Here is a 61,092-nt window from a genome sequence, read left to right as displayed (position 1 = left end):
TCTTTATAAAAAGATTTTTTGTATTGATGTTTGACACAGAGTAAGTCTTGGTAGCTTGAAGTTTAATTAGGGTCTGCTGGTCTCCTACAGCACAGCTGGAAAGCCTGTTAAAAGGACAAAAATCATATCCCTCTCTGAGTTCAGCCTGGTGAAGTAAATGTGTATGTGCCATGTTAGAAGAGTTTATGCTTGGAAATGTGCCATTTCCTGCCTTGCTGGGTATCACTAGAATTAATGCCATGGCCTGCTGCTTAGCTTATACCAGGAGTCAGGTTCCTAGCTTAAAAAAATAGCTACGTAAAATGAAGAAAAAAATTTAGCTGGTTAAAATAAAGAAAAGAAGCAGACTGAAGCATCTCCTGAAAAAAAATAAATTGTGTGTACATGGTGCATGAATGATTTACTTTTAGTTGCAACCCCTCCACATGTGCTAATAATTCCAGTTTCTCTGAGCTTTAAATTTGTAAAAGTATAGATTGTCTACAAAAATTTTGGAGAATTGTGCATGTGCTTTATTTTTTATTATTATTTTACTTTTTTCTAAGTAGATTTTTTTGAACACGTAAGTTTTTCACAGGGGTCTAAAATGATTTTCTTTAATAATTAAAAAAGACATTATTTTATTTCTTTAATAATGCATGGGACTTTCAGCAACCTAATTTGGAAGTAGATTATCTTTAAAATTCCCTTCTAGCCCAAACCGCTTTATGATTGTATGATTCTAGTCTTAGGAAAAGAAAGTCTTCAGCATCTGTGGGTGGTAAGCAGTGCACCTAAGGTGCTGCCTGCTGTGATGTTTGCCATCATTGCTGAATGCTTGTGGCTCTTGAAGAAAAGGGACGGTGGGTGAGGACAGTGAGGGTCCCATTGGATCACGCAGATGAAATGAGGTGTGGTTGTCTTTGGACTGAGAATCAGTAACTTGTTGAGTACAGAAGCACCGGGCAGGTTGTGTTTCACCAGCCTGTCTTGTGTCTCTGTGGGTATAGGTGTGTCCTAGGGTGATGCTATGATGCTTGTATCCCCAGTCAGGTCTTCTGTTTAAGCTGGATATTATATTCTGTGCCTTCAAGATGGGCTCTGAGAGCAAAGGTGGGGAGAAGAAGAAGCACAGAGTTTGTTACCAGCCTGCACTCCTCCACACTCTGCTGGAACACAGAACTCCACTGTGTTGTCTGGACATGGATGGGGCAGAACATGGTGCTCCTTTGCTTTTTAGTTAGTTTAGCTAACTGAGGCAGTCCAAGTTTTCCTGGACTGGTTCTCTTTCCCTTTTCTTGGATCCATTTGAACCTGCTCTGGACTGGTACCCAGGGAGACACCGAGAGCTCGCACCTTGTGGCCTATGGGGGTCTACTGTGGGCAGCAGCCTTTCCCAGTGCTGGAGGGACTGATAACAGAGCAACCGCCCACCGGAGAGACTTTCCGAATTTGCCATCTCTTCAGAGCAGCAAATGAGTTTGTCACCTGCTCTTGTTCATTTCTTTGTGCTGGGGAGTGCTTTGCCGGTTAAATAAACAGTTTTTTTCCACTTCTCTCTGAGAAAATTATTCTTGAACCGACTGGGGGGAGGAGCTGTGTGGGTTTGCTTTCTGAGGGGGGGACCCTTTTGGAGGTTTTCTCCCAAATTTGCCCTAAACCAGGACAAAGTGCCCAGCTGGTACCTCTGTTGCACACCTACCCTGGCTGCACAGGCTCACTCTGGGCAGGAGATATAGGCACAATCCCAGAAAAACGCAGTTTCCAAGCAGTTCTGAATCTCTTGCAAGTATTTTGTTGTGATGACAGTAGCACCTCACACCACTCCACTCCAGAGCATGCCCGACATGATGAGATGCTGTTACAGTAATAAACAGCTGTCCTATGGTTGATGTAAGTGGCTCTGGGAAAAGATGTCTGTTGCTTGGACCAGGCAATACAACTGCACACAGAATTAAAATAATTATAGCCAGGGGACTGTTATAATACTGTATGTGTGCCTGTGTTAGTGAAACTGGGAAGAATATGTGACAGTATACTCTTGCAAACTGTGTAAATGTGGCTATTGTGCTGCAAAGAAGGCTGGGACTTCTCCAGCATGGATGTGACAGGGACATGCCTTCCAGCGCAGACATTGATGTTAATTTAACAAAGTCAAAAAATAATGTAGCCAAAGCAGAAATCTCTTTGGAGTTCTGTGCTTAAACTCTAACACCTCAGGTCACAAAATCCATTTCTGGCTGCTTAGGTATGTCTGGTGATACATCTGTCCTAACTTTCATCTTCAATTGTTTCCCATACACACTTGACCAGTGGTGGAATGATGTTTTCTTTTGAAGGGGGCCAAGTACGTATCCAAGCATGCAAAATTTGTGAAGACTGAGACTAATTAAGAATAAGGTACCTGAGTTGATGGTCCAGAGATCATACTTGACCCAAGAGAAAATGGGGAATGCAAAATACTGGATTTCATTCTGTACTCTAAGGTCTACCTATGCATTTTATTAAAAAAACACCCTGAACCACCAAGCCATCATCCTGAAATGTTCAAGATTTGGACTGTGATATGTTTAGATTCTGACTTGTCTGTGTTATTGACCAGTGCTCTGATAAAGATTTAGTGTGCATAATATCTGTATTACCAAAGTGCAAAAGGACGCCCTCCCTATTAAGGGTTTTTAAAGAGTCTTTTCTGAAGATGGAGAGAACATTAGTAGAAAATGAACAGTATCTTTAGCTATCATCCATTCTTCAGGGATAAAGTAATCAAAGCATCAAGCTAAAGACAAATGCGGATTAAAATATAGGTAAGTTATAGTAAGTAACAAGGACTAAAAGACATCTATTAGAAAGAAATTATTTTTAGAATTATGATCAACAATTTGAGTTCCATTTGAGCAGGGAGCCTAAGAGATATTTTCCCTGTAAATTTCAAATGCATAACTGAGAGTTCTCAAAAAATGTGGCATGGGTCGATTATACTGCCCAGCTTTTAGTGAGAATATTAATGGCGGTTCTTAAACCTGCTGTAATACAAATAGTGGATTAGCACTGTTTGTGTTAATTCCAGGATACAAATCATGCAGGAACAGTAAAGTAGCTTGTTTAGACAGGATTAAAAAAAAAAAAAAAGCAAATAACAATAAAGTTGTTGCCTGTTGAACTTAATAACAACTTCAGTCCACACAGAAACGGTCTTGAATAAAATACTGCTCCTGCATAGAAAGAGTACATTGTTAGATCTGTGCTATGATCAGCTTTATTCAGAATGTGACAGAGGTGCCTAAGAAATACCAGAAACAGTAAGAGAATACAATTTCTTAAGGTGAATCACACTGTTAATTTCTGTGGAAACTGGAGGTAAATATACTAAGGAGAGTTAAAATGGCATTTGCTAGAGAGTAAAACATCCTTGAACTGCTCTCTCCTGGATATTATCTGCAGGACCTTCATCTTACAAAAGGTAAAGAAGTATACTGCTTACCGTATAAAATATAGGGGAGGTATGCTGGAAAACATTACAGCTGTGAATATTTGCAAAGGTGAGAACAAAATGGATATTCTGTATTCTTTAAAGCAACAAGGGGCAATCCAACTGAACTATTTGGAAGCAGTTTTAAAATCCAAACAAAGAAAATAAACATAGGTTAATTGTACTACTCATGGCTCCAAGAAGATTTGAAAATGGAAAGCATAAATAGATGCAAAGAGTTGTTTTACAAATAAGAAATTTCCAGAAGCAGCCTTTAAAACCAGTGATATGCATGTGCATTTTGGGTCAGTAAATCCGTAAGATCCAGGTCATTGGAACTTGTCAGCATACATGTTAAAAGAGTCCATGGAAGTATGATATTTAACTTCTTTCTTATTTCTTCTAAGCATCCTCTGATTCTCTTAGGCACAGGAGACTGGACTGGGCAGATTTTTGATCTTGAGTATTTTTGTGCATAGATGCGTCACATTCCACTCCTGTGAGTGTTCAGGATTAATTGATCCCCATGGTCAAAGTTTTTCTGGACCTATTTGGTAATGGGCCATGGGGCTTTGAGGGTAGTTTGGTGATCTCAATCCACCTCTGCTGGATTGACCCTTTCTCAATAGCTCCTGACTTCTCTCATCATCACCTCTGTGCTTTATGTGGTCACCATGGACCAGAACAGGGAAGTGGGCCCCAGAAGGCTGCTGCCCTAACTCCACAAGCCCCTCCTTTCCAGCCACCCACCACCTGTTCTAACTTGCCTGCTTGAGTGGCCATCAGTGTTTGAGGCATAGCAGCAACACAATAACTCCTTAATGTCCAAGCTTTGAGAAGATGACAAAATGTAATTGTTGATTTTAACCAAAACATTTAAATTACATTTTGTTCAGTATGGTGATTAATGCTGCTTATCTAAAAAATAAAGTCTTCTAGGAAAATTGGCAAACTGGACTTGCATGAAATAGCTAAAATACAAGTACAGTAGATACATTGGCAGAGAAGACATAGTATTTTATGTGTAATGTCAGATCCTAGCAGATGTTAGTTGTATATTCCCCACTGTAACTGATGTAAAAGGTTTTGTAAGAGCACTGAGTACTTGGGGCACTGTTCTACTGAAAGATATCTCTCAGTGGTGAGCAAGCCCTCTGTGGAGGAAAACTCCCTGTTCCTCTTAGGCATGTCACATGTAGTCTCTATAAGAACCAGAGTGTGTTTTTGAAATACTTGTTCCTTACAAAGGGTAGTGGGACTGTGTGAAATGTAGCATCCAGAGAGGAATTCCTGGACATTCTGTTATGCTAACAGGTATTGAATTATTGTGACTCACTCCTACCCTGCTTTCAGAGTTGGTGGTGTTAAGCTTTGAATAAACATGCATATTTCCAAAGCTGGAGATAGGCTATAGAACAAGATGCTTCTATTGATACAATTAGGTAACAGTGAAAAAAATTTCAAGGCTCAGATTTCTAGGGTGAAAGAATCTGGTATTCCTGCTGATGAAAAAGAAGAAACTAGTCTTCCAAGACCACCCACCTCGGCACCTTGGCAAAGCTGGTTTTCTTCTCATTGAAAGCACTAGAAAACCAGGAAATTAAGACTGCATATGAATACACATGAACTTGTCTAGTATATCAGTCTAGAAACCAACTTCCCATTTATATATAGAATTTACAGAAATCTGTTGAAACTTATCTAATGCTAATGTGATGAAATCCAGACGAGGCTTTTATTGTGATTGTCAGAAATCACTGTTTCCTATTTTTCAGTTTGGAGCATACGAAATGAGTTGAGCATGCTTTATATTTCCTAGAACTAGCAATTTTCTGTCTTTGGAAAGTTTTAGAAGGAGGAGCTCAGAGGTGCTGGGGGAGGGACTAAAATTCATATTAAAGTTTTGGCACGAGAGGGAGAATTGTCAGAGTAGAAATTTTCTTCTGAGGTTTTGCTTTTTGTATTTTTTTTTTAATTTAGGATGATAAGTACTTATGTTCAGACTCTTCTAATAATTTTCTTTTGGAATGCTGATTGTCAGATTATTCCCAGGATTGAAGAATGTGGACTTTCATGTTCTCAGGTAATCTCTTACTTGTTCCAATTTGCTGTCTATTAATATAGTACTTATATGCTACCAAAATAATTGTAGGAAAAGCAAGGAAGCTTTTCTCTTTTACAAGGGAAAAATATTTCAGCTGTCCTGAATTCACTTTATATTCCTGTCATTCTGAATTAAGTATCCAAAGTGGCAAAAATGACTCTAAAAGGGGGTGGAAAATGCATCTTTACCATTTGCAACTGCTGCTGTTAGTTTAAAATCTATCTTTTGTATTTGAAACAAAAGATTTTGTTAATATTCATTACTTTTCCAGAATCAGTTTTTAGAACAGCAGTAGTGCCAAAGAGATGTGAGAGGGAGGAATGAGAGGTTTCAGAAAATGCTAATTAGGTTAGGAACATATGAAACACTGCATTTGCTGTGAATAAATGGATTAAGCATGAGAAAGAGTAAAACATGTTTTTCATTTTGTGGTTTGAATGTAACCAGTATTAAATTTAATGACTTCTGTATGTGCATGAAAGGGGTGTGAACCATACCGTCTCCTTAACAGCTTTGGATTTGTATGTTTCCAAATATCCCCGCAAAGGGGCAGTATGGAGATATTCTGCTCTTGGCATTCTGAAATTGTAAACATGGAGTACATTGAAAGATAAATTAAAAAAAAAAAAAGGGATTAAATAATAGGCAATCTGTCTTTCAGTCTTAGTGAAGGATAATAACTGGTACTGGCTACAGAGAAGTGAAATTGAAATTATGAAAGAATTTGGCTGTCTGTATAAACTTCTGCTTGAAGATGTTGGTATTTAGGACAAGCAGTGACACATTCTAAAGATTGTTTAAATATGGTGGTACTCCCCAGATATTAAGTTAGTTAATGTTAAAGTCATTTATTTTATATTTAATATGTGTATCCTAGAAAAACAGTAGGAATAAAGATGCTTATAAAATACTAGATTGAGCAGAAAAGCCCTCTCTATATTTAAATATTAATGTACTATAGTTAATGTTTCTGTATTCAAGGTTTGGAGTCCCTAGTTACTTAGATGTTTTTAGAATAATAAAATATAACCATAAGATATTAATCTCTAGATGCACCCGAATACTTTTCAAGAATTTTTACGTACTTATATTCATGATTGCAAATACACATGTATTTAAAATAATTTATGCACCTTGGTCTTCTGCAATGAGAGTTTAAAATATAAATAATTCAAAGCGTGAAGGACTATCAGACTCAGCATGTAAAAATCACCATCAACCTCTTATGATGGGTTTCAGTCTAGGGGATAGGATTTACCTCTGGGGACCCTAAAGGGTATCTGTCAAACCTTAGGTGTTATGTCACAAAGACTGATTCACTAATTGCCTACAGACACGACCCTAAGGTTTGGCAAACTGGATCCCTTTCTTTACCTTCAAGGGTGTGTCTTACACTTTTTCAACTGATTAACTGAGAAAGGTGTGTCTTATTTTTCTTATACAGGGGAAATACATTGTTTCCAGTGTAGCAGAATCAATCCATTATTTGTGATATAAGGGACAGGATTCAGTTCATGTTCTATGTGATGTTTCTGCTAGTTGTATTCAGTAGAATCTTGAATGCATTAATGACTTTTTAAGACAAAAATGTTTTCTCAGAAGGAACAATAATGATCTCAACAGGATAAATTGCTTCCAGCATAGCATTTTCAATCTAGTGCAAAGCACTTTAGCTACATGAACTTTAGAATCTCATGACTAGCTTGTTAGAGGAAACTTCTTCCTCCTTTTCCTTTGAAAGTAACTTCAATTTCTTTGCATAACTGATGATGATTTGTGGGCTCAATCCAGCTCATGAGTTATTCTAAAAGGGAGCAGTCAATCTTCCCTATGAACAACTCAGAGTTGTTCATAGGGGCACTAGTCAGGGGTTGCAGTTTGCCTTTGTCTGTGTGAAATATGTGTGTACTTCCTTCTGCTATATTACATCAGATCCCAAAGTAGAGAATCAATAACTCATTTCTAGCAATTTCCTTAATATGATAATGAGATATTGTAGATTTAAAACTATTAGAGATTTCTGCAGCTGCCGTGTTACAAGTGAACATTATAGAATTTTTTTTTCTCATGAAGTTTTCCCAGATACTTGTACAGTAAATTTCTCTTTTGCATTCAAACTTGAAGCTGTGTCGTTCTTCATAAAGCAATAGGGTTATGAAAAGCAATAATTTGCATTTTTCTGTGTTTTTCAAACATTGGGTATTGTCAGAAGCTTTTTAGCAGGTTTAATACCTGAAACTGTTGAGTTTGACCAGTAGACTAGATTTTAGTGTGGCTGTGTCCACTAGATATTTGTGAGCAGTTTTGACCTCCATGGGTACTCCTTATCAGAGTAAAGCACTGGTTGTACTTAGGAGGCAAATAGTAACTATTTTGAGGCATATGACTTGCTAAACATATGCACTGAACTCTTACCACAACTTTATGAAATATTCTTAATTTACCATGGATATTCAGCAAGATATCCTTGTGTTGCCTTGTGTAAGGCAATATTCAGGTTTCATTACTGTAACAAAAACTGTGCATCTGTTCAGTACAGGAAAGGAAAAAAAATACATTGGCAGTTTGTGCCAGTATTATGTGAAATTTTAAACAGCATGAAAAATATACAGCTGTGGGTTGAATGATGGCAAATGAACAGCTAAGCTTTTATTATATGTTATGATTTATTTCTTCTTTTTTATTTTAATAGCTTGGCTTTAGAGCTCATGTGGTATTCTAGTATTCAAAGATTAAATGCTATGGGCATAATCTCCATAATGCCCCACCAAATAGGAAACACAGTTATCAAACAAGTTTCCCTGTAAAAACATAGGGGAATCCCAGCCTACAATTGAAATTGGGTTTGTGCCCTACTCATTTTACAATCCACATTGTTTGCAGGCTGTACACAAAGAAATATACTTATGCCAAATTTGGTTCAACAGCTGGTAAAGATCAAGAGTACTACATTTAAAAAATACTCCCCAGAACACTGAAATATTATTTGAATTGTCTGCCATTTAATGCAGTAATATTTCCAAAGTCTATGGATAAAGAAAAAAACCACTAAACTGAATCTGGGATTTCCCTCTAATTATAGAGGTTATTGGCAGTGAATCCTTGATATATAACTGCTGCTTGTTCCTGCTATTCATAATCAAAATACATGGTGTTTCTTTACTGGATATTTATACCATGGATCAATGGATCAGTCCGGTTTTGCTGAATACCATGAATATTCACACTGCAAAGCCAATGATATAGTGTACCCCTTAGTCCACAAAGTCAGCTGACATAAATTGCTATTCTTTGTTCATTATTAAGCAATTAATGCTTTAAAAGTGATCCCAAGCCTTTAGAGAATGGACATGGTTATGTGAGTGACATGAGTCAATTGTCCTCTAAAATCTGATGGAAAATGTAATTTTAGACATGGTAGATGTCTAAAGAGACTGATCAAAGACCTGGCTTCCTCAGAGTGAGTGAGAGAGATACATCATGAAATCCCATCATAGGAATACAATTCAACAGAGAATTTTTTGGGTATGCATTAATATATCTGATGACTGAAGGGGATGCATAAAAATATAAAACATATCCTTTGCTAATATTTGCTGAGATGCAGTATAATCCAGGAGAGCATGCCCCAGACAGAAAGCCTGGGGTCTACTTCTCTGCCTGTTATCGAACCACTTGTGTGGCTCTCTTCAAGTAATTTCATTTCTCTGGTTTTCACAAGTACAACAGAGTTCTGACCTTCCTGTGTGGTGTGTCTTAATTATATGTTTTCATTAACTGCTTTGAATATTATAATTATGAGTTAAGTAGTCATTAGTTAGAACTTAAGGGGCTCAGTCATATTGAGTCATTGCATTAGAGTGATATTAACCCATTTGCTTTGGTATCTTTGCTTGCCTTCTCTGCTGGTGGTTAGAAGAGCTGCAATTCAGCATGTTTGGGCAGCTTATCTCTTGGACAGTGATTCACTTTTGCTCTTTGGGTCAAAAAGAGCTTGGCAATGATATAAGATAGCTTCCTGTTGTGTCCTATGCCACTAGTTGGGTGCTGTCGCATCTCCTCCTCCCCTGAGAAGGAGACAGCCAGTGACAGGTACAAACAGGGACTTACTGCAGTGTTTCTCAGTGTTACAGCATGTACCACCACCAGCTCCTATAAGAAAGGTGGAGATGGAGAAAGCTCTGCAATTCAGAACTTGCAAAAAAAATGTCATGGTAGCTTTTGGGCTTTTTCCCTTCTCTCTTCCTCAGGAATTCCAGAAAAATGTTGCAAGGTCTGGAAAGACACTAGCCACTGGAATAGCAAACACAGAATACAAGCAGTCATGAAAGTTGGGGGCACAGACTTAACAGGTGTTGGAACTGGACCTGACAAAGTGTCTTGGAGCTGAAACACGAGGCAGTGCTAGAAGATTCACCAGGAGAGATCAGCATCAGTTATGTGCAATCAGTATATAATCTCCTGCAAATAGCAGGAGACACATATTTGATAAACTCAAAAAGGGATATATAAGCAAGCTCAGCAGAAGATGGGAGCAGCTGGCTTTTATTACTGGCAGTGAATTTTAGCTTACATATCTCTCTCAGCCCTAATCTTAGGGATCTGATCTGTCCTTCAGCTCCATTTGGACCCAAAACTTAGTTGGTATAGAGACTTGGAAGTAGGTACTTTCCACAGCCATTTTACTGCTTTGCAGTTGGAAAACTACCTGTAATTTGATCAAATCTGGGTGGGACAGGTTTTCTAGGAGTGGTAAAAACTTTAACGAGGCCACGTGGTGTGACCTAGCTGGAACTCTTGCAGTAAGGTCTAGGAACAATTTAATTTGTACCTTTGTGGAGCTGGCGGTGCTGTATCTGTTACATTGTCATGTCTATTTATACCACTCTATTCTTCCTCTCCTGCCAGAATGCAGGAGAGAACCAGGGATGATCAAAAATGAGAAGGACCAAAAAAGGTTTAAAAGACCTCTTTCTAAGGATAGGTTTGGGTGCTCTCTGGGCTTTTTGGCTCAGCTTTGAAATGATAGGCTTTGCTGGTGGATGGATGGATGGATGGATGGATGGATGGATGGATGGATGAATAGATTTAGACCTAAGAAAGGAGTTTCCTCCTATCTCTGCCTAAAAATAATTTGATTTCTGGGAGCCATACTTTTCTGTGTGCTGTATTGTGGCTTAGTGGTTGTTCAAACCAGGATCCCACATTTGAACTTCTATGAGTTTCATTACCATTATCCCCAAAAGAGATCCCTAGGTTTTCTATAACAACCTCTTACAGTTGTTTTCATAGTAGTTTTCATACTGTCAGAAAAATCTATTTCCTTATATTTTTTTCCCTGATTTTATTAATATTTATTGGCTATATTTTGAAAACCAGGAAATTATTTGCCACCTTAAAATAGAAACCAGAAAGTATGCCCCAAACTGCAGTGTGTTGCTGAGAAAATTTCAGACCACCTCTGAACTACTTATCTGGGAATGATCACAGAACCAGTAAATTAATGTATACTCAGTAGTGATACAGACACATTACAGCACTATGCCTGCATTCACAACCATAGGAATTCACTGGACCTGAATTTTCTGAGGTCATGAATAGACAGAAAAATCACAATAACTAGTGATGCTGAGCACTGGGATGGATTGCCTGTGGAACTTATAGAGGCCTCCATACACACTAAGAAAATACAGCTGAGATATGTTTAATATAGCTCACATATGTCTCAGATAAAGGTCTTTCTTACAAAGGCAGAAATGTAGAGTAGATGACATCTTGAGTTTTTTTCTAAGACAAGTATCTCTGCTTTCATTCATTCATTCATTCATTCATTCATTCATTCATTCATCCATTCATTCATCCATCCATCCATCCACTTTTCTTTTGTGGGATCTACAGATGGTCCTTCAAACCATATTTGATTTAATCCTTTGGAACAGTCATCAGAGCTGAAGACCTGTTTTGCTCTATGGCATGTCTTGTCCTTCCAGCATGCAAAATACAGGACGCACCATGAAAACAGTACAGGACTTGCAATCTCATTCAGGAAGTGTCTATTCAAAAATGAAGAGAATTTTAGTTTTAATCTGCAAATTACCTGTGGGTCTTTCTCTTGCAAGGAAATGTTTCAACATACTTGTTTTGAATAAGTGTGGTAAATTTCCATAATTCCTGGAAAACTGTTTGTCTTGCTATTGCCTCTACTTGTCTGCATATTTTCAGAGTATGAATCACATAAACAACATTGTACCATACTAGAGGTACATTCATTATCTTTTCTTGGAAAAACTTTGAGTAAATAGAATTTATTGCAGTTAAGATTTTTCACCGTATCCAGTTTTATTTCTCCCTTTTATCCCTACATATGCAAACTTCCTTCATCTTTTGCCCACTTCCTCATTTCTGACATGCTGTTCTTTTTTCTATGACTAGTGATTTTTCTCCATTGCTTCTTGTATTTTGATGTCTTTGTTATAATTTTTCATAATTGCTGTTACCATTATAGTGTGATGCATCATGCTTAGTTTTGATAAGTAATATATGTTCTTTGGGGTTTTCCCTCCTCATTTGCAACATATTATATTTATATATGATACAACAGAATAATTTTTAGAGCATGGTTAGATCTGTGTTACCATTCAGTCTGCCTTTGTAGCCTATTTTCTCTTCCACTTAGAGGTGAAAAATCACGTACAGTTTTCAAGCAAATGTATGGCATAGGTGGTTTTCAGTAAGTGCTATCATTTAAAATGAGGCATAGTGTAAAGCAACATATGAAAGTAGTGAACACTGATAGATTTACTTAGTTGTTGTAAAATTAGTAGGATCCTGCTTCTTTAGAAACCCTTCTCTTGGACCTCTGCCTCCATTAATTGCTCTGCGCCAAGTTTAGCAACTACAGTACAAGGAGGATACATTATAAAAAGGTAAAAGTGTCTATGCAAAAATTAAGAGAGTTTTAGTTTTAATTTGCAAATTACCTGTAGGTCTTTCTCTTGCAAGTAAATGTTTCAACGTAGTTGCTTTGAATAAGTGTGGTAAATTTCAATAATTTCTGCATATTTTCAGAGATTATGAGTCATATAAACAACATTGTACATTGTACATTGTGATTATTCCACAGTTTTTTCTCCCTTCTCCATACCCCCACAAAATTATTATTTACCCCATTAAATTATGATGAATAAAAATTTTGAGAAATAGGCATATGTAATGACATTTCAAATCATCAATTCATATTGGATATGATTTTTTTCTCTTTAAATTTTCCAGATTTATATATAATTAGCTTCTCTATCAATTACCTCAAACTGCAAATGTTTCAGCTAAAATGCACACGAGATATTTTCAGTAGGGTGTCTCTACACAATAAATCTTGAATTTTTAAAATTACTCATGTACTCGCACAGCTAATTATTTTAGGGAAAGGTGATTTTGGCTTTTCTTGTTCTTGATAGGAGAGCAAAGGCATATATGTAGGGATAGAACCCTGGTATAGGGTTTCTGATGCAGGATTCAGACTCTCAGACATCATCATAATAATGCAAATATGAATAGCCAGGAAACAGTTCTCTCTCAAAAATTTTCAATAATACAGCTAAAAAATTTTCATATATTAATATTTCCCTCATTTTGTTGTGGCTAGAATGTTTTTGTAACTCAAGTAAGCACTTTTAGAGCCAATCAGGCTCTATATAATTAGCATTGTCTTTAATAGAAGCAATTCCTGATGCTGAGGCACCAGGCAGGAATGCAGAAGCCTCCCAGGACAGTCATCTGAGACTACTATGGCTTCTACCATGTCCTGAGTGGCCTTACATCCTTACACAACATAACAAGCTAAGGCTAAAATAAAAACAAAGTCAGCGTTAAAAGTTACTTCTCACCTGGAAGTGGTATAATCAGGGGTAGTTCCATAATTATTTAGATTTGAGATTTTCTTATTTTTAAGGAGAAGAGGGAGAATCATCATTTTAATTGAAGCTGCAAAACCCAGAAACGTGCTCCTGTGTTGGAGTCTCAACCCTGAAATGTGGCCTCCAAAGTCTTGAAATTGTTATACGAAATTTTTGCCAAGTTTGCTATGTTTTTCTAAATTTTACTATGAGTTTGTGATCCATGATGGCAGGGTTAGAAAATTCTTTTTTGTTTTTAAGTTCCTGCACCTCCAACATTTCAGGGTAGTGTCTAGAACATTCACCCATTTTGTGATGCTGCTGTGTTCCTGTGGTTCCAGGTTATTAAATACAGATTCAGTGGAGATCAGGAGAAAGCATTGGAGACTTGTCAGGGCAGTATGAGAAACCTGCATACTCAGCAAGATGCTGCATCAGGAAAGGCAATGGAAAGAGTTAAGCACCCAGTTAATCTGATTTCCACTCTCTAGAGCTCACAGACCTGAGCTACGAGTGAAATTTTTTCTTTGTGGAAACTCACTTCCACAAAGAAGATGTTCTCTTGTGGAGCAGCTGCTGAGAGCTACTCTTCCAAAGTTTCAGTTTCTGATCACTGCTTAGAATAAAAGGCAAGTAGGAAACAGATCTACCATGTGAATGTTGAAAGTACTCAAAAAACTCAGCTTACAATTTTCACTCAGACCAGCATTCTTCTATTTCCCCTCTGCACACTCCCACTGCTTTGGTGGGAGGCCTGGGAAACCCTCTCATTGACCAGGCAGTGTGGCAAACAGGCAGCTCAGAACTGCTTCAGTTTAAGGAGGATGTTGAACCTGGTGGTCCCTTGAAACTTGAAAGCTGGAGTATAAAAGGCGGAGAATGCCCATATTCTGCATTCCTTTACTAATATTTACAGTTTGAAGGAGGCTTTGTTAGTTTTATTCTGTTACTATTAAATCTCCAGCTGCCTGCTATGCTGAGTGATATGGATGTGTCTCACTATGAGTGTATGCTACCCCTGACACGAGCTAGAGGTCATGCCAGTGTTCTGGTCACAAACTAAACCCCAAATTGCATGTATCCAGGGGTATTTCAGATCAGGAAAGGAGCTGTCTAATAGGCTTAAGTGCCTCTGGTGTTGTGTGTCAATTAATTGGGTATTATGGATCATGGTGTTGAGCTGAGATCACCACAGTTTGCTAAAATTATATTTCAAGTACCTGAGCCCTCTTTTAGACTGGCTGACTTAATCTTTTTGAAAATGGCTGAAAACTTTTGCTTTATTTCACTACCCACTAATGCAAAATCCTCACGGAGAAATTACCTTACTTGGGAATTACGTGACTCTTTTCTCATGGGCAAAGCTGATGTTTGCATAGGTGTGTTGGGTTTGGAAATCTTTGGTAGCTGAGCTGGGGTGGATTCTGTAAGAAGCTGACAGCCAGCTCCAAGACAGACCCACCACTGGCCAAGGTTGAGACCATCAGTGATGGAGTTATCTTCTGGGATATCAGCTGTCTGTTATCCCCTGATGGAGGAAGTGGATGCCTTAAGGAGATTGGGACCCCGTGGGAAGCCTATGGTGGAGCAGGCTCCTGGCAGGACCTGTGGCCTGTGGAGAGAGGAGCCACACTGCAGCAGGTTTGCTGGCAGGATTTGTCACCCTGGGGGGGACCTGCCCTGGAGCAGTCTGTTCCTGAAGGGCTGCACCTTGTGGGAGGGATCCACTCTGCAAAAGTTCATGAAGAACTTCAGCCCATGGAAGGAATCACTGTGAAGAAGTTTGTGAAGGTCTGTCTCCTGTGGGAGGGACCCCTTGCTGGAGCAGGGGAAGGAGGAATAGTATAAGGAGTCCTCTCCCTGAGAAGGAAGGAGTGGCAGAGACGATGATGATGTGATGTGTGATGAACTGACTGAGCCCTCCTTCCTTGTTCCCCTGAACTGCAGAGGGGGAGAAGGTGGACAAGAGTGAAGCTGAGTCTGTAAAGAAGGGATGGGTGGGAAGAAGGTGCTTTAAGGTTTGTTCTTTATTTTCTCATTAACTTACTCTGATTTTAATTTGGAATAAATTAAACTAATTTCCCCAATCTGAGTCTATTTTGCCTATGATGGCAATTGTTGGGAGATCTCTCCTTGTCCTTATCTTGAACCAGGAGCCTTTAGTTACATTTCCTATTCCCTGTCCAGTGGTGGAAGGGGGTGACAGAGGCACCTGGCATCCATCAGGGGCAACTCACCACAACAGGTGAAATAATGCATCCCTACTTGCATCAGATTCAGAGTTCATTTGAATCAGTGGAATGTGTCTCACCCAACCAAAGTCCATCACAATTTATAAATGTGAGCAGTGTGGCATTTTTCATTTATAAATTTCACAGTGTACAGCTGAGCACTGACTGCTGCTCCTGGGACTGACTCTAGACATATATTAAAAGAATAGTTGCCTAGAGCAAAACAATGAGGGCTTTGCTGTGTATGCCAGAGCACTGGAAAACAAGGCCTGCAGTGTGTCTCTTTTTGCTGAGCAATAGTGTTAGGATATATGAGAAGATGGTAACAAGAATAGAAAAGTATCTTCAGGCAAAAATAAAAATACATATTTCCAAATGAAATAATTACTGTCTCCAGCAGCAGGAGGAGCAATTCTGTCCTGGAGAGTATGTTCTTATAACATTCACTTGAATTCTTGCTATATTTTTATTTTGTCTCTGTTCTTTTCTATGACAATCTTATGGCCCACTGATTCCAGTCACCTCTGAGGCTGCTAGTCTCAGTTCTGTCAGAGTTGCTGAGGGAGCTTTTTTCTCGTAGCCTGTTTTGTGCTACAAAAATCATTATAACATCCTAACCTCAAAGCACATGGTTCACTGGAGGGCTTGTAGAATCTGTGTCCTCCAGTTTTTCAAGAAATGACCAAAATAATTGCTGACTTCATCTGGTGCTGGTGACAGTACTGCTTCTAGCAGGAAGCTGGACTTGGTGCCTTCCACCCTACATTTCTTGGATTCCATTTTATCATTCCCTGTATGAAATTTCCAGTAAGTAATTGAAATAATTAATGTTGTGTCAGAGTGTCCCTGTCTCATTGTTATACTAGAAGTGCTGATTTGGTAGATTAGTTCTCCTTTCATGTAGCTGAGTGGTCTGAAATTTTGGACAGTCTGTGCATGGGATGGTGCTGATTTATACCAGCTGATGGTATGGCAGTCAAAGTACATTTTAATTTTACTGAGTCTATTGTTCACTATTCTGTTTTGTTAACAACTTGTAGAAAACATGACATCAGAATGATTGACAATTTTTTTTTTTTTTGTTCTTTTAATGTCTAAAAGAAAGAAGTTAACGCATACTGTTGCTTCAAGAAAATTCTGCTTCTAGTCCTGGAGCTGAAGCATACAATAGAGCACGCAGCTTTTATTTTAGGCAGTCATAGCTCCCTTTGGTCCAATAAATTTAAAACCAAGTAGTTTATATGTAGGTCCTTTTATGTATCTCAGTATTACTTTTAAATAAAATTAATTTAAAAAAAAGAAGCAGGGAATATTCTTCCCAGTTGAGAGATCTCAAAGCAATATTGTTTTGTCTGGCCATTTACTTGTAGGAGAAATGTGTGTCACTGCCAAAAGTTTTGAGAAATTACTGTGCTAACTCTTCCAGTTGTTCTGCTCTGTGAGAAGGATTCAGCCATGTACCCACTGCGAGGGCCAGAAGATATTATGTGCCACGTGCAGTACTGATAACATATGGAATAGTGCAGTAAAAATATAGGATCAGGGTTCCTCTGCATCAGTCAGTGGAGGAGGAAATGCATACTGCCTGGAAAACAGAAATCTCTGCTATACCTGACTAACAGCAGGTAAACAGAAGGATGAAAATATAAGGGGGCTGAAGGTCTTAGTCATGTGCTCCTGCACTCCTGAAGTGCTGCTAAGCTGTGATGGAGGTGTTGGCCCTGTGATAAGGAGCAGATTGTGGAAGACAGGGTCTGTACCTTTGCATTTACATGTGAAATGGAAGGCAGTGCAATGACAGCTGGTAAACAGTCTCTGCTTGAGATCCCTGTGAGGTCTTACTGGAGAGTGTCCAATAATCTTCAGTAAACACAATCATGTCTTGCCTGTTTGTTCCTGGCTGTTTCACTGATCAGCTCAGAGCCCATCAGCAGAGCCTGAACACAGCCAGATGTTCCTTGCCCTGCCAGACTCAGGCCAGCTCTCATCCAAAATGTGCATGACCTCGTTAGCACTGTGCTGAGCCTGAGCTTCATATCCCACCTCTCAGCAGCAATTATTCTTTCAGATTCGTCACTGCACTAATGTGATGGGATGTTTTTCATTCCACTTGGAACACACAGGGAAATGACCTGGAGCTGGATAATGTGTAGACATAACTCAGATGTTTTGTTTTTAGCATTCTGTAAAACAATCCAGCAGCATCCAGGTGTTTTTGTAGTTTAAAGTAGTCCAAAATAATGCTTTGCCATAAGTTTGGGTGCCTGTTTCTTTTCTGCATGAATTACAGTACAAATGTTTCCATCTATGCTTAGCTAATCCCACTGCACACTACTCACATGTATCAGATCACCACATTGTCAGTAAAAGCTGAAGAGCAACCTCGTGGTTTGGCAAAAATTGAAAACTGTCATTAGTAACATAGTTTTACCTTGGCAATGAGAATAATTACATGTGATGCCAAAACACATACAGATGCTCCTTTACAGAAAAGGTCTTTTAAGGGCACTGTATCAGCTGTACTAACTACAAATTTTTAACTGTTCTAAATTTTCATATTAAGTATATTAATCATTGCAATTTCTCTGGTTCTTGGTAAATATAACCACAATTTAATTCACTTGCCAAGTGTATTTTGGAGGTCTATTATTTTTCCTTTTCACTCACTTCCAATTTTTTGTGTAAGTACTTGACCATGATATAGTTAAGTCTTATTTCAGTGGGACAGGAATCACTATGTTATCACTATGCTTTATTTTACTATAAAGAATTCTGTTTCTCTACATTTGGTAAGATAAATACAGCAGTGAGCTTTCTAAGAACATAATGAGAAAAGTTCTGTGAGGTTCCAGTCCCCATCAGCATCAATGATATGTAAATTGCAAAAGCATTATGACCTTTATCTATGAAAATAGCTCTGGAAAAAGCTAAAACATACTCAGTTATTTCCCTCCATAAAGTAATCCCTAGATAGTTTCTGGGCCTGAATATCTCTGTGAAAGGAATTACAGTGATTTGTTGATGCTCTGTGGAGCTTTTGAGCTCTGAATCCTCTCTGTTTCCATCCAAAGTTCTTAAATGGTGGAGATGCATAAAACTTTGACAGTGGCTGTCCACTGCCCAAAGAACCTTTCCTTATGGAGGTGATTGGGATCACACTGGCATGCCAAGTTTTTTACTAGAGGCCATGAGAAATCACTGAGAACTCTAATGGACCAGCATCTGTGGGCTCCTCTCTCTGTGAGCTGAATGGGTGGACAGCTGCAGAAAGGAAAGCTGCTGTTGGATTGTTCACACAGCAGGGGTAAGTAGCTCCCCCTCTGTGGTGGAGGATATGGCATGGCTGTGGTGTTCCCAACTGAGACAAAGATTAGTATGACTTTATAAGGCACAAAATGAGCCCCAGTGTCTTCACAGCTACGGATCGTTCTGGTCACTCAATTTGGACAGATACATTGAAGTAGAAGTTGCTGAGAAGGGTGGTGGTTATACGTAAAGTCTGGTTTATTAGAGAGGAGTAAAAGAGCATGGCTTTTACAGTCTCACAAAAAAAGCTTAGAAAAGGTATATTACTGCTTGAAGATAAATGAATGTAAATTCCAGGGTGGAAAACATCCCTTTAAGTGAAAAGAGAAGGAGTAATCAGAAATCAGTAGAAGCTAACCATTATTGTGTTCATGTAAGAAACTAAAAGGTTTGATGCTAGTAGACAACAGATCTTCTGGAATAGCCCTGGCTCTCACAGCAGTGCACATGAAAGCCTGAGTGATTTTAAAATGATGCTTCAGCAGTTTTTAAAAGGGATTAGATTATATGGTACCTGTGGGATAAAGGGAAACATTAGAATATGGTCATGTTCCTTTCTCTCTGCCTTCTCTGACAACTGAACTTAAGGTAGAAATGTAGCTAATAGCTTTGCCAGTGAGCACCACTCAAAAGGGAGGATTCTGCATTCACTGACTCATGTAGGTGTCTTAATGAATGAATGGTAAATGGCTGTCAACCTGGTCCCAAGCAAAGAATATATTTTAAGGAATTTTCAGGCTTCTTATAGAGTTGTGGAAGAGATACCACCAGCTCTGCTATGAATGAGGTTCAAAAGAACTAACAGACTGTGAACCCAAATTTTCCTCAGACTCTTTCCTGCATGACAGAACATCCAGGGAGGAATTTCCACAATTCTGCTCTTGATTTAATGCCTGAAGATATGAGAGGAAATGGGAAGCAGATTTGATCTTTGTTTCTTTTTCTTGGCAATTTTAATTCATGAAAACACTCTCTGTACTCCTAATCCAAGTCTTCCTCTGCTGATCTCACTCTCTTCTCTACAGCCATTAGAACAATGGGATATTACAATTGTCTTAGATTGGGGAGAAGTTGCTGTGCTAGCTAAAAAGTTGGCACCACGTCTTCTATTCAGAATGCTGCATGCTGGTGGTGCCTGTTCAGATAACCTCTATCTATAGTTGAGTAATACCACAAATGGGGAAAACCCCAGAGAAATAGGAAAACCCCTAACTGTTTGTGCATTGTGTAAGTATATTTTACTTAGGCTCTTTGCCAAAGAAGATATGAATCAAAAATTCTCCCTGTATAGGTGTAAAATGTACTATCATGTTCAGGATCTTATTTTTGCATAAAAGATGCCCTTGGCATTTGTAAAAGGGGAAGAAAATTTCCATTCCTGTTTTAGTGTGTTATGTTTTTCTATTGCACTCATCACTGAAAATTCCTGAAAACAAAAGATATAGAAAGTGAGAGAGGAACTTGGTTAATTCATTTGAGTTATTCTTTCAGAAAAATGGTCTCTTTGGACTGTTTTGCAAAGTGATTGTAAAAGAAAATGCCACCCCCACCCACTTGGTATTGTACAATAAAAATAAACACTTCTCAAAAAAATAAGAAATTGGGCTATGACAAAATGTTGCTGTAACTGGGAAGTGTTTGTGCAAATATTTGATTATTTATATAAACCTTCCCAACAACTCCTCACCCAGAACACAACCAAGTGCCCAAGGATGACAAAACATCTTACCAGATCAAAAGTCACAGAAGCATGTTTCTTTATTTCCTGTGGAAAAGTCAAGAAAATAAATGTAAGGGTTCAGATGATAGGATTCCTCTATGCAATAGTGAAAACCAGTAATTAATTAGGACTTAGGTATAAGTGAATTTTTTTATCATGCCATAGCCGACAGAAGTGGATGTTTTGTTTTTCCCCCTGCAATATATGTAATTTAATTATTTTACATTCAGTTTTCATTTTTCAGGTTTCACAACAGGGGGATGACCTCCTCTAATTAAAAGGCTGAATCCTCTGATTTTTGTGAGATTTTTTATTGTTCAATTCATTGTGGTCTTGATTTTTTTAAATGTATTTTTTGCACTAAGGTTATAACCAGAAAGAATGGTTAGAGAAGTTAAAGATGCTGTTCTAAGAAATTTTGACTGGCAATTAGGAACTATGTCAAGCCACCTAACCAAAATATTTTCAACAGTCTGGCTGCAAAATGGGAAGTTAAAAACATGGAAGTAATTTGCTGAATGATCAGCCTCATGAGAGATTAATTTCTCCCAGTAAATAATGACTGAGAAATTAGTTGATCCAGCAGTTCCTTACAGAAATAATAAATAACAAGTATTTCTATGATACAGCAGAAATTAGGTTTTATCAGTTACCATTTTCAGTTTTTCATGGGGATTTGAGGAAATTATAAAACCTTTGAAATAGAAGTATCCCAGTTTTAGAACAACTATGTAAAGAAGTTTGGTATGCTTTATAGAATCATGAAATGGTTTGGGCTGGAAGGGAACTTTAAAGGTCACCTAGTCCCCTGTGGTGAGCAGGGATAGCTCCAGCTGGGTCAGGGAACTCTGAGCCCCATCCAACCTGGCCTTGAATATTTCCACCACCCTCACTGTAAAACATTTTCTTACTTACATCTGATCTAAATCAACCCTCTTTTAATTTAAAACCATTATGCCTTGTCTGTTGCAACAGGCCCTAATTTGAGTGTCAATGTATTATGCTGTAGAAGCAGCCAAACCGATATCTTTAAAAATGTCACAAAACATTTTTCTAATCTTTAGTCTAGGACAGTATATGACCACAATGGTCTTATTATAAAATGTGGTTTAAAATACCACCTTTATGCATTTGCACTTTTTTTGAGTCATAGTATCAAATTGCCAACAGTAGAAGATGACAACTTATGTCCAAAAGTGATTGTTAAAAAATAGGACTGCCAAAAGGACAGAAGAATGGGAACTGATACAGGTTAGACAGTGGTCACTGGTTTTCCAAAGGCCTCCTTTAAGAAGGCACTTATTTAGCTCAAATGAAAAGCTGCCATGAAGGACAGGACACACTTCTCAGGTACCCCAGGCAGCTGCCACAGGGGACAGAATATGCTGCCATTTCTCACCTGCAGCAATAATATGGTTTTGCTCCACAGCTTTATTTCTGTGGAGCAGAGGATACCCTGTGGATGAAAGCCTCCTGGAAAACCAAGCAAGAGTTATGCTTGCCCAGGCTGTAGCCTCCTTTCAATTGTTGTGTTTGAATTCAAGAGCTTTTAAATGTCCACCAGAAGACTTTTGCTGTCTCTAAAGCTCACAGGTTGCTGCCTTGTTGACAAGATCCTAAAATGTTTTAAAAGGACTGAGAGCTGCCAGCCCATTTGAGAGCAGAGGAGAGAAGGTGCTGCCTGCTATTTTTGTGGGTGTGACAAAAGTATCTCTGTCAACAGGACACTGCTTTTAAAGGGAAGAACATAGGAACATATATTCTGTATGGAAAAGAATACTGGTATAAGGGCTATGCCAGAACAGCAGCAAACAGTGTTTGCTGGCTAAGGAATAGCCTTTCTTTATAATGTCATACTTAGCAGTCAAAGTAAGATTTGTTATTTTTGTACTGTACAAAATTTTAGTGTGTGGTTAAATTTTTTTTTTTTTTTTTTTTTTTTTTTTTTTTTACTGGGAGAATGGATGTAGTCTGTCTGAAAGATAGCTGGAAGCTTGTTAAAATCTCAATGCCAGGTTCACTTTGCCTCTTACAAAGACACTTTCTCTAGAACACAATAAGTACTGTGGCTGAGTAATTTTATTTTCAGTGTTTAAGCCAGATGTCTGAAATAAAAAGTCCTCTTTCTAGACTTCCTTTGCAATTGCCATAGTGCTTCCTTTCTAGTACGATCTTCTAAAAATCACATATGTTTAATAATGTTTTAGATATCTTCTGTTATAAAATCATTTGGTTTCTTTGCTCTGGTGTGAACAAATCCATTTTAGAGTTTTATGAAGTCTTGGTCAGTAGGAATGGGAAGTAATGCATGACCTCTTGGTCACTAGGAATGGCAGTACCTCATAAAATTATGTCTTTATTTGATGGAACTCTTATACTTGTTAAAACAGTTTCATTCACTGTGGAAATACATGAAAATAAGGATAATGCTGATCTTGTGTTCCCATACGTATTGGGCTGTCATATGCAGCACTGATGTGTTTTTTCCACTGTATTGGAAAATAATTTTTTTAACCTTTAAAATTATTTCAGTTGTGAACTATGAATATGTTTACCTGTTTAAGGTATGTTTACTTGTGTTCAATGATTGAGCAATATTTGTTTTTATTATTACCTCAGCTTTTAAAATATTTTGTTTCTGTTTGCAGGGGATTCACTGTAAAAGCAAACCTTCTGGTGAGTATACGTCATTCACATTTTTGCTGGGTTTTTTTAAAGGTAATTTATTAAAGATATTAAATCCACTATCATAGTGACATCAGATCACTGTCATGACAGGGTATTTACCGCCAGTTCTTTAATAAAAAACATTGGAAATTGGTAGGTTTTGATAAATATTAGGCTAATAATGCCAACTGCTTTATAGTTTTCCTTACCATAGTGAAGGAAAGAGAGTTTGCTAAGTAATTTTATATGTTTTTATTGCTTCTACTCATTATTGATATTGCCTATAGTAATAACACAGGGTCTTGAATGACCTGAGCTCTGAAGCCTCCATCAGTCACTCCTCCAGAGCACACAGTCATCTGCAGGGAAGTACGAGGCTGCTGCCTGGCAAACTGCCCACTGAGAGGAGAGTCACAGTCCTGCCTGAGAGGACAGTCATGACCCCTGCTGAAAGGACTGTCACTGTCCCCACTCAGAGGACAGTCAGGCTCCCCTGAGAGGGCCATCCTAGCTGGAGCTCAGCTCTGAGCACTGCTGGTGCCCACAGTGCCTTTCCTGAATGCACACGGCAGTGAGTGCATAGACGTGAAAGATGTGATGCTGAGCTCAGGCATGTGAGATGCTGGTGCTGTGGCATGGGGCATGAGCTGAATGCCAGCTGGCATGAATCCTTACTCAGAATGCATGGCATTTATGGGATTGTGTTGAGATGGAGAGAAAGAATATGTGTTTGGAAGGGATGCAGATAAAAGTCCCCCCAGAAAAAATCTCTAGTCTTCTGCTGGTCAGCAGAGTAGCCTTTGGTGGCTAGTTCAGGGGTTGTAAATGAATCTTGTTGGGACTAGGCAGCTGAGTTGGTAGTTGCACAAACCATGTGGAAGGTAGAAGAAACAGGGGTGTTGACCCTTGCTGTGCTAGCTGAAGCATGCCTTTATGTCCTTGAGCAGTACAGGCAGAGAAAATCAAGACCTTCAACCTATTCTCAAAGGGAAGAACACTCGTAATTCTGTTGGTTGTGAGTTAAAATCTGTGCTGGGTGTTACACAAATGCAGATTTAGATAGTGGAGACTCATTGGTACCATGAGGTGGTGATTCATTCCATCCATTTTAGGACAAGGGATTTCTATGCTGGGAGAGAGGCAAGAGGGGTTGTCACGCTGTTGACTGCCAGAGTTGCTCAGAGCACAGCCTGGCTGAGGTCAGAAGGCACCTCTGGGAATCATTTGGTCCAACCCCTGATGCAGGGACATGCAGATGATGCACGCCAGATAAGCTCGATATTTCACTCAACTGGAAGGGCACTGAAGGGTTTGTAAACTAAAGATCCACATCTCTGAAGACGATATACATGAAGCTGGTTGTAGGTTTTTCAGTGCTGTCTGAAAAAATCTTATCAGCTACCTTCAACACATGTAACATGTAGGATGCTCAGACTTAGAGGGGTAATGAAAAAACATTTTCTGTCTTCATCCTAATGTAACAGTGGGTGTATACTCCTTTGCATACTTCCTTTTCTATATTATTTTTAAAAATTATTTGGTATTTGAGATAACATTACTTTAAAAGATGTTAACTCTATAGTAGAGGACTTTTACAATAGTAATTTCTTTTAGCATCAACAAAAATATATTTCCTAAAATTTGCAGCCACTACCTCAGTAGTATTTGGCAGTGTGACTTTGACTCTGCCTTCCTCCTCCTGCTCTTCTAGACTGTTAGGTAGCACATAAGAACTACTGTAGTATTTGAAATTCACTGTAATATATCCATAAATGGATATAAAAATATCAATGATTAAAAAAAATTAATTTTCAGAAAATGTATTTGGCACAGTGTATCACAGTGTTGTTCAATATCGCTAAAAGTTTGAAATGTTTTCTGAACACACAACCATGAAACCCTTTTAATTTACTGTGTATTGCAATCTCTTGTGAAAGAGAGGCTGTCAGTCTAAATTTTAATCAATTTCATAATTGCTGTAAGTACTTACAAGTAGTGAATTTTGGTACTTATTAACTGAAGTGCACCATGTGGTTATTGTAGGACAGCACATCTACTTTGCTGATGAATTTTGTTGAATCATCCTAATGAACAGTTGCAGCAGATACTGTGGTAAATCATATGCAAATAGGTTTGAAATACTACTGTAATTTATACTCATGGAATGATGTGCCAGTGAAGCAATTCTAGTAGGCTTTAGAGATGCTCACAGATTTAGCACTGTCAGTATCCTTAAGTAGCTCAGAGTCTTACAATACTTATAGGGATGATTTATCAGATAAAAAAACAGTCAAGATTTTCTATTGGGTGTTGTCCCAGTTTTGTTATTAAAAGGATTTCTCTGCTTGCTTTTTTTTTTTTTTTTTTTTTTTTTTTTAATGCTCTTCTCCAATTTCATCTTCTTACCTGAGGCTTCAAATTATCAATTTATTCATTTCTGTTGCATATCCTTTGCTCAGCTCCGGCTTCTATTATCCAACTGTACATAAGGTGTGATTTGCTGTCATGACAGTTCTAGGTTGATTGCTGCATCATCAGATTAAAAAATTATCTGCTGTGGTTGAGCTGATGGCAAAAGTACAAGGAAATGTCTACATGCTGAGTAAAAAGCCTTGGTTTCTTTATGCCTGGGCTTATATGTGCCCATAATTAAAGCAACAATCCCTCTCTCATGTAGGGCTAATTACAGCTATTATTCATAAACAGAAAATATAGGTAAGATTTACCCAACAGATGGTTTGTGTAGCAAGATGTATCTTTATGTCTCCTGCGGTATAGATAAAACTACTTGTGTGAAAAGGAAAATGGGGTGTGTTCCAGAAAAAAATAACTTAAGGGGGGATTAAAAGATGATAAAGTAGGAGTTTACGGAAGAATTAGTCAGAAATGAGTCTCATACTGTGATGATTTACACAATGAAAATTATTTTCTTTCAGGTCATCCTTGTATCATGTATTTACTGTAATCCAGTGCTAGTATCCTCATGCATGATATGATCCATTTAAACTAATTCTAATGAGTATTGCAGTATATTTTGCAATTCGCAAAATCTATAATAAAATTAATGGAAAAAATAATCCAAAGTGGAAGCGTAGTTTCATTTTATTCAGTGTGTTACATATTTGTTCTCAGTTTGAAAGTAGAAACCATGATCAAGGAGAACAGTGTCTCTGCTGATGGGACAGCAGAGTGTTTGTGCATCTGTCTGATGCTGATCCAATGTCAGTAATGCACCCAGGCTGAGTAAGAATTTTCATGAGATAGTTCCAGCATCTGCTGATATCATACCTCAGACTGTAACAGCTAAGGAGAAAATTCAACTAAATCATGGCAGTTCCCCCCCTCCCAACTAAAAAATAAGGTCAAATACACACAAACAGAACACTTTGTAAAGACCTATCCACTTTGAATATCTGTCTATCTATCCATCTATCTATCTATCTATCTATCTATCTATCTATCTATCTATCTATCTAATCTATCTATCTCTACATTGCCCTCCCCTCAGATAATTTCTATGCAGACATAGCAATGGGCAAGGTTATAAGTCTGGATCAAGAAATTTACACCAATAACCAAAACTTAAGCAGAACCAGTTACTCCCAGATACCACTGGGTATCCACAACTGCATCTCATACAATGTAGTCAGGAAAAAATATTTTTGAGCAAAGAGACAGAGCTCAAACTAATAATCACTTATCACATTATTAGTAATAGTTATCAAGTAGTTCTACAATATTATAAACACCCAGTTAGTTGTGGGTGGATTAATTAAGTGTTGTGCAAAAACTTTCCATCCTGAGATACCTTCAGGATTATTACACCACCCATTCTTGGAACACGGAATACAGTGTTCATATCCAGCTGCTGTGCACTGTACTTCTGAGGGCTGTCTCATCTCTGTGGAAATGTTTATAAATTCTTCAAAATTCAAGGTACTCCAATTGCTCCTAAAGCCTTATGTGTATATTTTGAGTGATCTGTGTTTTTTCCTTTGGTTTACATAAATTGTCTTTGCTAATTTTCAGTATTTCTTTTGATAATTCAGAGTTGACCTACTGCCAGTTGAGGTAAAGTGTCCTTGTTTTCCCATGCTTTTCCACTTGGTTCATATCAGCATGTTCTGTTGCCTCCAAAATATGTTCAATGACACAAAACCAGGCTAATAGAGTGGAGACTTGGGTGTGAAGGTTTTGTCTCTTCTGACTGTATGTATGTGATATGTATCACACAGGACTTATTTCTCCTGATACCAGGTGTGAGGGCACCTAAGGCCTAACAGATTTAACAGATTTAAGTGAAGGTGCCACATTTATGTTAGCCTGTCTTCACATCCTGCAGTACCAGTATCTGATTTTTGACAATGGCCTTCTGCTGGAACTGGACATTGGGAAAATGAGGATCTCATAAGGTTAGGAAGATCTCATACGACAGGAAGAATTCCTGTTCAGGTTAATGCACTTTCAGTCTTTGAATTTACAGCGCTTTCCTTCACTGGAAGGGTTGGAAGGATAAGTAAGGATAAGCTTTGTGTTTCCTTCTTCTCCACACCTTTCCTCTGTGAGAGCTGTGGATGTGTCTTCCATGTGAGTCACTGAACATCCACATTTGACAACAGTTCTTGGCTTGACATTGAGTGACGTGCCCTTTCTTGATGATTCCATTAAGAGTGCTGTCCTGAATTTTATGGCAAGTACAGTTTTGTGGCACTGCTGTTTCATGCTTCCATACCTTTTGCCATATATGTTGAACATTTTAAACAGCTGAATTATATGAGTCAATTTTTTTTTGTTTTGTTTTGTTTTTGTTCTTCTAGCCTCTCACCCAGAGAAGGAGAATGGTCAATAAAATACTTTTTTTTTTTTTTTTTAACTTGGGTGGTTTTTATCTTTCATGTGTGAAAAGAAGAAACCTAGTAAATATTTCAAAGAAATAGCAATTACACAGTTACAACTAAAAAGAGCTGTGCTTCATCGCATACCACAAAATCAAGGGACAAAACCTAATTCTCTGGCTATTTGTTCTGATAGTTTCTTGAATTAATAGTTTTTGGGACTACAAAGAATGAATGTGAAGTAGAGAAACCCAAGAAATGCACTGGGGATTAAATCCACTGTACCAGTATAAATTCATAAATAAATAACTGATTTCTGTGTAGGGCAGACTGAGAAGTAGAAAGAGATGAAATATGCTAGCTGATGAGGTTTAGGGTCTTAAGACTATTTTTTTCCTTTTATACTAGCCTACAGTTTTAGCTCTGCAAATCCATTTCCTAAGGCTTTGGAATGACTAAATTTACACAGGGAAATTGAAGAAGACACAGTAGCTGGGTTCTACACCTATTGATTATTGTGTTCTGTGCCTTGAAGAAGGCCTGGATAATATTTATTTTGCTCTTGCTCTGGTCTAAAGCAGAAGGAAATCCTGTAGGCATAAGGTACTCTTCCATGACTAGGAATGCAATGGTGCCCTCTTGTGTGAAAGTGAAATTTTATCAACAGTGGAGACCATCAGAATGTCCTAAAATTAAAGTACTATTATGAGAGTGTTCACAACATACAGGTACTAGTTCTGAAAAAAGTTTATACAAACTATTTGTTTAGCCATGATCTAGCAGATCTAATTAATTAGAACCAGTATTAATCTAGGTGTGGTCTGCTAACCTTAGTTGTTAGAAGTGTGATTGCTTCCTCCTATGGGTTAACATTTCCTTAAGCATAGAAATTTATTCCAACACCCTACATAGCCATGTTGGCTGTGTGAAAGTCTTAGGTAAAGTACTGGCTTTGCTGGTCACTTTCTTACTGGTTTCAGGAGAGCTGGAACTTCCCCTGTAGAGCTTGCTCTGCCCCAGTCATCCTGTGTGCAATGAGTTTTCTCTGCCCTTGTGTTTGCATTTGCAGGTGGCATTTTTAACAGCTTCTGCCATGATGCTCCTGCATCTTTATCTTCTGGGGTACTGAAAAGCATGAAGATCTCAACAGTGATGAAATGTGTCCAAGGAAGCCCATGCTCTCTCCATTTAAACATTAAAGGAACACTGAGTCTGGATGGTAGGAATCAGCTTTCTGTTCACTTTTTGTTTATAGCCATTCAGCCAAAATTTGTTCCATATTGTAATATTTGGGACCAAGCTGTTTTCATGTAATGTTATCAGGAAAATAATTTTGTGAAAGCATTTTACTACAACAGGATGAAGTTGTGACCCTTCTGAAGTGAATGAGGACTGAGATAATGAATTCTGCCTTCCAATATAACATATGTAACTTGTCCTCTGCCAGTACCCCAAGAACACAACTGCCCTTTTCTTTCTTGCTATGGCATCCATGCAGGCACACACACTAATTCTGTCTGCTCTGATAATCTGGACATGAGTGACTGCCCCTACAGAAGGAGAAACAGTTTATTCATCTGAAGTTACAGTTCTGCACTACAAGAAAATAAAAGTATATGATCTTCCTGTGCATAGTCTATTTTTACTAACACCTTGCCATTCATGTGCTTCATATGTTACCATTTAGATATTTTCTAGTTGCTTCACTCAGAGTTAATAGGTTTATTTTTAAACTTGCATAATTAAAGCTTCATTTATAGCAATCTGCATTAAATCCTTGTTCCTACTCCTATGTATGAGTTATATATAATGTCTCTTTTTTAACAGAGATACATGTGCCTTCCACTTAGAAGGAAAGCTTATGATATGGTGTATTTTAATTAATGTTTTTGATCTTAAAGATGCTTAAGTTATATTTTTGCAATCTGTTCCTAACTCATTTCAGAGAATGTCCGTGGGCTGGAAATATGCTCTTTTTCACTGGACACACAGCAATCTCAATGCATAAACGTGAGATTCACTAGGAAAAAAAGCAAGATGCTTAATGGAAAGAAGGTAAACTCCTGTTTTGAGTGCAGTAATTTTTCATTTAAATGTTTATAAGCCTTTGGAAATAAAAAACCTTTTGCATCTCTTTTTTTTTTTTTTTTTTTTTTTTTTGGCTTATTGACTTGTGGAAAACTACAGTGAAACATATGCTTCAGCATAGCCAATGAAACTCCACAACAAAATTACCTTTTACAATATATAAATTTAATTTTCTACCATCCTTATATTTCTTCTGCCTACCTTTTGACAAGGGAGTCTGTCTCTGCAGAGCCTAATTTTTATACCAGTCTTACTGGCTTTCTTGTTACGCCCTCCGAATTGTGTGGAAGCTTTTCTGACTCCAGTGTCTAGGAAGAGCAATGCTACAGAGATTTTAAGTTCATATTACTTCAGTCAAACCATATCACTGGAGTTTACACAGATAGGTGCCTAAGCACTTGTGCTCATCTGTCCTAAGCCCTTTTAAGGGGCAATATCTGTTAAAGGGAAGTATTTGTTACTAACATTTGCAACTGGGGAAAAAAAGAACTACCCTTGACCAACTGTTGGAAAGGCATGAATTTTTGGAGTTACTGGTGGATAATGGTCACTAATCCTGTACTCAATGTGCTGCTTCATGTGTTTGGACACCTTACACTGATTGCACATGTGGAACAAAGCTCCCCCAAAATGCAGTTGCAGTTTGCACTTGGTGTCTCTTGATGATGGAACATCCACATCCATCCCTATGGGCAATGCAGGGCCACCAGTCAGCAACCAGTAGCTTTTAGAGTAAAGCAGGTTTATATGCAAGAATCAAACATATTTAATGAAATTTTCCTAGTTTCAGTTCAGTGACTAAAATGGTGACATAAGACATCTTTTACCCTCCAAATGCCTTTTGCCAAATAGGAGAGTATCCAACATGAAAACCTACAAGGAATTTAATAGTTAACTGATAGCAACGAGGGAATGACCTGCTATAACTGGACCTCAACTTTTGTTTCTTAAATTACTTTCTGTCTCATAAACTGTTATTGTAATTAATTCATTTTCTGAAGTTGCCATTAAATATTTAAACAGGTTTTTTTTTTCAATTCTGCAAATTTTGTGCTTGTAAAATGTCTATAGACTGGGGTTTTTGATATTTCTATGCTTTTAGGATTATTTGATATATTGTAGATATTTGGATTTCTAAAAGTGAAGGTGATAGCAATATCCTGGATTAGAAATAATGGTACTTTTTGAAATCCTTTTATTAAGTTGTATCTGCTTCTTTTACATTCCTAATGCTACCTTAATGCTGCTTTTAAATGTAAATATATCTGAATGAAGAATATTTATTTCTTAAATATCTTAGCTGAAGGTTTTTCTGCATCTGGAAGTCATGTGTGAACCCAATTTTATCAATGTTTTAAACAGGTACAGGTACAATTCAATTGCATTGAAGTCAATGTAGCACAACACATCTATGTGACCATGAAAACTGTACCACATTACTGTGAAGTCAAGCTAAGTCAGCAATACTATGTTGAAGGTAGGAAAACATCTTAAATCAGATGTTTTTCAAGAAATATCTTGTAAAATAAAAAAAAAAACCAAACAAACCAAATGAAACAAAACAAAACAAACCTCTCAAAAGCAAAAGCACATCCAAATCCCATTTGGGATATACTGACCTAACTGATGGTAGATCATGTATGCCAGGACCAGCCTTAGTTTACATTTCAGTGATTTTTTTTTGTTAGCAAGTAAAGGTTTCAACTTGCTATAAAACCCTGAGTTTATGTCTAAAGGTATGTGGAAAACTGAATTTACACTATGCATTTCTCTCTGTTGCCCTTCTTGTGATTGGCACGTGCTGTTTCTCTGCCTGCAGGTGCAGCCCTGCCTGCTCTCTGTGCCTCAGATGGAGCTTCTGCTTCTCTGCACAGGTGGCCCAGGGGTGGCTTCAGAAGCTGAGGAAAGATTAATAAGAAAGTCTAGAGAAATTTATTTTTACTTTCATTAACTGGCTGTTCTATAGCCTGCTTACATAGAACTGAAAAAGATTAGGTAGCATTTTTCCAATTTTTTGGGGTGAAGGGCCCACAAGTTTTTTTACAAATTATGCCATGTGCATACAAAAATAGATTCAGCACTGTGGTCTAACCAAGATACAGTGTGGCCAGAGAAGGAAAAAGCAAAAATTGACATGAGACCCCTTGTTTGATCCCGTGTCTGGGGTTGTTCTGCCTTCCCACCTCCAGGGCCCATGGGTGGGGGTTTCGTGCCCTTGCCCCTTGGTACAGTGTCATCTCTGCCGTATGGTTTGACACTTTGGTACAAGTAAGGCCTTTTTGAGCTCAAAAAGCCTTTAATTTTCTTATCAGTCCTGATTCACTATTGAAGTACATAAGTACTTTGTGAAGAAAGAGGGGAGGAAACAAAGTTTTATGAAGCCCAGTTTTACAGCACATTACCAGGGCGAGTGAGCAAATGAAAATAGGAATTATTTCTTGATGGAAAAGGACTCTGTGGGGAAATTTGAGTCAAATGCTGCTCCAATACTGTGTTATGCAAGGAGGAGTGAAAGCAACACATGAAAAGTTGTTTTAATGTTCTTAAGAGTTAAGTTTTGGAGATAAAAATACCAGATCTTCTGAAAGCGTTGCCTGGCTTCTAATTCTGGCAAACTCCCTAGGAGCTAGGTAGGGTGTTTCTTTCTAAGGCTGGAATTAGAATAGTAGAAATACAGAATTACTGATAACAGGGAAATGAGCCTGGTAAAAAATGGGAGTTGTTTTTCAAGGAAATAGTAACCAAAATTAATATTATTACTCCAATTCTTGTTAGGTTCTAGGCAAAGGAGTGTGGTGCTATATCCTCAACTGCAGCCTTAACTGCTGATGAGGTTTCCCAGTAGAAACCCCGGACTGGGGAGATAGATCCTTAAGGCATATTGTGATATAATCTCTGTGTGTGGGAAGAGTATTTATGTTTTGTGCTGTTTATCTAAAAATGTATGCAAGTCTGCACTTAAAAAGGGGGATGAGAGAGGTTTCCTGTTGGGAATCTACTGGATAATTTGGCAGTTTGTTTGCACAGTTATATCAATAAAGCAGCACTGAAACAGACTCTGCCTTCTACTTTGCAGATTGCAGAAACAGTGATGTGGGAAAATATATTCCAGCTTGTTCAGGTGAGCTGATCTCCTATGCAACTTAGAGCTGTGAGATATTTCTAGTGACCTATACAATGACATGCTTTCATACTTAAATGAGCAGGGAGAAAAAAATTATGATTTCCAAATACTGCTACTTATATATATTATACTTACTATAATTACCATCTAGTTGATAGGTAATATTCTGGAAATTTCATGGTAATGTTCTGGAAATATATTTCTATTGAAAATGCTACATGGGAGGTAAAGGTTTTGATATTCTATTTGATTTCTAAGCTTTTGGACATTTGTGTTCTTTTAATGAACTTTGGATTGCTGGTTTTATGTTTTGTCTATTGCCAGACCTCATAAATAGATTGACATTAATTTGCCAAACTGCTATACTGCTTTTGTCATACCTGTGAATATATGTACAAAAAATATTCCTTCCACGTATTACATTTGGCTTTCATAGTTGCAGATATTCTTTATATTAAAAAAATGACAATCTTGGGATAATCAGCCCTCATAGTAGTATTAGTGTGTATATTTCAAATATTTCTGATAAACTACATAAGATTCCAAATACTAAGGTTGAGGTAAAATTGGTAGGTGTCTTGGCCTCTCAGTATTACAAGTGCTAAGCTAAATAATGCTCAATGAAAATCATATCTCATTAAAAAATTAGAAGTATAAAATTAGGGTATAAAGTAATAATAATTTCAAATATTCTAGGTAAGGTTCTAAAGATGTTGAGTTTCATTTCCATCAAGTTATGAAATGTATTATGTACATTTTATAAATAGATAAAATAGAAATAATAAAGTTATAAAGAAACAGATGGAATAATTTCATGCTTGATTTTATTTTTTTTTTTTTTCAGCTGGAAAGTTAGATTATAATTTAGACAGGGCAAGGCAAATTGTAACAGTGAATGTATCCAACTTTCCCCGAGATCACGATTATTACGTTCGCCTGTGCCGTAAATGGTTTACCTGTGAAGATGTTGGGGCATTTGCTGTGGTGAGTTAAACTCACAGTGCTTTGGGGGACTGGAGGTGGTGCCTCACAGATGGCAATACTCATTATGGTTATAGTTACAGGAAATGCCATCTATGTCTATATCTATAGCTACATCATCTGTATCACCTCTATAATCTATATACATCTGTATCTATCTGTATTTATAGCTATATCATCTCTGTCTATATTTAAATCTATATCTATCTATATGTCTCTATTTATATTTATATCTATATCTATCATTTAGCTTTATTAAAATAAGTTTACTGTCCAGGATTTATGACCATGTTTTTCATTTCAGATAAAAGGAAAGGAATCTTTTAAATCCATTTCTCTGAAATATTCTCAGCTACTCCCTTGTCTTTGCATTGAGGTAATACAGTCTGGAATTTGGTATATATTTGTGTTTCTGATTAAAAAAAAAAAAAACCTGAGGAAAAAGGCTCTAGACCAAATTTTTGACTAAGGCTTTTTTTGACCTTAGAATTACGTAAATGTAAGGAAGAGATTTTTTAGGAAATGCTAATTAAAACATGGCAATCAGAAGAAAATGGGATAAAATGTACAATAATTTATGGAATGCATTTTGTAATATTATTTTGACTGATTTTTTTTATAAACAATGAAAAGACACAAGACATAACCTGACTAAATGTCAGTAGGATTTGATATAGTATTGCATGAGAAACTAAAACAAGAATTAAAAAAACCAAGAACAAGAGCAAGATTTGAGTGGTCGATAATACCTGGCTGCAGGGCTAACTCAGCAACTCCTGTTGGATGGGCCTGTGTTGGTAAGGAAGTTGGTAAAGGATGACACTTAGAGTCATTCCCATATAAATGTTTTCATCAATGACATGGGGACAAAATTCAGGAATGTGTAACAGGATTTGCTGGAACACAGTTGGGACCAATAATCAAAATGGAAGAGGGTCAGGGTGATTGGAAGAGAGTAGAGATCTTCATATGTGACATGATTGAAGGACGATGAAGTGTAAAATATGAAGTGCAAGTTCATGTACTTGTTCTGATAAAAAGAATTTTTGCTGTAAGATGTGAGTCCTCACTTAGAAATGACAGTTGAAGAAAAAAGATCTGGCTGAAATAATTGATCACAGGGTGAGTAACTAGCTTGCTTCCATGATGTCAACATGTAAACATGAACAAAAGTCTAGTCAGTTAGATTGTTCCAAGCCAACAGGAAAGTATGGGCAAGGTCTTCTTTGAAACACTGTAAGGAATTCTTGTATCCATATTCAAGAAAGATTAATTCAAAAGGAAGGTGCACATAAAAGATTGGTAGTGGTTGGGGAATGAAAAGACTGTTTTACAAAGAGATTCAAATATAGTGTTTCCATTAGCCTAGCAAAACACATGCAAAGAGAAGATATCTTTGCTGTGAAAATAAAGACCAGAAGGGTTACTTATAAGGAAAAATAAGATATGTTTTAAACAAAAGCCATTATTGCAATGAGAATGAAGGGGGATAAACTTCATTGCATGAATATATTCAGGATAGTTACATATTTTTATGATAACCTGAGAAGTGAGATTTTGGAATGTCTTTCATACAAGGAATAAAAGGTCCCAAACAAATTTAAAATTACCTTGATAACACAGAAAGATGCTATGTGAACCTAGTTTTCTCACTGAGTTTTGGAGTTGGATTTACCTTGCAGATTAAGATATCTAAACATAGATATTCAAATATAGATATCTACATTTGAATTAGGTGTCCAAACTCTTAAAGTCAATGGAGATCTAATTAATGCAATCAGTTCCTCAATGGACCAAAGGCAGATGGCCTATCCTTTTGGGATGTGCTGGACTGCACTGTAGATTCTACTGGCTGCTCTGGCTGGTCTTCATAAGGCTACTGTGACAGTAATTTGAGCACTTTAGTCACATTTAGATGTGTACATTGTGGGACCTAAAATCACATACCTAAATAGGCAAGCTGAACCACAAAGTCTTGCCAAAGCATAGGGAATTTTTTCATTCCACTCTGAAAATATGAGGTCACTAGAAAAACTTTATTCCTCTCAGTGTATACACAGAAAATTCTGTAATAGGATTGCTAAGCAAACAGATGGGAACTCCAAATAACAGAAACATTTGCACATCAATCTAAATAAATAGAGCATAGCAGCAGCCATGCACATATACTTGAAGATTGGGTCAAGTGTTAATCTTCAGATTCTAAGGATGTATCCTTTACCATTGCCAAGGCCAGGAGATCTTATATTATGATTATTGAATATTTTGGTTCCCCTAGAAAGTAATGACACTCTAACAAACTTAATGAAAATCAAACTGGAAGATTTTCTAAATGAAATTGGACCAAATATATGACTCAGAAATAGGAATATAGTGTTAGAAGGGATCACCTTAGTTCAATGTCCCTAATGATGAACAACAAAATGAAAAAAATAGTGCAAAACTTCTTTTAAAAAATTACTTCCAAAGCTTTCTAACAAACCTTATTTTTGGCAGGAAAATTTTCTGTCACATTCTTCCTGAAATATTAAAAACATGTGTGTCTGACAACCTCTAACTGATGTCCACTATTTGCTTGTAGGGTTGGCTGGCACTTCCAGATGCAAGGAGGATACAACTTTGCCCCTTTGAAAATGGCAAGTACTGCGTGCTTACTCTTTATAGGAATGACTTTCAGCAGCTCCATTAGTATGTCACAATTTAAATTAACCTACACTGAAAATCATGTATTGCAAAACTACAAGGAAATTATCATATTTGTTTTGCTGTGGGTAGATGAAATAATTTTCAGGCCACATAATTCACCAAGTTTAAGCCAACAAAAACACTAAGTAACTTTCTAGTCATTTCTCACACTTTCTTAAGTTACACGCAAACTGGACAGAAGGAATAAAATATCAGCTTAGAAATGGTGTGAGAAGAGGTTTCAAGGAGACATTTGAGGGTGTCCAATACCCAGCTTAAAGGAGGGAGCAAGGAGTTGAAAAAGGAGACAGTTAACTAAATAGTTCTATGATTAACAGGAAATTATTCATACAAATCTTCCAGCAATATCAGAAATTGGTCTGAGATGACCTCAGAAAAAAACAGAAAAACAGAAAAAGAAATTGTCTTCTTTGCACACATATGAAAATAATTTTTTTACCAGGAAAATAGGAAAAAAGTGTGGCCTAAAAAGTGTTTTATTGTTTTAAGTCCAAGATTTTGGTTTAAAGCACATGTAGAGGTACCAGACTTATTAACTGTGTTGATTCCTGTCTGGACATTTTGAATAATGTTTTCCCTCTCTTTTGTGCACAGATACACAGGTGCTATGGGACAATATTGTTTATAATCCATCAACACAAACCCTTGCCTGGGAGCCAGCCTGTCCTGTCCTTGTCATGGTTAACCTGTGCAGGTTCACCAAGTCCAATGACCATTGTGAAGATATAGAAAAATCTTTCAAAAATTCTTCTGAGAAAGTAAGATCTGTGTGTATTAATTCAAACTGTGAGATTGAAAGGCATCACCAGAGGCATAATGTGAAGAGCTAGACCTTGGAATAAAAGCAGTTGCAAATTCCTCTCTTCTTCTCTGATACTTAAAACTATTAATAATCATAGTCTGTTCTTGCACACTAATCACATGGTTTATTCAAAATAGTCACTGACTCATTATAAAGAAATAAAAAGTGGACATGACTGGGCAGCTAGTAATGTTTGCTAAATTTTTTGGGGTAAATAGGATCTACTTTTTTATTTATAGTTCATGTCAGATTCCCTTTAAAGAAAGGGAGACAGACACATTGCAATGACAATTCTCATCTGTAGATAGGCAGAGTAGGTTGGAGGACTTTCTCTCTGATGGTACCACCTTCTTTTTACTGTCACAAGAGTCTCTTGTGATTAGATCAGATGTAGCTATTTAACATTTAGACACCAGAAATATAAATTAGATGAAGCTAAATATCTTTAAATATTTTTTGAGACATAACAGTAGTTTGGTAGTGCACAATTGTTTTGTAATTAAGATCTTCCTGCAGTGCCTTCCTCAACCTAGTCCGATGTCTTGAAATTGTGGGTGCTGAAATATTGTGTCACTTAGTTCTTCCAGCACTTATTTTCTCAAGTTGAGGAGGGTTGAGATATGAATGGCTTAACACTTCAATATGAAATCAGATGATACTTAATGCTCTGGCTTTTTGAGGCTCATTAGAATTAATTTCATCATGAAAAGTAAGTTGCATGCTTGAGAAGGCAAACTTAAAGTGACAACAGAAAAGCAAAAAAAAAAAAAAAAAAAATCAAACACAAGATATTAATTCTGAATTTGGATTAATATTATTATTCTGATGACATGACTGTGGAGGGGGTGGGACTGACTCAAGACTGTCGAATGCTTTTGTGATTAGGAACTCCTGGCCAAGCCTTTAGTGATTGTTCAGATTCATTATTTATGAATTCCAACAAAGCTTTGATCTTGAAAAAACAGATTAATTTAATTCTAGATGTGAGTAATCCCTGTGGGATTATTCATCTGCTGGCAACAAGTACAATTCATTGCTTGCAGGAGAGAAAAAGGAAAAAAAAAGGAAAATAAGACTAAAATGGGGTCTGGCTGGTAATGGTTGTATCTGTTACCAGAAGAGAATCCAAATCTATTACAGAGTATGAGTGTTTTTCTGTATTTAGTGATTGTATTTAATGACTGAACATTAATATTAATCATAGAACCATAGAGTGTCCTGAGCTGGAAGGGACCCACAAGGATCATCAACATTAATGGACAGAATGGATTCCCTTTTTCTGTCCTCATTAATTCTAACAAGTTTGATATTGAATTTGGTCCATTTATTTTACTGCAACCCTGAAAACCATCTCTGTAGTATGCTGGAAACTACTGCAGATTTCTCAGATAGGGCCAGCTGCCCTCTAAGTCCAGACAAGACCACACACTCTAAGACTGTATTGACTTAGTCACAAAAGCTGCATCACTCCTCTTTCCTGGGGCTGGAGCTTTCTCTGTCAATGTCAAAGATGCCTCCAGGTCTGAGCAGACTCCTGCACAGCTATCTCCTGGGGCAGTGTTATGTTCTCAAAAGAAGTTACAGGAAAGAAGTGTTTGGCTGTGTATGGTGTTCAGGCACTTGAGCAACAAGGGTTTATTTAAGTAGGATCACTTATATGTGTAGCAATTGTTTATGTAAGACAAGGCTTTTTGTGGTGAAGTCCTTGGTGGGTAAACAATTGTTAATCAAGAAAACCACATTATGTGGATTGCTTAAGTGGATTTCTAAAATTCAGCCTATTTTCACTGTTCTGAAATATAGGTATGGAAAATGGGAAGATTTCTCAACTGATGGTGGAATACTTTTGGATGTGTGTTTAAGTGTTCTGCTGAGTTGTTCATGTGAGGCAAATAAGGGGTTGAAACAAGTTGACTTTGTAATCAGAATTTTGCACAAGCCACCATAGAAGCAATTTATTTAGCTCTAATGGGTCAGCCTGACCATAAAAAATGTTACATGGTGCAGATAAAAAGAAGCAAAATATTCAGTAATCCAAAGCAACAGTTGTTTTTAACCATTTTATGTGATTAACTTCCTGGGATATTTATGAATTAAACAAAGCAGTTGTCTTTGCTGTAATCAAGCCGTGAAAATTTCAGTAGTTGATTTTGTGAAACTAGTTAATAAAACTAGCTAATGCTGAGTGTTCCATCTTCCAGCAGGTTAAATATGCTCGTGTGGACACTCACCCAAGACTTTGCATGAAGGTAAAGGAATTTCTTAGTAAAACACTGTCCTTTTGTCTCTAAAATAAATGAGCTGCTGGTGTTCTTTATGATCAATATTTTGTTTCGTAGCTCTGATGAACGGGAACTGAGAGTGAAGGAAAAGTGAAGGATTAGATTAGAAGGTGATTGTTTTGAAGGGCAACAGCAATGATAGATAGGACACAGGTCAGATTATTCCCTTCCTTTTTGTCTGTTTAAGAATAGCAGGAAAAAAATGTTTTAGGTCAATGCAAACTCTCAAGAATGTGCTAAACTTAACATATAAAGTTTCATAGTAAATATTTGAAAATAAATTGATCAACACAGCATATTTAATGGAGAATCTCTTACTATTCTAGTTGAGGAAAAAAAAGCCAAATAAGGCCAATACAGGCCTTATTGTTTTCTTTTAGATTACTTTTAACTCAGTGGGACTAGATATTTGTGTAAAATATGCATGACTATAAATACCTGAAGAATTAGAGGATCTAATTTAAGCCAAGGGTTGGAGGATACCATGAAGGAGGAAAACTGTGAATTAATCTTCTTCAACTTTCTGGAATGCCCTGATCACCACTAGTTGAATATTTTGCCACAGATTGAAATGGAAAATCCAGTTTTCCTAACAAATTTCTCTACTTTCAGTTTACCACCAAACAAGGATCTTGGATTAAATGTCCATTTGCTCATGGAGAATTTCCAGGTGAATATATATTTTTAAAATTGCATGAGATTATATTGTGGAAAATATTTAAATCACTAGGTATGAGCTGTCTTTTAAGTGAGAAGTGTTCACAACACTGTAAATGGTGAACTAAGTAAAAAAGATTTGACAGCTTGTTACTTCTATGTTTCTTCAGTAGATCCAGTGTTTGTCAGTATAAAAACTAACTTGTAGGAATCAAAATAATTACTTGCATATCATTTAATAACACTTAAAAATACAAAAAGCTTTTATTTTAGGCATAAATTTTAGAATATAATATATGGTCCTTGCACATCTAAAAGTAAGTATTTTCCCCTAATATTAGCCTGGAAAATGAGGACTGCTGCAGTTGCAGAACAAATACAAGTTTTCTTCACATCCCAAACCAAGGCACAGTTCTCAGTGCTTGTGTGTAACAGGACGCAGATGGCTTCATGTGACTCTCTTGGGATGCACCATTCAGTCTCTGTGGTTTGTATATATTATTTCTTAAACATCATAAGACTTTTAAATATACCTAACTTATTATTCTATAAATTGTTCTGCAGCTTGAATCCATTAATAAACCATGTACATATTGGAACAATTACTGGAACATTTTAAAAGCATGTAGTTCTAAATCTGATCTCACACTGAAACAAGAAATAAATAAAGATCCTGAAATCAAATGAGTCACATCAAATGATGTGAGTATTGACTGGAACCTTAATGTTCTTTTAATGTCATTTTTGTAGTGTGATATTTGTATTGCGTATAAAGCAAATGTTACTGTTAATATTTCATATATGGGTCACTAATATAGCTGACCTGGCAAATCACACATCATAAAATGTAAGACTTGAGGCATCAATCCATGATGAACTCTAAATGTCACAGCTACCAATACAAACTCAACATGCAAAAAGGGTTCAATTTAAGCCAAATTATCTTTTCGAACCAGTTGATTTTGTGGCTACACAACTACTTCATCCAACAAAATGGGGATAGAGTGGGGAAAGATTACAGGAGGGTCAGAATTCAGTTTCAGGTAGCAGCTAGTCATGGGAGCCTCATTCCTCTCTTGCAACTGAGTCTATGTCCCACACATTTTCACAGTGCAGCACTGGTTTGCCCTTTAACCCTGCCTATCAGTGACCTTGTTGGCCCAAACTACTATCTGCTGAGAGATACATCTGGAAAGTGAGATCAAAGAACAAAAGAGAGGCTGTAGTATTATTTTTCAAGCAGGAGAATATTAGCAGGATAGATCCTAGTAGCTACTAGGACCACCATGCTGAAAGACATCTGGTTCAGCAGCCAGCTCCTCTCAGGTCCACTGCTAAATATGTGCTCCAGCTGTCTGCTTCACTGACCAGATACATGAGGTGACATATGATGAACGTTGAGAAATTTGAGAAATCTAGATATCGTGTTTAGAATTGTTACTCCTGGCTATGCCTGTTGACTTCACTCTGCTGTAGGGGGATGTTCTTTAGGACACACAAGCACAGCTCCTACATCTGTCCTCTCTATATAGTATATTCCAGCTGTACTTACTTGTCACTATGCAGGGACACAATGCAACTTTGCCTTTTTCAGGTACTTGTGATTCTTCTAGTGAGAAGAGTGCACATACCAGGGCTTAGCTGATGACCATGCAGTTGCGAACAAGCATTTCTTAAGCATAATGGGGTGGACACTGAACGATGAATTTGTTTTCTAATAAATCAGTTTAGATCATTATTGCACCTCTGGTGCTGAATGTAACAGAACAGCTGATAAAAAGAGTTTTCCAACTCAGCTCAATCTGAGGACATGACTAAATGGAAGATAACATCTTGCTCCTCTAGGAGATCCCAGATCTGAATAATCATGGTGAAAGGCCTGGGAAAAAACAGCTATCCTAATTAACACAAACCACAGCCACAGAGGGCATTGGTGGTAATATCAATAGTCTATCCTAATGGGAAATGCTGTCTGGAAAATGCTGTATTTCTGGCAGAGATGGAGATCTTGTATAGTAGAAGAGTTGTCAGCTCTCAGGGAAGTTCTCTTCAACTGGTCTATTTCACATGAAATCTGTGGAGTTATATTTTCTGGTTTCAAAGGTTGCGTGAATAGCTAAGTGAAAGGGCTAATGGTGGAGCACCAATAAATCACAGCTAGATACTGAAGCATGTGTTTCATGGAGGCACTGATGCATTTAAAAATGCTGTTTTCTTCTTTTTGGTACAAAGCTGTTATGTCCTCTGCTACTGTGACAGAATGGGACCCCACATAAATGACATATGGTTCCTATCTCAACACCATGAACAGTATACACAAAGTTTTCATCAAGACCTCACTCTGTGTTCCCAGAAACCAATGTTGATCCTCTAACTACTAATTCCTCCTCAGTCATGCTTGAATATATTCACCTAATTTCCCCCAAATTGCTTTAGGAATTTGCCATCCTGAAGAGAGTGGTGTAGGATGCATAGCTATTGGTGGAGTAACAGACATTATTTTGAGGACAAACCATAATCAATCAAATATTAAATGTCAAGCCAGTCATTTAGGACAATTTTACCCTAAGGCTCAGCTTGTTCTCTGCATACAATGGGATGGGAAGTCCAGAAGAACTGTAAAGACAGGGTCATTCCTTCAGCTCATACACCAGGGAAAAGAAGTGAAGATGATGGGAGGAAGCAAACAGTAGAAGGAGAGTATCCTCCTTGTGATGCTCCATAAAATCCAGTAACATTCCCTCTTCCTGTGCTGCCACACTGTCCTTGACAAAACTACACCAGCTGCTTACAGTCATTGAGATCTGGGGTTATCTCTGAAAATAAATAACCTTCCATTAGTTTTCTAACATAGTAGAACACATAGCATTATTGCAAATGAAAGCAAAGAGCTGGAGAGACACTATGTTTTCATTGTTTCAGGGTATAGAAAATAGTGATTTTCAATTTCTTTTTTTTTTTTTTTTTTTTTTTTTTTTTTTTTTTTTTTCATTAGGGAGATTCTATTTCAATCACTATGTCACAGGAAATGTGTGGGTCAACAATTTGCATTCAGGTATGTGTCTTGCTTTTGCCAGGTACTCTGTACAAAATAATCTAATAAACAAATCATTAAAACACCAAGCAAACCAGCAGGTACTCTCACTGCTTTATCCTCCCAGTTAAATCTGATTACTGTGCAAACTGAATTGGCAAAGAGCATTATTTATAGCTTGGTATGCTGCCACCACTTTTCTTTGAGATTACATTAATTAACTGAGAAGTTGCTCTCCATGATCTTGATCCTTTGTCAGTGGCAGATAAAAGGATATCATCAGAATATTGCTAATTCTGTCTTTATATGTTCCTCCATTAAGAGAAAAGATCCAAGTAAATTTTGATGAATTTTCAAAAATTGACATTGACTAGAAAAGGTGAGGCATATAATAAACAGCACAGCAAGTGTATGGTGTCCTAGAATTAGCATTCAGAAAAGTAGAACTGAGCAAATGATTTCTGACATTTCTGCACACTATTTCCATAGCTGAACTTCATTAAGAAATTTTGTTCATAGAAAATGAGCAGGAAGCTGATAGGTTTATACCTCTCTGGACTTAATGTTCTCAGCAGACACTGAGAGAAATGAGAGTGGAGCTCTGAGGCTCCATTAGCTGCCCTGGAAGGCCCTTCTCAGCTTCACATTCTGCTGCTGGGAAGAAAGAGGGAAGATGAAACTGAGATTGGCAAAAGCCTTCTGAGTAATGACAGTAGTAGCTCTTCCCCTAGTGAGAAATAAAATTTGGTGGGGAGACTGATAATTTCCTGCATAAATTATTTATTTTGTAAATAAGATATTATCTATCAGACAACAATAACAACAAAAATTATGATTAGATCTATCACTTAAAGACCTAAAAATTATTGCAACTCACTTAATATACACTAGACCAGCAATCTCTATGTGTGTATATTTAAAAACAGATTTAAAATGCAGTCACGTGAGTAAACTAATAAAGCAGCCTTGTTTTGTCAACACAAATGCTCAGTAACAGTTCTGCTGAAAGGGGAATAATTCTTTCTTTTGAAAGGGCTGGAGAACAGATGTAGATTATTCAGTTCCACTGCAGATATGTGATATCTTCTGTGGTAAGTAGGCATCTTAACAAAAGAAGCATTGGGTCTTGATTCTGTGGAAGCGAGCATTTCAGATGAAGTGTGTTTTCACTGGGAAACTGAGGTGGGATTCACCTGACTGAATGTAGATGTGTGCACGAGAGTTATATATGATCAGAATCCTTTATAGACAGTGGATTCATATACCTCATGAGCTACTTTAATTAGCTCTGCAAGGGAAACTTGTGTGGCTGGCTACTGCCTCTGCTTCTTGGGTGGATTTTCCACCCCATGCCAGTTTCTGTGTGTCACACCTATATTTACCTTGGTGTCAGTACATGAGGTAACTGGCTAAAAACACACCTTGGCAAGAGGCACACACTGCTGCCATTGCAGTGACTGCAGCACAGCCCTGCTGTCAGTTCTCCCCCTCTGCAAATGGCACAGCAGCATTTCCCTCCACTTCCCAGCAAACAGAAGTTTGCCTCTGGATATTATTATTATTATGATTTGAGATACACTCAGATACAGTATGGAGCCAGAATTTTCTAAAACCTCCAAGCCCTGAAAGGTGTTGTAGAAATTAGTGAGTTCAGAGCAAACTAAGGCTGTGGAGTTTAAGGTGAACAGTACAGCAGTGGATTGACTAATTTAGAACTAAAAAGTCCAGAAGGAATCATGTTGAGAGAAGCCTCAACCTGAGCATTGCCAAAAACACCTCTCCAAACTCACACCACCAAACAACCAACCAACATCCCCTTCTAGTCCACTGTAGATATAGTAAGTCTTGTGACAGACTTTCCTGTTGTCTAAAAACACCCATCATTTGACCAAAGCTTTAGATTTGGAAGCCTGATAATAAAAAGACGGGAGCTTGAATTTGTAGTCTGAATGTAGTTCCTGTGTAATCATTCGTATAGTGCCAGTTCAGGTTTCTTCTCCACTGAAAAACTTGTAACAAGCCCACTCAAGATGAATAAATTAAAAAATCGGTGTTGATTATTTAATCATTAAATATTTGTTGATTTAATAATGTATGTTGATGTAATAATTGTATGAAACACAATTCATATAGTGGTTCATACAGTGTGGATGCATTTTCATCTTTCATATCTTCCATTTAAAAAGGCAGAGTATGACAAAAGCGTGTAAAATAATTGAAAGCTCTAGAGATGGCAGTCTTGGAAGCTCCCTGCCCCTCATAGTAGGAGAGAATGTGTCTGTGCAGTAAATGAAAATAACAGAACATCGAAAGCTTACTCTAAAGAACTTGTTGGGCACAATATTTGATTTAAATATTTAAATAGTGAACTTTTTGTCACAAGCTTGTTTGTATGTTTGATTTGGTTTTTGTTTTGCTTGTATGTTTGTGTGTTGGTTGTTTATTTTTTTTCCTTCTGATTAGGAATTTATGGAGATTCAGAAAGAAAAAGGAGAAAACGTGCACTTATCAATATCAGAACTTTAATATGTGATCACTGTGTTTGTTGTACGTTAACCTCATGCTTCATGGATCCTGACATAATTTAGGGTTTTGGGATAATGTGATCTATATTAGTTGGTAGATAAATCCATCTCCATCTGTGGACCAGTGTTCCCAAAACCTCCCTGTAAGCACGATGGCACAAGTCAGTGTCAGATGTGGGACACTGAACTGTGTTGGTCTGTCTCACTGCAATAATTCCAGTGTTCTTAAAGACTCATTGGAAGCCACAAGCTGCTTCTCAGGTGTAAGGTTTTAATGTATCAGTGACAGTAAAACTACTGAGGGCTTTTGAATTCTTAAACGCATATTTTCTATAACAAAGGTATTTCTTAAATACTAACCTTTTAAAATCAAGATGTGATGAAAGTTTCTTAAAAGAGTCACCAAGGTTGATAATTGTTACACTGGGATGCTATTGTGTTTGGGCTTAAGACATTAAGAAAAGCCATCCATGTAAAAGTACAGACAATATTAACCTTGAGATTTTTCTGTAATCCGTGACAATATGGTTTATACAAGTGTCAAAGCAAATGACAAATAATCTTGTAATGGCATAGTGAAAATAAATACTGTGTACATATTTGTAAAATAGAAATGTGCATGTTAAGTGTTAATGTTAAAGATACCAAGCACCTTTGGTGTGTCTAGAAGACTCATGATATTTAAAAACAAGATTCCAGTAATAACAATATCTATTAGAAAACGTCATTGTTTCTAACCATCAGGAAGGCTGCTCTTTACCTAGGCTTTAAGAAGAGCTTTCAGGCATGTATAATTTATTATTCTACAATGGATTTCATTTTTCTGTAAGTAGATGTACTTTGGGAATTACAATGGTTTGGTCTTATTTGCTCCACAAAGGATGGAAATGGGAAAATAATGTAGTGGATTTTTTTAGAATTTGTATCTAATGGCATTGACTTGGAGGCAATACTTTGTGTTCCTTTCAAATTATCTATTTCTTTTGACCATTTTTCTGGATTCTATTTAATAAAGCCAAGTATTTTGAGACATTATTTCCCCTATAAAATAAGAAACATGTATTATTCTCAGTTACTCTGAGAATAAATATGTGAATCATAATGAAAACAAAATAGCAACCCATATTTGAACTTGTTCCCTCAGGTTTTCATGGTCAGTCATTCAGTGATGGAAACCCATCAAAAGCCATGACACACAGGTATCCATCTAATTTACTTTTTAAAACATCTGTGGGAATGGATGGAGTTTTTAATCTTGAAACCATATCACTGGCCTTGTTACAGGCACAGAAGAAATATCTGAATGAATTTTGTATATAGCTAGAAGGAATATCAGGTTCTTAACTCTCCCACTGAAGACATTCCCTGCTTCTGTGCTCTCTTCTCTTGATTTCTCTCTTTGCAGTTTAGTTTGGAATCAGAGGTAGCTGCCTCGCTGCCAAAGTGAGGAGAGAGGGAGGCAAATAACTAGGGGAAGTGAGAAGTTTGTAAAGTAACAACACAACCTTCAGGAGCCCTGAAACAAGCTCAGATGTGCTGTTCATGATATTCACATTATTAGCACCTGTCTCCTGCTTTCTCACTGACGTTTGCATGCAGATCAGATCCCTCTGTGCTCTCACTGATTTGTCTGCTCAGCTGCTCCAGTGCTGCCTCTCATTGCCCCAGTCCTTTGCAAAACACCTCTTCTAGGCTATAGACAAGTCAATAAACAATGCAGCCCATGGAGGTATAATTTGATAGACCCTGAGCCCTTAAAAATCCTCTTCCCTTTAAAATACCTTTCAGAGCCAACCTAGAAGAGTGAGAGCTTAATAGAACTCCAGAGAAAATAGAGATGGTCTGAAAAAGTTTGTTCAAAGATGGGGAAAAGAAGCAGTCTTGCAAAAGCTCTGCAAATCATGGCTGAGAAGGGGCTACCATCCTTGCCTTGAGGCAGCCTTTGGCTTTTCCCTTGGCTTTTCCCTTACCATTCAGAAAAAAAGTATCATGGTTTTGTTTACTTTTTCATATAAGCACTGTTTGAACTGTGACAAATCAAGTACACAAGCTGTAGACAAATGGTTAGATTTGTTATTTTATACTAACTATATAGCAATGAACTTTTTCACACTTTAGAGAAAATAACCTCATAACAATCTTCTTTCCTCTTCTATTTTTTTCCTAGGATGAAGAGTGTGGAGTCCTTGCACTGAATTTAACAACATGTTTTCAAGGTCCTCAGTATCTTCTCAATATTGTATTTTGGTGCAACTTGCAAATCTAATCTAACTGGTCATCTCTCATGATGACAGTAGCTTCTAATTACTGTGAGATTATTCTCATGAGTGAAGAATTTAGCAAGTTGAGCCACTCTAATATGACAAATTCAGTTCAGGATTCCTTATTTCCCAGTATTTAAAAAAAAAAGGGTCTTAGATCACCTAGAAAATCAGGTCCGCATTTCACTTCTAAAGTAGTATTTTATACAAAACCTGCTATAAGTGAATACTTTCATAGTACTTTGTGTACCTATAGAACGAATATTTCAGACTTTGTTGTTGGTAACTTTCATTTTTAAAACCATAAGCAGAAGTTTTTGAGAAATGAAGAATGGAGGAAGTTTTCTCAGCTTTGATACATTATTCTTTGCAATTTCCTGTCTTGATTTTTTTCATGCCATTCTGATGATCTCACCATGACAGAACATGTTCTTTAAGTATATCTAACAACTGCTTTCTGTGTTTGCATTTGTGTTTGCCTTGGAGATATTTTTTTCCTATTTGTCTGAGGTGGTACATGCCTTTGGTTTGATAGCTATTTAAAACTGTCTTGTGGAAATCTGGCCTAGAAGGAAACGGTTTAATGGAAATAATGGAAATATTTTTCCCCATTATATCTGTATTTATACTCAATTGTTCAGGATAATATTACACACTGTACTTATTATCAAATATTTGGCCTTTATTTCACTGAATAGTCCTGTCAAACATGCTTCCTGTTGTGTAATATTGGAATAAAGTAAAATAAATGATGATTAATAGCATATCCTGAAACCATGTGGAAGTGATCATGTGAGAACAGGAATATGGGTGAGGAGTAAGGGAACAAGAAGTTCATCAATAAAAAATATTTTCCATCTGATTGTGTGGGGCTTTGAAAATAGTTTGTTTTGTTTCAAGAGGTTCATTGACACATTTACAGAGTATGGTGTAAGAGACATATCCACTGCATTGAAACACAAGAATTTTTGAGGTGGCCTGGAGAGGTTAAGTTCTGCTTGACTCCTTTGATATAAAAGCTTTATTGTTTAGACTGCACATCTATTAGGTCTAGTTTCATTCATAGCAGGGCTACAGCTCCAAAAGCAGAGGTGGCAGGGCAGCATTCCTAGAACACTTAGTTACTTTCTTTATGAAGTTGAAGCTCTGACCTACCCAGACACACCTGCTTTGCCTCTAGTACCTTCCAGGCTGCAGCCAGAAACAAGACACTCAGCCATCCAGCTGAGAGAGCATCTTAACACTACTCTCTTCACTTTCTTCCTGGAAAAATCTTTCCTGCAGGAAAGATTATTTGTACAGAGTGATTTCTACTGCCATGATATCTTAAGATCAACTTGATGAATATGTTCTCAGACTGAAAATTAATTAAAATTATACAGGTGTATCTAAGGCTAAAGCAAAACACCACCTCCAATGACAAGCTCATCTGAGATCCTGAAGCAACAACTGTTTCAGCTGCATAGATGCTGAGTCTTGCAGTATATCATCCCTTGTTGGCTGTAGTGCTGAAAATACCAAAGGAAATATGACCAGGCATGACCCTGTTTTACAGGAAAATTTGGATGGTGGACATAACAGATATCACTTAACCTGAAACTAAAGTGCTCATCCAAAGATAGTAGTCTAGGCTCCCCCAATGGCCCCTGTGGAGAGACAGGTAGTTTCCAGGCACATTTCATTTCGCTTGGATACTTGTTTTAAAGGGAGCCTAAGCAGCTCCACGTAAATGCTTACCATTACAACATTCCTGCTTCTGGCAAATGTTTGCAAATAATCCTTAATAGTATTTCTGCACTTTGACTCAGGCCTGCCTATTTGCATTTTTGTAGTGAGAAAATTGTGGGTAGCTTTTCTGACTGGCTCCAGAGCAGATCTATATGAGTCCTTTTCTAACAGTTTTGCTTCAGCCAAACATTATCTCTTCTAATTAGAAAAATCCTGGTCCCTCTGGGAGCAGCTTTTCTGCTCTCCCAGACGGCGACTGGACCACCCCATATATGTAATACGTTTGGAAGAAGTTCCACTCAGGTACGCTATTTTCTAGAGAAGTTACAGCCTCTTCTATTCTTGTGACTTTATAGCTCCAAAAGTAAAGGTGTTTAAATTTTTTCACAGGACATTTTAAACACTGGTAGGTTAGCCCTGAAAGAAGGTAGTACTAAAATCTTTCCTAACCCTAAAAGTATTCATTACACTCTGCTGACCACTGAAATGTTTTCTTTATCTCACCCAAAATATGCAACAATTTTGCAATGTTGACCAATGCTCAAGTAAACGTGTTGTAGCAATAGTAAAATGCAGAAATCCCCCATGTGCTGCTTATAGACTTGGCTAATTGTCTAGAGCCTCCATTCCTTTATTGAAGGAAATTCCCTTATTGTGGGCCAATCCAAACACCCTATTTTGATGTAACCTGCATGTATTTGTTATTAATTTAATATCTACATTCTTAGTATTATTACAGAGCATCAATGTCCCAGTTCTGCGATCTTAGCATGTATCAGAATATCATTGAGCTATAGCAGAAAGACTGATAAGATGCTTTTTAGTAGTCTTTTTAAGACTTTCTGTTATTTCTAGTGCATTGCACAAACATGAAACTAACATTTAGAGTTAGAACATAAATTAAAGCAATTTTGTTCCACTTAGGGACTTATTTTCTTGGTATGCTGACATGTGGTCTGGTGTGGGAAACCAGTCTGGTGCTTCTGCAGTATTCTTTAATTGCAGAAATACATACATTTCCTTGGTATCAGCAGGTTACATTTGAGTGCCAAGCTTGAATTGCCACATCCCTCATTAGAGTAGCTGTGTATTTATTCACCAAGCTGTAACAACAGCCACAGCAGAACTAGTCCTGATCTGCAGGCTCTGTTCCTGACCTGCCTCTTTGGGCTTCTGATAAACTACTTCAAGGAAATAAATGGGAAGAGAAATTATGGGTACTTTTGTACTTTTGTATTTTACTGCTGATTTCACTTCCTGGACTACAAAATCAGGCCTATGTGAGAGAGCAGAAGGGAAGCAGCCTAACTCTAGGGGACTGCAAGCAGTTCTGCTTGTTAGGTCCTTAGGTGGCAGACTGAATTGTCATAACTGACAGCAGACTTCCAGATGAAGTCTAACACACCTGTGCTTAATAAACAGAAGGAAATGTACTTGCTTCAATTTAATGTGAAAAGTTCCCCTTACTCATATCCTTAACAGCTAGCCTAAAAAAAAGTGACTTTATCTTATATCTCACATCCCCTGTTTCTTTATTATACACAGAGATATCTTTCCTCGATTAGGAAAACAATTTCTCTCTCTTATCCAGAAAGCCCTTTAGTGTAAACATGTAAAGCTGCTGTGTTCAGTGAACAAGTCCAGTAGCAATGACAGGAGCTATTCCTCCCATCCCCCTGCTGGTTTTCCACCATTTCAAGCTGTAGGCACACAGTTTGTGGTGATTGGGACTGGGGCTGTGGCCCAGCCTCATCCCCAGTGGGCTCAGCTGAAAGCAGCAGGTGAGCAGCACTGACAGCAATGAGCCATGGAGTGCCCAGGTGCACTGACCATCACCAAAGGGAACAGAGATCACACAGGTGCAATGCATCAACATGAGGGGTATAAAAGTTTGGGCTAAAGAACAAAAATGGTAGATGCTTACAGCCTTCTGATGAGGTATGTATTACTTTGTATGGGGATATTTAAAGCTTTCTGAAATTATATGGTGATATTCTGTGTATTGTAGTTGTCTCAACTGTGACATGTGCTGTGACAAGTATATCAAGATATTGCCAGCATGGCTGACTCATATTTTGTAGGAATAGGCCCTTTCATGTGGCACTAAGTGCCATTTATGAAAACCTTTATTTAAATGAGCAAGGGGCAGTTCTGGTACTGGGTTCACAAATACTCTAGAAATTATTATTTTGTAGAAACCATCAGACAGATTAATTCTCCATCTTGTATAGATCTAAATAACTTCATAATATATAGCTGATACAGTAAAACCAGGACATCTTATCTACTGAGAAACAGATGGTAATTCCTAGGCTAATTTTTTAATAGGTGACATTTGTTACATATATTTTCTGTTATTGACTACATTCTAAAGAATTAAATTTAAATAATCCTGTTTTAAAGCTATATAAGTTCCCATCTAATGTCTAAAAGTCAGTTCGCAAAATCAGCTGTGGGTGGGATTGTGTTCTCCGTTGCTGTGTCCAGATGAGTGCTCTAAGGTTTTGGACCTTTTTGTATTATAGCCAATAGAATAAATCAACTCTTGCCTTTGAGTTGATAGCCACTATTCTTATATATTTCACAGGTTCTAGTGTCTGTTCACACATTGCAGAGATTTCCAAGCTTTACTTACATTGCTTATATGCATTCTGAAGCGTGATTTGTGCTTGATGGACAGTTCTGTCATGAGAGATTCCCTGACAGCATGTGTTTGGAAGTAGAAAGGATGAAAAGCAAAAAGAATTCCCAGAGATAGGATGACTAGATAAAAGATGGGGAGAACATACTTTGAGTCATCTATGGGCACAAGTAGGGAGATGCACTCAGAAGTAAATGCTGTATATGGAGCCTGCAGAAGGAAGCCTATAAAGGATGAAGAATGATGCAGACATGCAGAAATTGAGGTGGGGTGACAGGAGGTGGGGCAGGGGAGATGGACTGGAGGGGACAAAGACTGTGAGGCAGGAGAGGGAAGAGGGATGTGAAGTTGGCCAGCCGGGGTGTGATTCACATTCCTGACTCACATGGCTACTCGTCCAGAACCTGCAGGTAAAATGGGAAAATGAGTGGAGGATAAACACAGATGTGCTGCTCTGCACCCTGTATATGCATTTTTCCTACCTGGTTGCTTCTCCCCTTCATCCCTGTTATACACTGTCTTGTCCTTTTCTTCATGGGGCACAATGCCAGGATGAGTGGGAGACAAACTGACCCAGAACCTTTCTGTATAACAGGGAGTCTTCTTCAGTGAGTCTATGGGCTTATTACATATGGGACTTCACAGCTTGTTGGATTTTTAACAAGTCCTCTTACAACAGCCTGTGGAGACAGCCTGTTGTTTTTATTCCTTTCTTCAATAATAAGTCCCACCTGTGGAGGGAGAAAACAAAGGCACCTCAAACGAGTGAAGGAACACCAAGGTGCAAAACAGCCACACACACTTGATAGTTCTTGTATGACCATTTCCCCCCTTAAAACTAGTGAAACTTTACTGGGCTTTTTATTTTTTTCTTTTTTTCTTTTACAGTACATCAGTTTCTCTTTACTTTTTAGAAGTAAATTCTCACTTTCCTTAGTTATGTAATATTATAATGAATCTTACAGCACTGGACTTCTGTGGCAGTCAGCTTCCTTTTAGGTGGCTTTTCCTCTTTTGGTCTCTGTTCACATTCCTTGTGAAATCCAGAATGTCTTTCTACAACTGTGGTTTTCACACACTGATATTTTTCTGCAAGACCTTGGCCAGCTGAGAGGCTTCACACTGGACTGTTGCCAGTTCATTCTGGAAAGGCATGGTTCTCTGTATGTCTCCAGATACCAATATCATAATAACCCTTGAATGTTCTCCTTGTTCAAGTGCTCTTTTGTCTACCCAGCTCCTTATCTGTGCCCTACCCAGATTACACTATTAAACCATGAATGTGTGAAAATTTCAGAATATTTCTAGACCATACAAGCATTTTCTGTCTTTGTTCTAAGATGGCTGAGTAGGAAGTCACTTAACTGTATTTCTGTGTGGCTATGGCTAATCTGAAAAGATTTACTACAAGTCAGGATAGATTGATTGATCAGCACTAATGTGGTTTCCAGATTGAGGATAACTTGTTCTGGCCTAGTCAGAGCACAGACATTAATCTGGTTTTGGCTCCCATGTAAAACCACCACATTTCCTCACTTTCTTATGTAAACAAAATGCCAGCCTTATTTTCTGTATATATGTTCTGTAGTGTTATTTGAGATGTGTTTCCCAAACTCATGCTTTTTGTCTTGGCTTACTTAAGATATGAGACTGAGCTAAGCCAAATGAGCTACCTCAGTTGCGGTCCCCTTCAGAAACCCAAGCAGAGGCTGTGTTAATGATGACCAGAAAACTGTAATAAATATCAAGCTTAATGCAAATCCTTTGTCACATTTCCAGGCAGCTCACTTCTCTGGTATTTTGCGACCATCAAGTTTCTTTCTAGAAGCCCATTTCTAGCTCTTCAAGGCTATGTTACAGATGACATTTTGTAAGCACCCTGGTGACCAGACTTTTATCTGCTTCTACAGACAGAGGAATATTCACCAAATAACCAGTTGTTGCTGTGATGAAGCATATGTACAACCTAGGCTGCACAAGCAGACTAAGATTTATTCCACGAAAAAGTCCACAAAGATAATATAAATGTACTTGTGGAGGCTGTTTATTACTGCTTGATGCAGAGACATTGGATACAGGAAATAGCTGTACTAAAATTGCTGCTGTTGTGTTACTGCTTCAGATGAAAGAGGATTCTGCGATTCCTGAATGGATGCTCTGCTGTACTCCAGTTTACCAATGCTCTGTTTCCAATACAAAAGAAGAGACTAAGTTTGAAGAATGCCCCATGTGCATTTCCAGTATTTTAAAAGACCCAAATGCTACAAGTTAATTTATTTTGGATTCTCATAAGGTTCCATTCTCTTTCTCCAGAAAATACTCCAATATATTCTTTTCAGCTCACAGAAATGAAGAACCATTGAATCAAGTTTTTAATGGAGATAATTTTTTGTATGACTCAGCATACAGGGAGCAGCATTCTCTTATCTATTTCTTAAGGTCTGTAAAGAAATGGCTTTTAAACATAGTAGGCAATTTTATGGAATTCTGAAAAACGACAGCAAAGTGGGAGTGTCACTGAAAGAATGTTCACTGTAATGTAATTCATAACCACAATTCCCTATGTCTAATCTGATTTTGTGAATTTTTGTGATGGGTGTGTGCTACTTATATGTGTGAAGCTTGAGACAAAAAAAGAACATTGCAAGGAATTTTCTCTTGCCTAGCATCTACCCTATGAACCACTGCCTGACAGCCACAATTTCTGTGCCTGCCAGAAACAATATTGTCCCCGCTCACTTAGTATTGTCACAAAGAAAACAAATTCTGTCCTGCTCTAGAAAAGTATGCCTGGGGTCTGTAAGCCATCTGTAGTAATTAGTAGTAGATCCAGTCAAATATGGATTCCATTTTTCTTTTGTATTACTTTTTGCTTGGCAATATGTGCACATTACTGAGTTTAGTTTCCCAGAAGCACAAAACCTCTTAATTCTTCTGTGAAGTCCAGTGAATCATTTCCAGGTAAATCGAAACCATGTTTTTACACTATGAGGCATATGGAACAGATTTTGAAATGTGGGTAATTACAGGTTTATTTCAGAGAGAACATATCATGTGCATGAGGAATCAAATCTATTTCTCACTAGGCAAATTTTAATCAGCTTTGGATCAGACATAAGTTTCTGTGCTTTTGCTGTCATCTTTGCTAGTTCCTCTAAAGGATAAAATTTATGTCCCCGTTGATGCTAGTCAGGGCAAGATGCTATTATTTTGTGGGGTCACACCCACCTTTCGGCGTGTCCTGTGACAAAGATGCTCCTCCTTAACCATGTTGCATGTCATGATGAGACAAGCTGCTTCCCTTTATGCCATCTCCAGATCGAATCTACCCTGAGGGAGGATTGTGATGCTGGAGCTAGAGGCACATGTGTTCCCATTTTGCCATACAATATATTTTCTTTTCTTTTTGTGGAGCCCAGATGGTTGACATCTGGGAAAACTGAGGGTAAGGAACTGGAAGAAGCAAAAGGTACTGTCTGGAGAAAGTAGGAAATCGCAGACAGTTAAATCTTTTCCTCTGTAAATCCCATCCTTCCCTATCTGTTGCAGAGTGCTCCTAGCCAGGAGCAGAGCCTCTCAGAACCATTCATTACCTTTTCCATGTATCTATCCAAGGAACCTTGGGCTTCCCTAAGTTTGTGTAAGGACATATGAGAGTTTGTACTGTGTCAAATCAAATGTTTGTCTAGTTTGTACTCTGTCTTTGACAGGTTCATCTGCACTTCTTAAGAACTTAATGAATGAATTAGTCTTGTGTGTTTAGTTTCTCTGGAAGGGTTTTTCTTATACAAATTTACCTGAGTGTTTTTTTGGACTTATGCGACTCTTGTGTTTTCTATTCCTCATTTCATTAAACTCCACAGTTTAAGCAGGTGATATGTGAAATATCTGTCCTTGCTTTAAACCTGTCATCAGCCACTATGACATTCACTGAACTCTAATGTTTACATCAAAAAGAGCAATGAACTACTTATTGGGTCTTATTTTCCCACATACCTTATTCTTTAGTGACTGCTATGTTATCTTGATCTTTTTGTCTGTTTGAAGAATTTAGGTCTATTTAATCATTCTTTATATGGCAAACACTTGACCTGTATACAGTATTCAAAATATGATAATGTATAATTTTGTAAAGCAACATAGAGATGTTCTCTCTTCTCTAATAATGCTGCCAGTGACCTGCCTGTTTTTAAGAAATAATTCTAAGTACTGAACTGTTGACAACATGGAACTCTTAGAAATCTAAGATCTCAGTCCGTAGTGCTTATAGATAAATCACAATATAGCACTATATTACAAAAAAAAAAAAAAAAAGTAGCTTTATGCTTTCTTTAGGCCCTGCTTCTTGTAGACCGGACAGAAGAGACAGATCCTTCATTAATAGCCCTTCAACTAAGAAAAATAATAAGGAAAAATAGACTGCATTAGACAATTTCTGGTAACATGTCCATGAATAGTTAATATGCCCTGTGCCAATCTGCAAGTAAGACCCAGCCACAGGATGTTCACTCTTTACTGGGATGTTTGTACAGTAAATAGGTTGCTATATATGGTACATATGGTGTGGCCATGCAGTCTCTACATAGCTGGATTGGAAGGGAAAGAGTCCTGACCCCCTGGTCCAAATCACTTTTGTCTAGAGCAGCAGGCTGTATCTGACAGTATCAGATATGGACTATAATCTTTTTCTGTAAGACAGGCAGCTTTAGAAAAGTTTTGCAACTTACTCATCATGATAGGTTTGTTTTCATGAGTCTACCGAGGCATTGTGAGCCAGCACAGAACACATTCTGCATTAGTTAAGGTTCATGGTAGGAGTGGTGATGGTTGTGGTGGTGTCTGTAGCTGCAGAGATAGGATTGTTTTTTTTTCCCCACACACATGGCTTTACTTATCAGCATTGAGAACCACCTACCATTTTATCATCAGCTGCAAAACCCATTGTAACTTTTCATGTTCAGCTTGAATACCTTAGGCTCACTGGCAAATATTTTATACTATTAGCTGGCTATTTTACAGGCATGTTGAACAGTTGAGAAACCAATGTGCTTTCTCTTTAGCAGTAAAAATGTACATCTTTCTTTAATTGCCAGATACCTTTTCCATGCCCTCTACTTTGTCTTTGTATTTTTCTCACTAGAGACATCATTGCCTTCAGATAGATTGTTAACAGCTGGGGACAAAAGGAAAAACTGTGAAATAGCATTGCACTGAGTGGTAATTAGCCATGGAGTGCTCCAAAAGGAAGTGTGCTGCAGTGAATGATACACGTCCCTGTATTAATCTCTTAATTTATGCAAAGCAGTGTTTGCTTTGGATTAGTCTTTCTCCTTCACCTTCTCAGCTGTGATTTTTATTAAGTGTTTCTTAAAAGCTGCGTAGGTTTAGCATTTATTTGATTAATTGTGAAAAACTGAATGCAGCTTTTAAACCATAATGACTGGTGAGGAAAGAATAGACTACTCATTGGGCCTAGACTCAAGTCTTGCTGCATTTGGGAGTCTGATGGGGAAATTTCAACCTGTGTTGAAAAGTATTTCCACAATTGCATTGTTCCTCTGAAACTGCATCACAAAATTCTCCACAGGATCCAGGACACTTAGTTATCTGCTTTGTTTTCCTTTAAATTGTTTATTCATTCCTTAGCATTCTTGACAAATCTGATTTATCAGTCAGTCCATTTGGAAAACTTTCTGGATGCCATTGCTCTGTGTTTTCAAAGCTCAACAAGACTCCTCAGCAGCAATTCAGTTTCTCTTTCTCTTAAAAACAATGAAGTGAAGAGGAAATGGAGGCCTTCCCTCTCTTGGTGCACTGGCCCCTGAAGTCTGGCTACTGGCATCGTAGCCTCTGAAGGCTGCAGTGTGATGGTTTGGAAGTTACCAGAAGCTTAGTTAGTAGGAGGTGAAACCAGGTGATTGCTAATGTGTGTCTGAGCTCTGGTACTGACTTTTTATACTGCCCTGTCTCCACAATTTGGGAAGTATACAAAGAGAGGAGAGGGAAGATGGACTCCCATCCAGCTATGCAGTAGTAAATGCGAAGCGAGGTCTTGAGGTACAGTGAGGAGAACAAACAAGGTTGGAATCTTCCTCTAGGGACTGGTGAGACTGAATTTTAGTGCAAACTTGTGATTGTCAACACGCTGGCACCGATGTCTCTTTGAGCTGCCTTTGCCTGTTGTCCGAGTAACTTGTGTGATGGAGCAGCATTCCTTGGTCAGAGCCCAAGATCTGGCCCTGGAGCACAGGGCTGTGCTGGGGTATTTGCAAAGGCAGCACTGCAGCTCTGTGGCAGTGACTCTGGGGCAAGTGGGGAATGCAACATTTTGGCCCAGTGTGCTGGAAACGGACTTCAAAACCTGGTGTCTGAGCCAGACAGTAGACTGAGAAAACCAACTGTGTGCTAGGAAAACATCTCTGAAGCATTTGGGAAAGAGTATATATAATAGGTAAATGAAATGCTCTGCCCTCTTGTTCTAACATGCATTTCATAAAACAAACACATGCACCTACAATGTTGGTTAACAGAGGAGGTTCAGGGGGCAGGCCCAGGTGTGGCTCTGTTTTGGCTGCTGCTCATTCCAGAGGAGAGCTGCTCATCCTGAGGTGGACGGATTACTCTGGGGGTGACTTCCCTGCTGCTTCATGGGAAAAGAAATGTATGTTCATAAAAGAAAATAAAAGCCTGTTACAGATTAATGTTATATTGTTTCATGGTATTTGTTCTCGAGGATGACCAGTGCAGTCGTGGCTTTGCTATGATGGCTGGGGGACTTTGTGGCACCTTCCATAGATTTGGTTCTTTTGATTTTCCTAGTGCTACTCCATGTACAGACTTCAGAGGAAAAATGGGCACAAGGCTGTGAATTTCACAGAAGCTTTTGCAAAGCTTGAAATCCACAGTTCCCTATTTTTTTTTTTTTTTTTGACAAGGCAGCTAAGCAACTTTTTCACATCCCTTTTGTTTCTCACATATCTTCAGACACCCGATTCCCACCCACCTCTATCTATCCTCAGCAGTTTCCTTTTCATGATATTTCTGTTTCATCTTCAGGGATCCAACAACATTTTTTCAAACTGAATGCTTAACCACAGTAAAAACAGCAAGTGCTGCCATTTTTTTACCTCACAGAACTTACTTTTGATTTCTGACTAACTTTATTAATATAGCAACATCAGACCTTGCAGAAGGTCCTTCCACTTTTAGAAGGCAGGCATGAGAAGCAAATGGGAGTTTGCAAATTTTTTTTTCCTATAAAATTCTCAATTCCACTTTGATGCAAAGGGAAAAAAGAAGGTTGGAAGGATATATATGAAAGCAATGTGTGACTAATGTAGCACCTTTTGAAACAACATATAAAGGCTATATCTGCTGTCAAATTCTCTTGTTATGAGGTTATGGCTGAGGTATGGATTGCAGGTTCAAGTCATCAGGGACCACACAAGCACACAGTAAGACCTAGTTTCTAAAGAGAGGAAATTGCTTGATGGTGAAGCCTAGTTTCTTGTATTACAGAGGCATTATTTATTAGTTTATATTAATATGTCTCCCATTATTGCATAAAGAAGAATCTCTGTTTGTTTGTAGCATCCGTGGATCCAGCTATGCAGATGCAAGATTCACTTCTAGGTTTGTATTCTCACTAGCCCTTCTTTTATCTTCATTTTCATTTAGTAAAAAAAACAACAAAAAAGCCCATAGTGATAATACTGCTTTATTGCATTGTGATGATACACTCTTTCCTACTCTGTTTTCCCAGAGATATTAAAATATTTATTTTGCTCTACGTGTTACTTGTGCTGAAAAACTGGCTTCAGATGTAGATTTCGTGTTTTCTTATCTCAGTCATTTTACTATAGTAATTTGCATTCTCCAGCTGTTTATGTAGGAAGACATAATCTGTCATTAGGTAGGAAAAGGTATATAGTATCAGTATTTGTCTTTCAGGTGAATTTTAATTTATTGACTTGTTGCCAGATTTGCTTCCATTTTAGGTAAGAATCTAAAAACTGTAGTCAATAATCCTTTCTTATCTCTTTCCTCATTTATTT

The 61,092-nt window shown here is 37.6% G+C and overlaps 1 protein-coding gene across 1 annotated transcript; it reads left to right on the top strand.

Moving 5' to 3' along the window:
- The first annotated feature begins 5,365 nt into the window (after positions 1–5,365).
- IL17REL (interleukin 17 receptor E like) lies at positions 5,366–48,603 on the top strand. Its single transcript, XM_031503708.2, has 17 exons — positions 5,366–5,534; positions 23,356–23,383; positions 29,279–29,428; positions 30,155–30,264; positions 31,660–31,774; positions 33,374–33,418; positions 34,266–34,405; positions 34,707–34,778; positions 36,984–37,038; positions 37,703–37,866; positions 40,112–40,159; positions 40,805–40,862; positions 41,191–41,336; positions 43,845–43,904; positions 44,917–44,974; positions 47,553–47,607; positions 48,576–48,603. The coding sequence occupies exons 1-17, from the start codon at positions 5,433–5,435 to the stop codon at positions 48,601–48,603; spliced, it is 1,434 nt and encodes a 477-aa protein (XP_031359568.1). The 5' UTR covers positions 5,366–5,432.
- The last annotated feature ends 12,489 nt before the right edge of the window (positions 48,604–61,092 follow it).

This window comes from Lonchura striata, chromosome 5 (genome assembly GCF_046129695.1).
Source record: "Lonchura striata isolate bLonStr1 chromosome 5, bLonStr1.mat, whole genome shotgun sequence".
In the NCBI taxonomy this organism is placed as follows: domain Eukaryota; kingdom Metazoa; phylum Chordata; class Aves; order Passeriformes; family Estrildidae; genus Lonchura; species Lonchura striata.
The sequence above is the reverse complement of the archived record's forward strand: the minus strand, read 5'-3'. Positions and strand labels throughout refer to the sequence as shown.

Excerpts from the sequence above, each read along its gene's own strand:
- IL17REL (XM_031503708.2), top strand. The coding sequence starts at position 5,433 with ATGATAAGTACTTATGTTCAGACTCTTCTAATAATTTTCTTTTGGAAT. Across the intron at positions 23,384-29,278 it reads CTGTAAAAGCAAACCTTCTG|GTGGCATTTTTAACAGCTTC; the intron begins GTGAGTATACGT and ends TTGCATTTGCAG. Across the intron at positions 47,608-48,575 it reads TCAAAAGCCATGACACACAG|GATGAAGAGTGTGGAGTCCT; the intron begins GTATCCATCTAA and ends TTTTTTTCCTAG.